Below are 72,089 nucleotides of genomic sequence, written 5' to 3' on the forward strand. Positions count from 1 at the left end.
AGTTTGCACTTAACTATCACTGTGATTGCATTACTAATGCCACAACAGTGTCACATCCATTTCATTGAGCAATACGTTCACAGACATCTGACTCAGGCACTGCATAAGCTGGGTACTGCAGATGCAATAATTATTACATTATAGCATTTTTGCACTGTTACATCAATATCTATGCATAAACAATCATTTGCACTATCATATTACAGTGGGGCAAATAAGTATTTAGTCCACCACCAATTGTGCAAGTTCCCCTACTTGAAAAGATTAGAGAGGCCTGTAATTGTCAACATGGGTAAACCTCAACCATGAGAGACAGAATGTGGAGGGAAAAAAACCCAGAAACTCACATTGTTTGATTTTTAAAAAATGTATTTGCAAATCATGGGTGAAAATAAGTATTTGGTCAATACCAAAAGTTCATCTCACTACTTTGTAATGTACCGTGTTGGCAATAACGGAGGCCAAACGTTTTCTGTAACTCTTCACTCTTCGCTTGGTGTAAAGAAATCAACTGTGGGAGCAATTATTAGAAAATGGAAGAATGAATGAATGAATGAATGAATGAATTTATTGTCATTGTCATCATCATCATAATCATTGACAGTTTCAGAGTGTGGGATATTTTGGCCAGAAAGGAGAAACATTGACACAGACTAAGGAATAATTTGCCCGAAAAAATAAAAAAGACGATGACAGACAAAGGAAAACTGTCATGGCCTGAGTCCCTCCTGCAGCATGGCCTAATTGCCTTCAATTATCCCCACCTGTCCTCAATTCACCTACCCACAGCCCAGCCAATAGCACTGCCTCATTCAACAATCAACCTGTGTATTTAAAGCCTTGCTTCTCAGTTCCACTCTGTCAGACCGTCTGCGAAGCCTGCCTGTTACCTGCCTGCCTAGCTCTCTGAATCTGACTCTCGTTGCCGAATCCGAACCTGCCCGACTGCTAGTGATGGCCAAATGAAGCCTTATGAAGCAATGAAGCTTTGCAGCCAATTGGTTTGCACATGTAGCAAAGCTTCATTGTGCTTCATTTACTCTATGGCGCCATCAAGTGGTCTACAAGCCCAAGAGGTCAACATTGTTAAGAATTCAATGGTTATTTGATTATGAGAAAGATATGAATGTGCTTATGTTAGTAATTTAGTATGTGAACAAAATAACAAAACAAAAATAACAAAACAAGTACTAAGGATAATTTGTTATTCATTTTTGTTGAGAAATAATAGCTTTCCCACAGTGGCTGGCTTTAAACGGTTTCTTTTTTTTGGACAATATTTCACCAGCTTTAGAAAATATTCTTCTTTCACAAGGCACAGATGAAGCTGGGGTGCTGATAAATGTGAGTGTCAGTTTTTATAAATTTGGGTAGGTATTCTTTTGTGCCTCCCAGTACACTAATGGATTGTTCATTCTGTTGATGTTTGGTTCAGATAGGTACACACACTCACATTTATATTAATGTAGTTCTTCTCCCTTACCTTATTGAAAGCAATCAAATGAAAATGTTCCCATACAGGGGAGGATCGCTTTTTTTTTTTTGCGCAATTTCCATCGCAAGCAAAGGACAAGGCTCGAAAAAAGATTGCACTGGTTGCACTGTTGCGCACAGATCATGTAACAAGTACAGGAGCCCGAAATGCACAAAATGTGAGATAACAGGCGATCGCCATTGCGTTTTGCAACCAATTTATACCGTAGTCTGTAGCCTACTGTGTTTGCAATGCGCGCCGAACGTCGGATCACTTCCGAAGCGTACATCAGCTTCAGCCGGCCGGCGAGGCTTCTCACGTCATCATTTCCGGGTTCTGCCGAAATGACGCGCGCCTCGCTACAAGCCTCGTGGAAACACCCCTCCCATTACTCGACACAAGCTTCGGAACCTCGGCCCATTTCGTCCCATCACTACCGACTGCCGCCTTCTCTCCTGCCCTGGTAACTTGACTTGCCTTTTGCTTTTGGAAACCTGACTTCTGCCTAGCCCTTGTCTGTACTGCTGCCATCTTTTCACCTGCCCTGCTGGTCCTGTCAATAAATTGTTGTAAACGTGACGCATTTGTGGTCCTCATCTGTCGGGTCCGTGACAAAAACGGGAAAAAGCAAATGCTTATCGATACCCGTCCCACAACAGCCCGGGACATACAGTCTAGCATGTTTGTGTTACAGTCCAGTTATTTTCAGTTTTTTTATTTTATTTTATTTTTACTCACATATCATTAAAAAAGTCATTGATTGCCATGGAATTTCGCATATTGTCAACTTGAGTGGGTTCAGCCTCGGTTGGTTTGGTGTAGGTCTCATTGTACAAAAATTTTGTTCAGAGAGCTGAGTGTCCAGTCAACAAGCTCCATCTCACAGCAGGTTAAACACAGCACTCGCGTTGCAATGGCAGATCAGTAATCTAATTTTACTTCAGGGCATATCTTCAGGATTGCCTGCTGAGCCACAGGTGGGCTAGCGGCCTCGGCATATGATCTGGGCGTCAGTTGTAATCCAAAGATGATATCATTTGCGTGTCTTCCTTGGTCGAGATCATCAGCCAGAATTTCCAGCCTTTTGATGCGAGCCTCCTTCTCCTCAACCGCTTGCTTGAGCTTCTCGTTTTCAGCGTGCATCAGCTGTAATTCTTTTATGACTTCCCGATTCTGGCTTTGAATCAGGTTAGTCAGAGAAGCCTCCAGGTTAGTCAGATAGGCCAGAGAGGCCTCAATTTTCTGTATGGAGGATTTGACTTCATCCAGATCCTCAGGTTTCAGAGTTTTCGGAGGCATACCGGAGCGCTTATCGTTTAAGATAAGAGCGTGCTTTCAGGAGCTCCGAAATGTGCGTCTGTACACTTCGAGCAGCTAGAGCAGAAGACATACAAGATCACTGATAACCTCCCTTGATCTGGGGCTCCATGACCCAGTGGCGTCAAAATGATAACAAGAATGGTGAGCAAAAATCCCAGAACCACACGGGGGGACGGAGTGAATGACCTACAGAGAGCTGGGACCACAATAACAAAGGCTACTATCAGTAACACAATGCACCGCCAGGGACTCAAATCCTGCACTGCCAGACGTGTCCCCCTGTTGAAGCCAGTACACCTCCAGGCCCGTCTGCAGTTCGCTAGAGAGCGTTTGTATGATCCAGAAGAGGACTGGGAGAATGTGTTATGGTCAGTTGAAACCAAAATAGAACTTTTTGGTAGAAACACAGGTTCTCGTGTTTGGAAGAGAAAGAATACTGAATTGCATCCGAAGATCACCATACCCACTGTGAAGCATGGGGGTGGAAACCTCATGCTTTGGGGCTGTTTTTCAGCAAAAGGACCAGGACGACTGATCTGTCTAAAGGAAAGAATGAATGGGGCCATATATCGAGAGATTTTGAGTGAAAATCTCATTCCATCAGCAAGGGCATTGAAGATGAGACGTGGCTGGGTCTTTCAGCATGACAATGATCCCAAACACACAGCCAGGGCCACAAAGGAGTGGCTTTGTAAGAAGCATTTCAAGGTCCTGGAGTGGCCTAGCCAGTCTCCAGATCTCAACCCCATAGAAAATCTGTGGAGGGAGTTGAAAGTCCGTGTTGCCCAACGACAGCACCAAAACATCACTGCACTAGAGGAGATCTGCATGGAGGACTGGGCCAAAATACCAGCAACAGTGAGTGAAAAGCTTGTGAAGAGTTACAGAAAACGTTTGGCCTCCGTTATTGCCAACAAAGGGTACATAACAAAGTATTGAGATGAACTTTTGATATTGACCAAATACTTATTTTCCACCATGATTTGCAAATAAATTCTTTAAAAATCAAACAATGTGATTTTCAGTTTTTTTTTTTTTCTCCACATTTTGTCTCTCATGGTTGAGGTTTACCCATGTTGAAAATTACAGGCCTCTCTAATATATTCAAGTGGGAGAACTTGCACAATTAATGGTTGACTAAATACTTATTTGCCCCACTGTAAGTCAGCCATCTGCCTCTGGTCTAAGTTCTGGAAATTGTCATTTATGCACTGTTATATTACCATTACATCACCATTTGCTGCTAGTCACTTATTCACTTTATTTCCAATCGGTGTACACTGTAACCTGTACCTGTAACTGTAACCTAAGTTTTGTTTTATGTGGTGCACGTTATGGCCAAGCTTTATACCTCTGTTGTACTCTGCAATGATAATAAATACTTTCTATTCTATTCTATTCTATTCTATTCTATTCTATTCTATTGACCCTCCAAAAATCCATACTGTTTCTATCTTGAATTGTGGTTTAGAGAAAGAAGAAGCAGCTGGATCAAGTCACTACGCTGGCCTGCAAAAGCCATCTGAAGATATCTATTCAACCGTTGCAAAAACAGGTAGACCCAATTGCATAATGTGTGTTTGAAGTACCTTGAAGTGAGGTTGACAATAAAGGCTTTCTATTCTATTCTATTCTATTCTATTCTATTCTATTCTATTCTATTCTATTCTATTCTATTCTATTCTATTCTATTCTATTCTATTCTATTCTATGTAACACTTTACAATAAGGGTACCTTAATTAACATTAGTTAATGTATTTTTAGACAATAACTAATGTTTAAGTAACATTACAATAATTAATATAATTGCTTATCTAACATTTATTAATATATTAACATGAATTAATGCATTAGTTAATGCATTAGTTAATGCATAACCAGACAGTAACTAATGGTTTGGTAAAATTAAAAAAAAATATTTAGGCCTATACAGGGTTAAGGTTTGTTAACTTCAGCATTTATAATTTCTTAGCTAAGGGACACATGTGCTACACTTTACAATAAGGGTCCCAAAAACATTCAGTAATGGTTAATTAAGGTTATGGGGGGGGACTTAAGCATTTATAATTTCTTAGCTAAGGTACACATGTGCTACACTTTACAATAACGGTCCAAAAAACATTCAGTAATGGTTAATTAAGGTTAAGTAATACTCATGAGGTACGTTCACGTGAAATAATACCATACTTAAGGTTAGGTTAGCAACACCCAAGGACTCACAGAGCAATGTTTCTCATTTTAAAATAGCAATCATTTACTAGTACCAGTATACATTAATAACTATTTATTAATGCACTAAAGTATATGTGAATTAATCTTAAGTATTTTTGGACCCTTATTGTAAAGTGTAGCACAAGTGTCCCTTAACTATGAACTTATAAATGCTTAGGTTAACAAACCCTAAGCCTAAACCCTAACCCTATATAGGCCTATATATGTATTTTTAAATTCACCAAACTATTAGTTACAATATATTACTAAATGTTAGATAAGGGATTATATGAATTATGGTAATGTTACTTAAACATTATTTATTCTCTTAAAATGCACTAACTAATGCATTAACTCATGTTAATCAATATATTAATAAAGGTTTGATAAGGGATTAAATGAATTACTGTCATATTACGTAAACATTAGTTATTGTCTAAAAATGCATTAATTAATGTTAATTAAGGGACCCTTATTGTAAAGTGTTATTCTATTCTATTCTATTCTATTCTATTCTATTCTATTCTATTCTATTCTATTCTATTCTATTCTATTCTATTCTATTCTATTCTACTTCTTTTGACTCCCAAAAAATCCGCATACTGTTTCCATCTTGAATTGTGGTTTAGAGAAAGACGCAGCAGCTGGATCAAGTCTCTACACTGGTCTGCAAAAGCCATCTGAAGATATCTATTCAAACATTGCAAATACAGGTAGACCCAATTGCATAATGTGTGTTTCAAGTATTTGATATTTGTTAATAAAAATATATGAATAAAAGAGAACATTTAGGAAATTTTAAGTCGTCCTGCCATCAAACTGCTAACGTGCCTCAGGATGAATAGGTTAATAAGAAAATGACATAAGTTTCTTTGAAAAAAAGAATTCTAATGAGACTATGAAGACCTCAAAAGCAGAAGTTTTGTGATTTTGTTTTGCGTAACAATTGCTGTCAGCAATTTGCCTACAACCAAGTTGCTTATTTTACAAAATTACAGTGTTTTTTCCACAACTACATTATGTAGATTAGCTGAGTCTGCTCAGACAACAACAGCCACAGCGTTTCAGAAGTTGACCTTACAGAGCAAATGACTATTTTTGGTCTTTAAAAAACTTCAAATATGAGCAAATATTCTATATTTTGAAATGTAGTTATCATGATTGTATTTTTTCTTCAGAAATTATAAATACATTTATAAATTCTTGAAATGTGACTGAAAACTAAGTTAATTAAATCACAATGAAGAAAAACAGAAATACACACTATTTTTTTCCCCATTCAACTTTATTTGAATCGGAAAGACTGGCGGGAAGCTTTGAATGCTTGAGTTTCAATGTCATTGACGGGGTTTAGATGTTCAATCCAAATAGATTGGACGCAAGCGCTGTCAATGGCAGCTAATGAATTACATATACAATTGTGGTCAAAAGTTTACATACACTTGTGAAGAACATAATGTCATGGCTCTCTTGAGTTTCCAGTTATTTCTACAACTCTGATTTTTCTCTGATAGAGTGATTGAAACAGATACTTCTTTGTCACAAAAACCATTCATGAAGTTTGGTTCTTTTATGACTTTATTATGGGTCAACAGAATAAAGTGATCAAATCTGCTGGGTCAAAAATATATATTCAAGAGCGCTAATATTTGGTAACATATCCCTTGGCCATTTTCACTTCAATTAGGCGCTTTTGGTAGCCATCCACAAGCTTCTGGCAAGCTTTTGGTTGAATCTTTGACCACTCCTCTTGACAGAATTGGTGCAGTTCAGTTAAATTTGATGGCTTTCTGACATGGACTGGTTTCTCCAGCATTGTCCACAAGTTCTCAATGGGGTTTAAGTCAGGACTTTGGGAAGGCCATTCGAAAATCTTAATTCTAGCCTGATTTAGCCATTCCATTACGACTTTTGATGTGTGTTTGGGGTCATTGTCCTGTTGGAACACCCAACTTCGCCCAAGACCCAATCTTCGGGCTGATGACGTTAGGTTACCTTGAAGAATTTGAAGGTAATCCTCCTTCTTCATTATCCCATTTACTCTCTGTAAAGCACCAGTTCCATTGACAGCAAAACAGCCCCACAGCATAATACTACCACCACCGTGCTTGACGGTAGGCATGGTGTACTTGGGGTTAAAGGCCTCACCTTTTCTCCTCCAAACATATTGCTGGGCATTGTGGCCAAACAGCTCGATTTTTGTTTCGTCTGACCACAGAACTTTCCTCCAGAAGGTCTTATTTCTGTCCATGTGATCAGCAGCAAACTTCAGTTGAGCTTTAAGGTGCCGCTTTTGGAGCAAGGGCTTCCTTCTTGCACGGCAGCCTCTCAGTCCATGGAGATGCAAAACACGCTTGACTGTGGACACTGACACCTGTGTTCCAGCAGATTCTAATTCTTGGCAGATCTGCTTTTTGGTGATTCTCGGTTGAATCTTCACCCTCCTGACCAATTTTCTCTCAGCAGCAGGTGATAGCTTGCGTTTTCTTCCTGATCGTGGCAGTGACAAAACAGTGCCATGCACTTTATACTTACAAACAATTGTTTGCACTGCTGCTCTTGGGACCTGCAGCTGCTTTGAAATGGCTCCAAGTGACTTTCCTGACTTATTCAAGTCAATGATTCACTTTTTCAGATCCATGTGTGTATATTTTTGACCCAGCAGATTTGATCACTTTTTCTGTTAACCCATAATAAAGTTATAAAAGAACCAAACTTCATGAATGTTTTTTGTGACAAAGAAGTATCTGTTCCAATCACTCTATCGGAGAAAAATCAGAGTTGTAGAAATAACTGGAAACTCAAGAGAGCCATGACATTATGTTCTTCACAAGTGTATGTAAACTTTTGACCACAACTGTATCTGCTTGTACTCATCTGATCATCGACTTACTGCTTTGTCCTATGATTTCGCCTCCGACTGTTGTCTATTGATACCTTCGGCCAGTCTTGTCACGCAAAGGATCCCACGGCTATGGATTAAACAAACTGTTTTACTTCCTTTGGGCGTCTCTGCCCAAGATCATAACAAGGTCGGAGGAGACAGCGCACAGTGGAGGTAGTAATTTAACAAATGCATTAAATTAGACACATGTGAAAAAAATTAATTATGAATAAATAAGAAATTAAAGCATTTTTATTGTTACCTTAAAGTGCGTACTGCAGGAGAAAAAAAGTCTCAAATGTCATTATAATGTGAGTTAGAATCATATTTTGAGACGATTCGACTATATACAACAATTTGGCAAAGCGCACATGACGAGAAATTAGTCTTTTAATCTGCCGGTTGGCCACGCCTACCGTTATAGGGCTCTAGCGTCCCCAACAGGTGGATTATGTCGGCAGGAGAATGGTTTCATCGGTTTTACTATTCAAATAAAAAAAAAAGACTATTAATCGCAGTTTTTTCCATATTTGTCAATAATTAGCCGATGATTCATTTAAACTGGGAGGACTGGCCTTGAATCTGTCAGTACCATTGACGGTGTGAGACTTGCAATTCACTTTGGAATGAATTGGACATCTATCGCCGTCAATGGCAGCCAATGAGTTAACAAAGAAGTGACCTGAAAATGTTCCAAAATTAATATGAAGTGATCTAAAATTTACAGGAAGAGACTCACGGGAGAGGAAAGCATCACACAATTTCTCCAGAAATGGGATTTTTCTAGTATCCCGATTTGGGATGGGGGCTGAAGATGGCAGTTTCACTTGCTATTACATTTTTACATTTTCCTTACATGGGAAATGAAAAATAGAAAACGAATAAAAGAAAAACAGGTCTTGGGACCTTGGACATTAGTCCCCTCAGCTTTCTCGTGTGTACTGAATAAACATAACATAGTTTTGCTTTGGTCAACGTAGCAATCAGACTTTTTGGCGGCTAATAAAGCTGATGAAAGCATAATAATGAGCACTTGTATTTTTGTATTTCGTGTTACAGGAAGTTTAAATATTCGATTGAATACTTCCCCTTATTGCAATTCTCTCATACATCTTAAAACTGACCACGTCTCTGCGTAGTTCCTTTTACCATGATTGGACACTTTTAAAGTAAAAACTTAGTCTCGGCATATCGTTGCACCATTTTCTTTGGGACAACGAATACACATATTTTAGCCAGTCAAGTAAAAACTTGTCATATTGTTGCACATTTTGACTGGACAACTTTTCAGCTTCTCAGCTCCGGTGAGTACTCTTCCCAAAACCCTGCCCCAAAGTTTCCAAAGTTAGCAAAAGAGAAGCAAAAAATCATGGAGATGCAGAACGTTAACACAAAGAGAAAACAGTTGGAGGAGGACACAGGAGCCAAGGAAGCCATGTTGGAAAACAATGGGGAAAAAAACATCGATGCACTTGCGGATGCCCCGCATGGTAAGTACATAACATTATTTTGTGTATTGTCATAACATGCATTGAATGGAAAAAAGTCTATGCCTGAGCTGTCACCATAATCAACTCAAGTTTGCACTGGACTGTCACTGTGATTGCACTACTAATGCCACAACAGTAGGGATGGGAATCGAGAACCGGATCAGTATGTTTCAACTCCATGTAATCGTTTGGCAGTTTATTTAACAATTCTCTTATCAATTCCAACCAGCACGAATTACGTCATGTAACTTCTGTGTTCTCCACTGCTGGAGACACCATAAGTCCAGAAAGATCACGTATACTTCCTGAAAAAGCAGACATTCTTATTTTTTTGCCAAAGAATTGACAATTTTGCACATTTGGACTATGCATTGTTCTGTTGTATTTGACAGAATTGATCTTTTTGATTATTTTTGAGTGCTATCAGCTGCTATGTCCTTTTAAAAAGGAGGATTTTTTATTCCTATTAGAAAAATATTTCAGTAAAATGTTACACATTTTTGTTTATTTACCACAGTTACATAATGCCACAGTTAACATTAAGGCTTTGGGCCTCTTTTGACCCCGTTGTGAGTTTGCAAGGTTGTGACTTCTGATTAAACAAACTCGATGCCAATCCAAATGTTTGTTCTTGTTTTTCCCTAAATAAGAATCGATAAGAGAATCGATAAAGAATTGTTAAGCAATATCTACAATGGAATCGGAATCGTAAATATCATATCAATTCCCATCCCTACACATCAGTGTCTGTCTCAATCTAGGCACTGCATAATCTTGGTTCTACATATGCAATATTTATTACATTTATTAGCATTTTCAAAAACTATCATTTGCACTATCGTATTAAGTCAGCCATCTGCCCCAAGTTTAGGTACTGCAAATTGTCATTTACGCACTGTAATATTACCACTACATCACCACTTGCTGCTAGTCACTTATTCATTTTATTTCCAATCTGTGTACACTGTAACCAGTACCTGTAACCTAAGTTTCGTTTTAAGTGGTGCACATTATGGCCAAGCTTTAAATCTTTTTGTACTCTTTACAATGACAATAAAGGCATTCTGTTCTGTTGACCCTCCAAAGATCCATACTGTTTCTATCTTAAATTGTGGTTTAGAGAAAGACGAAGCAGCTGGATCAAGTCACTACGCTTGTCTGCAAAAGCCATCTGAAGATATCTATTCAAAAGTCGTAAAAACAGGTAGATGCAATTGCATAATTTGTGTTTCAAGTACCTTTGTTGTTAAAAACATAATTAAAAGAGGAAATTGTGACGTTTACAAGAAAGGATTTCTATTCTATTCTATTCTATTTCTTTTGACACCCCCCCCCCCAAAAAAAAGAAAAAAAAAGAAAAACCCGCATACTGTTTCTATCTTGAATTGTGGTTTAGAGAAAGACGAAGCAACTGGATCAAGTCACTACGCTAGTCTGCAAAAGCCATATGAAGATATCTATTCAAACGTCGCAAAAACAGGTAGACGCAATTGCATAATGTGTGTTTCAAGTACCTTTGTTATTAAAAACATAAATAAGTATAATATATAAGTAATAATTAAGTTGTGCGATTTTGTTTTGTGTTCCAATTCCTCTTAGCATTTTGCTGACAAACAAGTTGCTTCTTTTTTGTTGATTTTTAATCAAATACAGTATTTTACAAGAATATTAAAACATTTTTGGTAAATAATTTAGTCATTATAATATTTCATTAAACTATAGAAATCACATAAAGTGGGGCAAATAAGTATTTAGTCAACCACCAATTGTGCAAGTTCTCCTACTTGAAAAGATTAGAGAGGCCTGTAATTGTCAACATGGGTAAACCTCAACCATGAGAGACAGAATGTGGAAAAAAAAACAGAAAATCACATTGTTTCGATTTTTAAAGAATTTATTTCCAAATTTGAGTGGAAAATAAGTATTTGGTCACCTACAAACAAGCAAGATTTCTGGCTGTCAAAGAGGTCTAACTTTTTCTAACGAGGTGTAACGAGGCTGCACTCGTTACCTGTATTAATGGCACCTGTTTTAACTTATTATCAGTATAAAAGACACCTGTCGAAAACCTCAGTCAGTTACACTTCAAACTCCACTATGGCCAAGACCAAAGAGCTGTCGAAGGACACCAGAGACAAAATTGTAGACCTGCACCAGGCTGGGAAGACTGAATCTGCAATAGGTAAAACCCTTGGCGTTAAGAAATCAACTGTGGGAGCAATTATTAGAAAATGGAAGACATGCAAGACCACTGATAATCTCCCTCTATCTGGTGCTCCATGCAAGATCTCACCACGTGGCGTCAAAGTGACAACAAGAACAGTGAGCAAAAATCCCAAAACCACACGGGGGGACCTAGTGAATGACCTACAGAGAACTGGGACCACAGTAACAAAGGCTACCATCAGTTACACAATGCGCCGCCGGGGACTCAAATCCTGCACTGCCAGACGTGTCCCCCTGCTAAAGAAAGTACACGTCCAGGCCCATCTGGTGTTCGCTAGAGAGCATTTGGATGATCCAGAAGAGGACTGGGGGAATGTGTTATGGTCTGATGAAACAAAACTAGAACTTTTGGGTAGAAACACAGGTTCTCGTGTTTGGAGGAGAAAGAATACTAAATTGCATCCGAAGAACACCATACCCACTGAGAAGCATAGAGGTGGAAACATCATGCTTTGGGGCTGTTTTTCTGCAAAGGGACCAGGACGACTGATCTGTGTAAAGGAAAGAATGAATGGGGCCATGTATCGAGAGATTTTGAGTGAATATCTCCTTACATCAGCAAGGGCATTGAAAATCAGACGTGGCTGGGTCTTTCATTATGACAATGATCCCAGACACACAGCCAGGGCAACAAAGGAGTGGCTTCGTAAGAAGCATTTCAAGGTCCTAGGGTGGCATAGCCAATCTCCAGATCTCAACCCCATAGAAAACCTGTGGAGGGAGTTGAAAGTCCGTGTTGCCCAAGGACAGCCCCAAAACATCACTGCTCTAGAGAAGATCTGCATGGAGGACTGGGCCAAAATACCAGCAACAGCTTGTGAAAAGCTTGTGAAGAGTAACAGAAAACGTTTGGCCTCCGTTATTGCCAACAAAGGGTACGTAACAAAGTATTGAGATGAACTTTTGGTATTGACCAAATACTTATTTTCCACCATGATTTGCAAATAAATTCTTTAAAAATCAAACAATGTGATTTTCTGTTTTTTTTTCCCCCTCCACATTCTGTCTCTCATGGTGGAGGTTTACCCATGTTGAAAATTACAGGCCTCTCTAATATATTCAAGTGGGAGAACTTGCACAATTAGTGGTTGACTAAATACTTATTTGCCCCACTGTAAGTCAGCCATCTGCCTCTAGTCTAAGTGTCATTTACGCACTGTTACATTACCATTACATCACCACTTGCTGCTAGTCACTTATTCACTTTCTTTCCAATCGGTGTACACTGTAACCTGTACCTGTAACTGTAACCTAAGTTTTGTTTTATGTGATGCACGTTATGGCCAAGCTTTAAATCTCTGTTGTACACTGCAATGACAATTAAGACTTTCTATTCTATTCTATTCTATTCTATTCTATTGACCCTCCAAAAATCCATACTGTTTCCATCTTAAATTGTGGTTTAGAGAAGAAAAAGCAGCTGGATCAAGTCACTGCGCTGGCCTGCAAAAGCCATCTGAAGATATCTATTCAAACATTGCAAAAAAAGGTAGACCCAATTGCATAATGTGTTTCAAGTACATTTGTTATTAAAAATATATGAATATAAGAGAAAATTTAGGGAATTTTAAGTTGTCCTGCCATCAAACTGCCAACGTGCCTCAGCATGAAAAGGTTTAAAAGAAAATGACATAAGTTTCTTTGAAAAAAAGAATTCTAATGAGACTATGAAGGCATCAAAAACAGAAGTTTTGGGATTTTGTTTTGCGTTACAATTGCAGTCAGCAATTTGCTGACAACCAATTTGCTTATTTTACAAAATTACACAGTGTATTTTCCACAACTACATTATGTAGATTAGCTGAGTCTGCTCAGACAACAACAGCCACAGCGTTTCAAAAGTTGACTTTACAGAGCAAATGACTATTTTTGGTGATTAAAAAACTGAAAATATGAGCAAATATTCTATATTTTTAAATGTAGTATCATGATTGTATTTTTTGTCTTCAGAAATTACAAATACTACATTTATAAATTCTTGAAATGTGACTGAAAACTAAGTTAATTAAATCACAATGAAGAAAAACAGAAATACACACTATTGTTTTCCCCATTCAACTTTTTCAATCGGAAACACTGGCGGGAGAACCTGTGAATGCTCAAGTTTCAATGTCATTGACGGGGTTTAGACGCATAGTGATAGCAATAGATTGGACGCAAGCGCTGTCAATTGCAGCTAATGAATTACATACATACAGTATATGCCAATAAAGGTTAAAAAAAAAAAAAAAAAAAAAAAAAAAGTCATGATTCCTGCATCAAATGTCTAATCCATCTATATGTCTCTTGTCAGCCAAAACAGCCCAAAGTACTGTGAGACCGTACAAAGTTGCATGCTTGATCCTGAGTGTACTCTGCTTGGTGCTGCTGCTGGTCGTCATTGTGCTCATTGTGAAAAGTGAGTTTTGCCTGGAAAGGGTTACTTTTTTTTTCATGGAAATTAGACATCACTACCATGTACAGCTGTGAATTCATTTATTCATGTTGCCAAAACTCAAATAAGATTGGGGTAAAGTGAATTCAGTTGGGTTAGCAGTTAGGATTAATCTATTTTAGCATTATATTAAAAATGTATTTTCATTTGTTTCATTTTGAATATATTACAGTGGGAGGGGGCAAACTCTAGAAACCATGATTTATCAGCGTGTATTTGAAATTTCGGGGGGATGTGGGGAAAAAAAATTAAAAACTAATTTTACCCAGTGATGTAGGTTTATTGAAAGAAAAGACACAAACTAAGGCAAGGTGGAAAAATGTTGTGGATCCAAATGTCTGTCAAAAACCATGGAACATAATTAATAAGATTCACTTGGAATGAAACATTGATTTTCACTAATATATATTTTTTGTTTTATTAACCGACTATAATTCATTACGCCAAATGAACATGTTCCTGTATACATCAATTCACGCTTCCTCCTGTACTCTAAAGTTACATGTTCAGGGTTTGTACAACTTTTTCATGTCCAAAATCAAGCACTTTTTAAGGACTTTCAACACCAATTTTCAAAAATTTCCAGTACCTTATAAACATTATGAGGAAGAAATAAAATAAAGTATCTTCTTAGGAGTACGCAAACGTCTTCCAAAATGTTCCATGACCACATATGCTCGAGAAATTCAGTTTGAAAGGTGCCAATTCTGAACCCCCCTGACGGCAGTGAGCACTTTGTGGCAAACTCTAAACGCGTCCAATAGCAGAGGTGCTGGCGTAGTTATAGCATGCTGTTTGGTGGAAAACACATTGAGTCACGGCCGAGGAAACCTTGATGAATGGGTTGAAGTTTGGGGCACTAGAAAAATGGCTCTCACTCCTCCAATTGCTAAGCTAAATGATAGCTCGATATACGTTTGTGTGGAACTGTAGTTCACAACAACGACAAAACCCATTCTCGCCGAAATTGGTAAAGCCCTAAAGATAAGTGGTTATTTTCCAGGCCAGGCAAGAAGGCCGAGTCCTAGCCGTGGTGAAGCAAAGCGAAATGGGTATCAGCCTGCTCAATCAGCGACTGGCAGAGGGGATGTGGGGGTTGCGAAAAAAAATGTGACGAAAAGAGGAACTTGGCGTGCGATAAAAGTATTGTACTAAACCACAGCAAATTCTTTTAAAACTACTCTGTTTACTGTTTGTTGATTAAACGCCATAGTACGCACTAGGGATTGGAATTGATACGATTTTTACGATTACGATTCCATTATCGATATTGCTTAACGATTCGATTCATTATCGATCCTAATTTGGGGGAAAAAAAGAACAAACATTTTGATTGGCATCTAGTTTGTTTAATCAGAAGTCACAACCTTACAAACTCTTAACGAGGTCAAGAGGCCCAAAGCCTCGATGTCAACTGTTGCAATATGTAACTGTGGCAAATAGACAAGAATGTGTAACATTTTACTGAAACATTTTTCTAATAGAAATAAAAAATCCTCCTTTTTAAAATGACATAAGAGCTGCTAGCACTCAACATAATAATAAAGAAAGATAAATACTGTCAAATGCAATAGAACAGTGCATAGTGCAAATGTTCAAACTTAACAATTCTTTTGCAGAAAAATAAGCATGTCTGCTTTTTCAGGTAGGATACGTGATCTTTCTGGACTTATGGTGTCTCCAGCAGTGGAGAACACCCTCTCAGATGGGGTGGAGAAAGCCTGCACACACAGAAATTGTTCAGTTAGTCCAGACATCAGGAGCAGAATATCTCTATTGTAGTCCCAAATATTAACAGGTTTTTAATTAGGTTGGTGTAATTACATAAGGACGGTTGGATCTCATACAATATAAGAGGAACTTTAACGCAGTCCTCCGTTAACTTGGATTTGTTAACTTCCTAGACATAGTAAGGGTACTCAATGGAAAGGCCTTTTGACACTGAGTAGAGTAAAAGTGGTTTGGGATCATCCTATCTCGAATTACGGACGAAAATACGCTGATTTGCTGTAGTTGTCAGGTGCATTTCGGGAAGTAATTTGGAACATCCACTTTCGTAAGTTGTAGCAACACAAAAATGCCACCATCGGATGCGGAGGTATATACCGTACTTTTGTGTGAAATCAGTAGTCAGATTTGCCCTACGACCCGCCAAATTAAAATTATTCCGAAAAAAAACACTGATTCGCGGACTACCGACCGACATGAGTATTAAAATTGCTAATAAAATCGTTTAGGATTATTTTAGATGCATGTATGTTATATTTTTCTTATAGAGTATTCGACGAGAAATATGATAGACCCATTAAGACTTTTTTGGAAAAAATCACCATTTCTTCAAGAAGTCTCATGAGTAATGACCTGGCCTGTGAAAATCGTTGTAAAATCACATAGCTGTGACATCCCAGATTATACTTGGTGATTTATCCTTGTATGTATATTCATATAGTCTTGCCAGTATATTTGAGCATGTGAAACGTGTAATTAATAATGCTTATTGGTGGGAATCGGTAAGAGAACCGTTATATGCACTGCCAATTGATTCCATGGACCGGTTCTTGAATCTCATCCCAAGTAATCACCCATGGACTGAAATGCACTGTACTCTTGGGAGAGAAGATGTGGCATGGGTTAGGGCATTAGGGGACATTTAGGGAAAGTGAATTCAGATTGAGCATGTAGCAGCAATGAAGCAAATTTATTGTATTTGCCTTTTGTATAAATGAATAGTTCATATTTTTAGACAGGATGCTGAGAAATATGGTGTCCCTAAAACTTCCAACGATTTTCAAGGACTTTCCACAAAATTCCGTTTCGATTTCCCGAATCTTTAAAGCGCAACATCAAAATCCAAACATTTTCAAGGATTTCAAGGACCAGTACCAACCCTGCATGTTTTACGAGATTGTTGTCTCCATGTTATGCTGCTTATAACTCGTCCTCAACCTTTATCTGAAATATAAGTGAAATCTGGTTTCACAGTTTATCCGAAAAACCAAGCCAGCTGGACTCAGGAGACATGCGACAAAGACCAGTGCAGTGCTTTGACACCTCAAGATGAACACCGATGTAAGTGCCACACAAGTAAAGCTTAATGTATCGATGCTGTACATTTACTTTGGCCTTCTTTTCACAAATGACATGCTGCTTTACGTAGTTCGCTGCTGCTACCCGTGCCCCCGCGGGTGGGTGAGACTAGACCAGTCCTGTTTCTTCTTTTCCACATTTAACCTGAGTCAGCACGAGAGCGAGAGGAACTGTTCGAGGAAACGTGGACTTCTGGCCATAATCAAAAGTGACAAAGTGCAGGTGATCTTCACGCTTTTGACAATACTGGTGAACAAATTTTTGCTGATGCTAATTAATGAAAAATAAAATAAAATAGATAAATCTAATAGGATGAATAACAGACATGTTTAGAGCTCTTTTGACACTTGTCGTGTTGTAAATTTGGTTAATTAGCTGTCTTAACACCAGTGGTGGATGCTGGTCTTTCAATGAGGGATAGCTCAAAGTGTGTCCGCCTGTGAGTGCTTTGTGACGGTGGAGGGGCTCAGTGGCACCCGCTGCTCGGTAGGGAAAGAAACTTGAGTGCCAGGAGTCAAGTCTTCAAACACAAGTAGCTGCAATAGAAAAAAACCCACCAGAAATAGAAGCTTCATTTTTCGCAGTCGTTTTAACAAAGCAAGTGCAGTACAGTACAGATTAATGTCTAAGTAGCAACTCAGAACAATGAAATGAAAATAAAAAAAAACGGATGTTAAAACAACATAATCACTTATTCGCTCATTTCATAGTTTTTTTCATGGTACTTAACTCATTGCATGCCATTGATGGTGATATACAGTGATCCCTAGTTTTTCGCGTCTAAATCATTTGCTCCCAAAAACGTATAAATACATTCTATTTTTAATTGTTTCAGTGTCCCAAAAACGTATTTATACGTCTTTTACGTTTTTTTTTCAACAAGAGACTTCTCTAGGTTCTGATGAAATTTTGCTCCAAAGCACAATACTCAAAATCCATTTTAAAGCAATAAAACTAGCCACTGGGGGACAGTAGCGCATTTGGGAAGAACTCATATTGGACCATGAAAGGAAGTGAGGAGAGGAGGCTTAACCCGCGGAACGAACGGCCGGGTTGCACAGCCGGGGCACTGGTCGAAGACGACCGAATGGATGATCAGGAGAACGTCCAGGATGCCAGGTGTGGGAAGTCCGAGTAGGACGATTGGCAGGACGTCCGGGACGCCAGGTGATGAACGACCAAGTGCGACGATCAGGAGGACATCCAGGATGCCAGGCAGTGGACGACCGAGCAGAACACTCGAGAAGACGTCTGGGATGCCAGGCGTTGGACGACCGGGCAGAACGATTGGGATCACCAGTGTAGCGGATGATGTTGTTGAGTCTGTGTTGCTGGTTGAGTAGAGTTCGCGTTGCCGTGTTCGGCCGTTCGTGTCTCTTGTGGCTCTCTAGTGTCTCGTGACTCAGGCGGAAACGCGCACGGCTAAATTAGTCCCCCCCCCAAGAACACAACATGCCCCACACAAGTTCCCTAGGTGAATTCTATTATGAGGTAGTGGTCTCTACAAAAGAAAGATAAAAAAAAAAAAAAATCTATCTTGACAGGCGGTGATGAGGGAAAAGTCCTGTCACCCCGTCTGACGAGACAGCCGCGGCCACAACAGCGTCATCTCTCAGTTCAATAGTTTAAGTTATGTGTAAATAAATTGTTACTTTGCTATCAAAGCTCTATTTGTCTTGTTGTTTATGTTATTTTGTAGAAGGAAAACATTATTCAGATATTTGGGATGTCACAAAAGCAAAAAAATAGCTGTGTTAAAATCAGTTATGTTTGAAATGTATGCTTTACAAAAAGCTCAATTTCTCTGTTTTTTCATCAGAAATTGGAAAATTGCTCAAACTAAGCTATTTTCTAATGCTGATTTCTAAAGAATGGAAAAAGATATGAACTAACTTTTTTTTCCTGCTGAAAGAAGAGAGTCTAATATTTCTTTTGGTGGGTTCCATGTTTATATAGCAATAGAACAGAATTTTCTGTGGGCCTTGCAAACTCAGTCAAAATCCAGTAAAACGACTGGGAGCGAAGGGGGTTGCTCCGGTGAAAATAACTGGGAGTGAATGAGTTAATGGGGACGACAACCCGACGTGATGAGTGAAAAAGCGCAAAGTAGCGCAGCCCCTCGAAAATTGAAAAAAAATAAATAAATAAATATATTTATATATATATATATATACAGTGCCTTGCAAAAGTATTCGGCCCCCTTGAACCTTGCAACCTTTCGCCGCATTTCAGGCTTCAAACAAAGATATAAAATTTTAATTTTTAGTCAAGAATCAACAACAAGTGGGACACAATCGTGAAGTGGAACAAAATTTATTGGATAATTTAAACTTTTTTAACAAATAAAAAACTGAAAAGTGGGGCGTGCAATATTATTCGGCCCCCTTGCGTTAATACTTTGTAGTACCACCTTTTGCTCCAATTACAGCTGCAAGTCGCGTGGGGTATGTTTCTATCAGTTTTGCACATCGAGAGACTGACATTCTTGCCCATTCTTCCTTGCAAAACAGCTCGAGCTCAGTGAGGTTGGATGGAGAGTGTTTGCGAACAGCGGTCTTCAGCTCTTTCCACAGATTCTCTATTGGATTCAGGTCTGGACTTTGACTTGGCCATTCTAACACCTGGATACGTTTATTTTTGAACCATTCCATTGTAGATTTGGCTTTATGTTTTGGATCATTTTCCTGTTGGAAGATGAATCACCGTCTCAGTCTCAGGTCTTGTGCAGATACCAACAGGTTTTCTTCCAGAATGTTCCTGTATTTGGCTGCATCCATCTTCCCGTCAATTTTAACCATCTTCCCTGTCCCTGCTGAAGAAAAGCAGGCCCAAACCATGATGCTGCCACCACCATGTTTGACAGTGGGGATGGTGTGTTCAGGGTGATGAGCTGTGTTGCTTTTACGCCAAACATATCGTTTTGCATTGTGGCCAAAAAGTTGAATTTTGGTTTCATCTGACCAGAGCACCTTCTTCCACATGTTTGGTGTGTCTCCCAGGTGGCTTGTGGCAAACTTTAAAGGAGACTTTTTATGGATATCTTTGAGAAATGGCTTTCTTCTTGCCACTCTTCCATAAAGGCCAGATTTGTGCAGTGTACGACTGATTGTTGTCCTATGGACAGACTCTCCCACCTCAGCTGTAGATCTCTGCAGTTCATCCAGAGTGATCATGGGCCTCTTGACTGCATCTATGATCAGTTTTCTCCTTGTTTGAGAAGAAAGTTTGGAAGGACGGCCGGGTCTTGGTAGATTTGCAGTGGTCTGATGCTCCTTACATTTCAATATGATGGCTTGCACAGTGCTCCTTGAGATGTTTAAAGCTTGGGAAATCTTTTTGTATCCAAATCCGGCTTTAAACTTCTCCACAACCGTATCTCGGACCTGCCTGGTGTGTTCCTTGGTTTTCATAATGCTCTCTGCACTTTAAACAGAACCCTGAGACTATCACAGAGCAGGTGCATTTATACGGAGACTTGATTACACACAGGTGGATTCGATTTATCATCATCGGTCATTTAGGACAACATTGGATCATTCAGAGACCCTCACTGAACTTCTGGAGTGAGTTTGCTGCACTGAAAGTAAAGGGGCCGAATAATATTGCACGCCCCACTTTTCAGTTTTTTATTTGTTAAAAAAGTTTAAATTATCCAATAAATGTTATTCCACTTCACGATTGTGTCCCACTTGTTGTTGATTCTTGACAAAAAAATTAAATTTCATGTCTTTATGTTTGAAGCCTGAAATGTGGCAAAAGGTTGCAAGATTCAAGGGGGCCGAATACTTTTGCAAGGCACTGTATATATATATATATAATTAGGGCTGTCAAAATTATCGTGTTAACGCGCGGTAATTAATTTTTTTAATTAATCACGTTAAAATATTTGACGCAATTAACGCACATGTCCCGCTCAGACAGTATTCTGCCTTTTGTTAAGTTTTACAGCAAGGCTTTTTGTGCTGTCTAACAGCGAACTCTTGTGGTCACTTTGCGACATGGTTTATTGTTTTCTTGCCAGTTCAATATGGCTGCACGACTTGGGCTGACGCCTACGTTGTAATGTTGTGCTTATATGATCCTTGGACAAGATTTGTCCGTAAGTATGGTTGTGGTAAAGAATGTACATATTATGTTAGTAAAAAAAAAAAAAAGATAGCATCAAAGATCGCTAATTGCGAAAAGAGGCCTCACTCCCAATGTTGTTTTTTTTTTTTAGTTTAAAAAAAAAAATTTTTTAGATGAAACCTTTCCTCAACAATATTTACATTTTAACTAACTTGTAAAACTAACTTATAAATTTTTAACTAACTCATTAACTTATGAATTTTTTATGCTCTTTTTCACTCAAAGGCATGACATCATGTCGACTAGAATTGCCACAGTGGCTGACAATGGCGAAACTTCACTTGAGCTTACCCCCTCAAAAAAAGTCATACAGTATATATATCTTTTTAATTTTATTTAGAAGTGTTTTTACTTTTTTTGATAACAAAATTTTTTTGTTTGTTTGTTTATTTATTTTCACAGTAATTTTGGGAAAAAAATCCTGTTCAATGGAAAAAAAAGTTTTTTATTTTTCAAATTTTTTTTTAAAACCCATACATCTCAAAATTTTGGAGCTATAATTGCAATACCGTGAAACCGCGGTATTTTTGCTCATGGTTATCGTACTGTCAAAATCTCATACCGGCACATGCCTAGCCAGAAGTCAAGTCTCCAAACACGAGTAGCTGCAATACAAAACAACAACAGAAATAGAAGTTTCATTTTTCGCAAGTCATTTTTAACAAAGCAAGTATGATGGTTATGAAAGTCTCTGTAGCAACTCAGAACAACAAAATGAAAAGTGAAAATGAAGTGATTTTCTCGTGTCTGCCGCAAATACAGTGGTCAGCCATCGGTAAGCAAAAGCATATGGAAGCCGTTGAGGGCCAGCGCATTTGTCTACGTCCAGTAGGCATGCGGACCACTTATGTGCACCCCTATTAATATATACATATATTATATGTATATATATATATATATATATATATACAGGGTGACCAAAAAAAAAAAGTTTACACTGCCATAATACAACTTAAATGCCATGTTTATTCGTCTTAGAATTAGAATTTAATCACAAATTATACATTATTGTAAAGAACAAGTACAGTACACTCTATTTTTCAATGTGTCCTCCCTTAAGTGTCACAACAGCCTCCAGGCGCCTGCGGAACGCTTCTTTATGTCGGATGCTGTCATCTTTTCCCAAGATCTAACAATGGACCTCTCCAAGGCTGCCACAGAAGTTTGTGGCTTCTTACAGGCACTGTCCTCCACAGTTGCCCATATGCTATAATCCAGGGGATTGAGATCTGGACTCTGGGGTGGCCACATATCACCTTGTCAATCAACTTTTTGGTCCGCACAGATCTTCACTTCCAGACCCAGGTTTTCGTGAGGCTGTTCCATTATCTTTCAGTTTCTTTTTAACTTTGTAGACTGAACATCTGGATATTCTCAGATTTGCTGCAATCTCAGTAGGTGTCAGACCGGCACGCAGCAATTCAGGTACAGCTAAAGTTTTCTTCATTTTCAGCAGAAGCACAGGAATTGTAGAGACGACAGATTACCAGCTGCATTGAGTGACCTTAATGTATCACTTAAGCATGACAACCTATTTAGATATGTTTCAATGGCTTTTAAACAAGCAGTCAACTGAGTGTAAACTTTTTTTTGGGTCACCCTGTATATATATACATGTATATGTATATGTATATATATATATATATATATATATATTAGGGCTGTCAAAATTATCGCGTTAACGCGCGGTAATTATTTTTTTTCAGTAATCACGTGCAAATATTTGACGCAATTAACGCACATGTCCCGCTCAGACAGTATTCTGCCTTTTGGTAAGTTTTACAACAAGGCTTTTTGCGCTGTCTAACAGCGAACTCTTGTGGTCGCTTTGCGACTTGGTTTATTTTTTTCTTGCCAGTTCAATATGGCTGCATGACGTCTCGGGCTGACGCCTACGTTGTAATGTTGTGCTTATATGATCCTTGGACAAGATTTGTCCGTAAGTATGGTTGTTGTAAATAATGTACATATTATGTTAGTAAGCGAAATGTTCTATTTTTTGTATGAGACGCTTTTTGTTTATGTTTAGTGAACCTGTATAGCGTGCTAAGCTAACATTGTTGCTAATGCAATGCTTGTGTACTTTTTTTTTTGTAGTTTTATGACGGTCTAAAGAGGACAATGGTTTGAGGCTATTTTATTAATAAATCAGATGAAAAAGGAAGAAGTCTGATTATTAAGGCGTCGTTCACTAGCTGTCTAGCTTTGGAAAAAGTAGACGCTTCGGAGTGAGGACAGCATAAACAGATTTAAATGACAGTAGAGTGAAATGCCCACTACAGTCCTTATGTACCGTATGTTGAATGTATATATCCATCTTGTGTCTTATCTTTCCATTCCAACAATTTATTTTACGGAATATATATATAATTTACAGAAAAAATTAAAATATGATAAATATATAATATATATATAATTTATTATAATATAATATATATATAATATAATAAAATATATTATAATAAATATAAAATATGGCTTATTTTATAGATGGTTTGAATTGCGATTAATTGCGATTAATTACGATTAATTAATTTTTAAGCTGTAATAACTCGATTAAAATTTTTAATCGTTTGACAGCCCTAATATATATATATACATATATACATATATATATATATATGTATATATATATATATATATATATATATGTATATATATATATATATATATATATATATATATATATATATTGGAAAAAGATAAGGCATAGACATGTTTTTTCACTTTTTTTCCTCAAAGTATAATTATTATTTTTTCAATGTATTTACAGTGGGGCAAATAAGTATTTAGTCAACCTCCAATGGTGCAAGTTCTCCTACTTGATAAGATCAGAGAGGCCTGTAATTGTCAACATGGGCAAACCTCAACCATGAGAGACAGAATGTGGAAAAAAAAAACAGAAAATCACATTGTTTGATTTTTAAACAATTTATTTCCAAATTAGAGTGGAAAATAAGTATTTGGTCATCTACAAACAAGCAAGATTTCTGGCTGTCAAAGAGGTCTAACTTCTAACAAGGTCTAACGAGGCTCCACTCGTTACTTGTATTAATGGCACCTGTTTTAACTCATTATCGGTATAAAAGACAACTGTTCAAAACCTTAGTCAGTCACACTACAAACTCCCCTATGGCCAAGACCAAAGAGCTGTCAAAGGACACCAGAGACAAAATTGTAGACCTGCACCAGGCTGGGAAGACTGAATCTGCAATAGGTAAAACGCTTGGTGTAAAACAATCAACTGTGGGAGCAATTATTAGAAAATGGAAGACATACAAGACCACTGATAATCCCCCTCGATCTGGAGCTCCATGCAAGATAAAAATGCTTGGCTTTATTAAATGCTTCATTGAGTGAGTCCACTCAAATCCGGATAAACTGCTCACTTACACACAATGAATTGCCAAAGCAATTGTGGCCGTGCAATACAACAAGGAGGTAGGACACCTACTTAATTGCGATTACATTGCATGTCTAAAAACATAAAACACATTCTTTTGTACAGTAGAGCTCTTCTACTTTGTATACATATTTACAAATGTCATGGTTTTAAAAAGGATTCATGTTCAGATAATAAATGATGGGAACATTTGGCCCTGGCTTGCTGGGGTCCTTTGCATTTGTGTAGAGGGCGCCTAGTAGAAAACGGCCGTTATGCCAATGCTGGCTTTCCATTCTAGGCCTTCCTGACTGAAAGAGGTACTGGCTTGAAATACTGGATCGATGTGCGAAGTATTGGGGATCCATGGGTGTGGAGCGACTACAGCTATCTGGAAAATGGGTATGACACATGAGTACTGTATTTTTCGGACTTCAAATCACACTTGAGTATAAATCATGTCAGCCAAAAAATGCACAGTGAAAAGGAAAATGCTATAATTCACACTTGAGTATACGTTGAATTTTTGAGTACATACTGTACGTCATAGAACAGACTAAATAGCCATCTGTTAATGTAACATATTAATAGTTATTCAGATTACTATAGTTTATACAACACAATAAAATTTGTTTATCGAACCCGTAATCTCATTGCAATTCACCTCCAAATCTATTTAAGTCTTCATCTTCAGTATAATTTCTGAACAACTTGCCTAGAAGGCTCTCCTCTCGTGTGTTCATGTAGGAAAAATATAAACAAACAAAAATAAAACATGTATTAGTCGCGGGCTCAGTCACCGGAAAATGCTGTTTTTTCCCCTAAAATAAGCAAAATAAACAATAAACATCTGAAAACTTTTGAAACAGGATTTTCTTTTTTTTTTTAATTAATTTTTTCTATTTTAATTGCAGTTATTGGAGCGACTGGAGTGAGAGAGAGTCATCAGGAGACTGTGTTGTTTTGGACAGCAGGCTTCCCAGCGACAAAAACTGGAAGCCGTATAATTGCAATGTGGAAAACTACTTCATCTGTCAGATCCAGATCTGAACTGCACTTCATCAGGATGAACTAGTACAGCAACAATTATTTGATCAAAAACTTCGAATTTTGGTGCTTCGGTGATTCATTTAATTAGAGTGCAATTGTAATGGTTTATTTTGAAAGTGCTTTATTTAGTTTAATTGACTTAGAGGATAAACTTAGTCGCAGGCCCAGCCAAACTATGAAAAAAATGTGTGATTTATAACCTGGAAAATACGGTAATTTTTTGCTTTCAACATGAGACAATCCCAACAAATAATAACAAAACAATTTTTTTTATTTGTCTTAAATCTGAATTGCAGTTATTGGAGCCAGTGAACTGAGGAAGACTCGACAAGATATATATATATATTTTTTTTTTTGAAGAGCAGGTTTCCCGCCATTGAAAACTGGGAGCAATAAGATAGCAGCGCGGTGTAGTACAGTATACAGTCCCTGACAAAAGTCTATTCGCTTATCCATTTTGTAGAAACAATTGCTAATAACCTGACTTTTAATTATTCAATTGGTTTCAGAAATGGCTCATTTGAAAGCTAGGACCCTCCCAAATGATGTGTAATGTACAAAAATATATTTGTTTCACTGAAAAAAGATTGATCATTTAATGAGGACATAAAGGTCAAATTTTGGCAAGACAGACGTTTTGTGGCCTCAAGAAAGTAGTGTGAAAATTGAACAAAAAATGTATTTCAAATACAAAAATATGTTACATGACATAAGCGAATTAAGTAGTGCTGCTGTGAGGTAACTTATTTTGCTGTTTTATGGTATGTAAAGCACTTTGGTCTCCTTGGCGGATTTTTTAAAATGTGCTCTACAAATTAAGTTGATTGATTGATTGATCCAAATGTAATATTTTGTATGACTTCCATGGGCTTGAAGGACTGCATCCATGCGGTTCGGCAACGATTCATACAATTTATTGATGAAGTCATCAGGAACATCAAAGAAAGCAGTCTTGCATGCCTCCCAGAGTTCATCAACATTCTTAGGTTTCATCTTCCATGCTTCCTCTTTCATCCTACCCCAGACATGCTCAATGATGTTCATTTCTGGTGACTGGGCTGGCCAGTCCTGGAGGATCTTGATCTTCTTTGCCTTGAGGAACTTTGAGGTAGAGATTGAAGAATACGATGGAGAACCATCCTGCTGCAGAATTTGTCCCTTTTTGTGGTTAGGAATGTCAGAGGCAGCTAAGATTTGTTGATATTTCAGACTATTTATGTTGTCTTGTCTTATCTTGGCTTGTCTTATTAGCTTCTGTAGCCGGGGGTCGGACTGCCAAGGGCCCGCTTTTAGCTGCCGCCAAAATCACTACGCATCCGACCCCTTTGGCCCTTCCCACAGGTGGTGAGTCCATGGGAAGAGTAACGTACTTAACGTAGTATTGAACATACCCAGAGATTAAACGTCCTATCACTACGACATGATTTCACCGTTTTAGACAGTATACAGGAATTTCAAATTAAATTTGCTTTTTAAAAGCCAGAAATGGCTTCGACTTTGACTCAGCCCAGCCCACAAGAATCGCTGTACGAAGGGAAACACAGACCCTTTAGGGCATGGGTGTCCAAACCTGTCCTCAAGGGCCGCTGTGGGTCCTGGTTTTTGTTTCTACCAATCGAGCACAGACAGTTTAACCAATGAAGTTTGTGCTAAAACAAGCAGCACCTGACTGCAATCAACTGATTACACTTGAGACACCAGATTGGTGAAAAGATGTCATCTTGTTTTGTAGGAATGAAATCCAGCACCCACTGTGGCCCTATGTGGAATAGTTTGGACACCACTGCTCTAGGGGGATCCGGGGGCATGCTCCCCCGGGAGAATTTTTTTTTTTTACATTTTATTGTAAAATGCATCAATTTCGTGCACTTTGAGAAAAAAATGAAGCGGCTATGAAGAACTACACATTGCATTATTATACATTTTAACTTGAATACTGACTGAGAATGTAGAACCAGGAAAGGCAGGAGACTGCATATCAATGTAACTACCTAAACTTTAAAGTAAAACCCTTCATTTTATTAATATTTTGTTATATTTCTTCTAAATTAATATTGCTGCTGCGTGTGCATACGTTGTTTTACAGCTAAAATATTTTTTCTTAGGAGAGGGATAGTAGGACTACCATACTATAAGTTGACACGATTGCAAACGGGGACATGGACTAGCTGGCGCTAACACTTTAATTGCCATTTATTTAATTTAAAATGTAGCTACCTGGTGGATAATAATTGCCAATATACCTAGCAAGTAACCCTATTCATTAGAGATGTCGGGCCGATCACGTCATTTTCAAAGTATCGGAATCTGCAAAAAAATATCGGACATGCCTTTTTTTAATATATATATATATATATATATATATTTTTTTTAATTAGATCGTTTTCTAATTCTATTTAACGTTACAGACATAATATGTTACGCTCATCCAGAGTTTTTAGTTTAGGCTTAAGGTAGGGTTATCAAATTTATCCCGTGAATGGCGGTAATTAATTTTTAAAAATTTATCACGTTAAAATATTTATCGCAATTAATGCATGCGCTGCATGACCCACTCACGCATTGTCGCGTTCAATCTGTAATAGCGCCGTTTTACCTATATTTAGAAATAAAAGGCAGCGTAAAATGAGTAAAGTGAATTTTGGCAGCCTTTGTAGCATTTTCATAATTGGCTCAAGCCTTACAATCCCTCTCCCTACGATTAGAAATTTCGTGGGAAGCAATGTGGGGAAGAAAGGTAGTAATAGATCTTTTTCTTAACACCCTGTTATTTCCCAACGCAGAGAAAATATATCAATTGGTACCACTACGCACAGTCATGGGTGCACTTCCCATCATGCATTTGGGCACAACAGTTAAATGGCTACATCATTTACTGAAAGCTCAACAAATACACTAGATGGCAATATTTAGTCACAATATACAAAGTCACATTTATCCTTTAAGAATTACAAGTCTTTCTATCCGTGGATCCCTCTCACAGAAAGAATGTTAATAATGTAAATGCCATCTTGAGGATTTATTGTCATAATAAACAAATACAGTACTTATGTACTGTATTTTGAATGTATATATTCGTCCGAGTTTTATTCATTTTTTTCTTAGTGCATTGCCAAAATGTATATGATCGGGAAAAATTATCGGGAATGATTGGAATTGAATCGGGAGCAAAAAATAAGCAATCGGATCGGGAAATATCGGGATCGATGGATACTCAAACTAAAACGATCGGGATCGGATCGGGAGCAAAAAAACATGATCGGAACAACCCTACTTTTCATCCCTACTTACTTGCCCTGCGCTTGTCTGGTGAACTTCCACCAGCTCATTATTACCCTCTCTGTCGTCTGTTGTCTCTCCCTGCACCGGCTACACGTGAGAGCAGCAGCCGCTCCCACTATGACAATCGCCGGGGGCTGGGCTGTTGCTAGCCGGTGTGGCCGATGCAGCCAGACTGCTGCTTGCGAACGTGTGTCAACTTGTAACATTTCGATGCTTCGCTCTCGAGTTTCTTCAGTTTTTTCTCTCTAACCTTCTCCGCACTACCCTTCTCTTTCCTTTTTTTTTGCCACCACTGCCCATATTGTTTATCCATGCTCGTCGCTATTTTGCTTCCACAAGGAGTAAGGCTTTACCAAAGTAGGCTATTCTGTGCTTTCTTCGTTCTTCTATCAGATTGGCGGTTAACAGCCAGGCGCATTGCTGCCACCAGTCGGATTGGATGCAAACTGTAGATAATCATAGAGTATAGGGGGGATAAAAACAGTGATGTATGTATGTATGGTGGCCGCCGGCCGTCCAGAGCAGGTTCGGTGGACCTCCAGAAGCTACAGATTACCGGTCCGCCCCTGGAGAGGTACTGTAAGGCCCCAGGCTGGGCGAGTGTGTGGATGTTTCTGTCATCCCACTACTGGACCAGCACCTGACTGGTGGAGCTGGATGTCTCTTTCAGTTCACTGTTAGTGATTTCTCGCATTGTGAATATACAGTTGTGGTCAAAAGTTTATTTACATACACTTGTGAAGAACATAATGTCATGGCTCTCTTGAGTTTCCAGTAATTTCTACAACTCTGATTTTTCTCTGATAGAGTGATTGGAACAGATACTTCTTTGTCACAAAAAACATGAAGTTTGGTTCTTTTATGACTTTACTTTGGGTGAACAGAAAAAAGTGATCAAATCTGCTGGGTCAAAAATATACATACAAGAGCGCTAATATTTGGTAACATGTCCCTTGGCAATTTTCACTTCAATTAGGCGCTTTTGGTAGCAATCCACAAGCTTCTGGTTGAATCTTTGACCACTCCTCTTGACAGAATTGGTGCAGTTCAGTTAAATTTGATGGCTTTCTGACATGGACTGGTTTCTTCAGCATTGTCCACATGTTCTCAATGGGGTTTAAGTCAGGATTTTGGGAAGGCCAATCGAAAACCTTAATTCTAGCCTGATTTAGCCATTCCATTACCACTTTTGATGTGTGTTTGGGGTCATTGTCCTGTTGGAACACCCAACTGCGCCCAAGACCCAATCTTCGGGCTGATGACGTTAGGTTATCTTGAAGAATTTGAAGGTAATCCCCCTTCTTCATTATCCCATTTACTCTCTGTAAAGCACCAGTTCCATTGGCAGCAAAACAGCCCCGCAGCATAATACTACCACCATCGTGCTTGACGGTAGGCATGGTGTACTTGGGGTTAAAGGCCTCACCTTTTCTCCTCCAAACATATTGCTGGGCATTGTGGCCAAACAGCTCGATTTTTGTTTCGTCTGACCACAGAACTTTCCTCCAGAAGGTCTTATCTTTGTCCATGTGATCAGCAGCAAACTTCAGTCGAGCCTTAAGGTGCCGCTTTTGGGCTTCCTTCTTGCACGGCAGCCTCTCAGTCCATGGAGATGCACGCTTGACTGTGGACACTGACACCTGTGTTCCAGCAGCTTCTAATTCTTGGCAGATCTGCTTTTTGGTGATTCTCGGTTGAATCTTCACCCTCCTGACCAATTTTCTCTCAGCAGCAGGTGATAGCTTACGTTTTCTTCCTGATTGTGGTAGTGACAAAACAGTGACAAACACTTTATACTCACAAACAATTGTTTGCACTGTTGCTCTTGGGACCTGCAGCTGCTTTGAAATGGCTCCAAGTGACTTTCCTGACTTGTTCAAGTCAATGATTCGCTTTTTCAGATCCATGTGTGTATATTTTTGACCCAGCAGATTTGATCACTTTTTCTGTTAACCCATAATAAAGTTATAAAAGAACCAAACTTCATGAATGTTTTTTGTGACAAAGAAGTATCTGTTCCAATCACTCTATCGGAGAAAAATCAGAGTTGTAGAAATAACTGGAAACTCAAGAGAGCCATGACATTATGTTCTTCACAAGTGTATGTAAACTTTGGACCACAACTGTATCTGCTTGTACTCATCTGATCATCGACTTACCGCTTTGTCCTATGATTTCGCCTCCGACTGTTGTCTATTGATACCTTCGGCCAGTCTTGTCACGCAAAGGATCCCACGGCTATGGATTAAACAAACTGTTTTTCTTCCTTTGGGCGTCTCTGCCCAAGATCATAACAAGGTCGGAGGAGACAGCGCACAGTGGAGGTAGTAATTTAACAAATGCATTAAATTAGACACGTGTGAAAAAAATAAATTATGAATAAATAAGAAATTAAAGCATTTTTATTGTTACCTTAAAGTGCGTACGGCAGGAGAAAAAAGGTCTCAAATGTCATTATAATGTGAATTAGAATCATATTTTGAGACGATTCGACTATATACAACAATTTGGCAAAGCGCACATGACGAGAAATTAGTCTTTTAATCTGCTGTTTGGCCACGCCTACCGTTATGGGGCTCTAGCGTCCCCAACAGGTGGATGACATCGGCAGGAGAATGGTTTCATCGGTTTTACTATGCAGGAAAAAAAAAAAAAAAAGACTATTAATCGCAGTTTTTTCCATATTTGTCAATAATTAGCCGATGATTCATTTAAACTGGGAGGACTGGCCTTGAATCTGTCAGTGCCGTTGACGGTGCGAGACTTGCAATTCACTTTGGAATGAATTGGACAACTATCGCTGTCAATGGCAGCCAATATGTTAACAAAGAAGTGACCTGAAAATGTTCCAAAATTAATATGAAGTGATCTAAAATTTACAGGAAGAGACTCATGGGAGAGGAAAGCATCACACATTTTCTTCAGAAATGGGATTTTTCTAGTATCCCGATTTGGGGTGGGGGCTGAAGGTGGCAGTTTCACTTGCTATTACATTTTTACATTTTCCTTACATGGGAAATGAAAAATAGAAAACGAATAAAAGAAAAACAGGTCTTGGGACCTTGGACATTAGTCCCCTCAGCTTTCTCGTGTGTACTGAATAAACATAACATAGTTTTGCTTTGGTCAACGTAGCAATCAGACTTTTTGGCGGCTAATAAAGCTGATGAAAGCATAATAATGAGCACTTGTATTTTTGTATTTCGTGTTACAGGAAGTTTAAATATTCGATTGAATACTTCCCCTTATTGCAATTCTCTCATACATCTTAAAACTGACCACGTCTCTGCGTAGTTCCTTTTACCATGATTGGACACTTTTAAAGTAAAAACTTAGTCTCGGCATATCGTTGCACCATTTTCTTTGGGACAACGAATACACATATTTTAGCCAGTCAAGTAAAAACTTGTCATATTGTTGCACATTTTGACTGGACAACTTTTCAGCTTCTCAGCTCCGGTGAGTACTCTTCCCAAAACCCTGCCCCAAAGTTTCCAAAGTTAGCAAAAGAGAAGCAAAAAATCATGGAGATGCAGAACGTTAACACAAAGAGAAAACAGTTGGAGGAGGACACAGGAGCCAAGGAAGCCATGTTGGAAAACAATGGGGAAAAAAACATCGATGCACTTGCGGATGCCCCGCATGGTAAGTACATAACATTATTTTGTGTATTGTCATAACATGCATTGAATGGAAAAAAGTCTATGCCTGAGCTGTCACCATAATCAACTCAAGTTTGCACTGGACTGTCACTGTGATTGCACTACTAATGCCACAACAGTAGGGATGGGAATCGAGAAACGGATCAGTATGTTTCAATTCCATGTAATCGTTTGGCAGTTTATCTGACAATTCTCTTATCAATTCCAACCAGCACGAATTACGTCACGTAACTTCTGTGTTCTCCACTGCTGGAGACACAATAAGTCCAGAAAGATCACGTATCCTTCCTGAAAAAGCAGACATTCTTATTTTTTTGCCCATTTGGACTATGCATTATTCTGTTGTATTTGACATTATTTATCTTTTTGATTATTTTTGAGTGCTATCAGCTGCTATGTCCTTTTAAAAAGGAGGATTTTTTGTTCCTATTAGAAAAATATTTCAGTAAAATGTTACACATTTTTGTTTATTTACCACAGTTACATAATGCCACAGTTAACATTGAGGTTTTGGGCCTCTTTTGACCCCGTTGTGAGTTTGTAAGGTTGTGACTTCTGATTAAACAAACTCGATGGCAATCAAAATGTTTGTTCTTGTTTTTCCCTAAATAAGAATCGATAAGAGAATCGATAAAGAATCAAATCGTTAAGCAATATCTACAATGGAATCGGAATCGTAAATATCGAATCAATTCCCATCCCTACACAACAGTGTCACATCCATCTCACTAAGCAATATCTTCTCAGACATCTGTCTCAATCTAGGCACTGCATAAACTTGGTTCTACATATGCAATATTTATTACATTTATTAGCATTTTCAAAAAGTATCATTAGCACTATCGTATTAAGTCAGCCATCTGCCCCAAGTCTAGATACTGCAAGTTGTCATTTACGCACTACCACTACATCAGCACTTGCTACTAGTCACTTATTCATTTTATTTCCAATCTGTGTACACTGTAACCAGTACCTGTAACCTAAGTTTTGTTTTAAGTGGTGCACGTTATGGCTAAGCTTTAAATCTTGTTGTACTCTGTACAATGACATTAAGGTGTTCTGTTCTGATGACCCTCCAAAGATCCATACTGTTTCTATCTGAAATTGTGGTTTAGAGAAAGACGAAGCAGCTGGATCAAGTCACTACGCTTGTCTGCAAAAGCCATCTGAAGATATCTATTCAAAAGTCGTAAAAACAGGTAGACGCAATTGCATAATGTGTGTTTCAAGTACCTTTGTTATTAAAAACATAATTAAAAGAGGAAATTGTGAAGTTTAAAAGAAAGGATTTCTATTCTATTCTATTCTATTCTACTTCTTTTGACCCCCCCCCCTCCCAAAAAAAACAACAACACATATTGTTTCTATCTTGAATTGTGGTTTAGAGAAAGAAGAAGCAACTGGATCAAGTCACTACGCTTGTCTGCAAAAGCCATCTGAAGATATCTATTCAAAAGTCGTAAAAACAGGTAGACGCAATTGCATAATGTGTGTTTCAAGTACCTTTGTTATTAAAAACATAATTAAAAGAGGAAATTGTGAAGTTTAAAAGAAAGGATTTCTATTCTATTCTATTCTATTCTACTTCTTTTGACCCCCCCCCCCCCTCCAAAAAAAAACAACAACACATATTGTTTCTATCTTGAATTGTGGTTTAGAGAAAGAAGAAGCAACTGGATCAAGTCACTACGCTTGTCTGCAAAAGCCATCTGAAGATATCTATTCAAAAGTCGTAAAAACAGGTAGACGCAATTGCATAATGTGTGTTTCAAGTACCTTTGTTATTAAAAACATAATTAAAGGGTATGACAACACCTGGGGAAATGCTAATATTCCATCATTTATCCATCAACGCATGCCTTTTGAATTCATATCATGCCACTTCGTGTAGTTACACACATCGCAACACCAAGAAAATGATAGAAATTACCGTAGGTCGATTGTCAAGCTAAAATGACCTGCCCCCGAGTTGCCGGAAATCTAGCATATTGTGTGCGTGACGTCACTATAGGGAAACAACCGGCTCAGTGCTTAGTACTGAATGGCGGCGATGATGCCGCACAATTTTGTTTCAAGTTGCAGCGACGAATCCGACGTAACGAACATTCTTCTAATGGTGACGAGGAGAGTTATGAACATTTCTTTGGTGTTTTGGGTTATCAATTTGAGCCCAAACGAAAGCCAATGCAGCCTAATGAAAGGATCATTGAGGGGAGCAATCACACTGGTGAAACACCGGCGGCAACAGAAACACCGAATGGTTTGTTTTGCATTTCTTTTTGTGAAGCTAATACACCGTGACCGCAAAATAATGTAATGTATAGAATAATTATCATTTATAGTGCTATCATAGGTTTTCGTTCTGCCAACAGACACAAATATGAATGGGATTCAAGGATTTATTCTATATATTTTACGAGCGATAATTTATACATGTGTCCAGTCCTATATCCGATGCGTGATATGTTTTTATTATAAAAGAGTACTCACTCTGGCCATTTCGAGCTTGGCTGCTCCGCTCCTTTGGTTAGCCTGGGGTGGTCTCATCAGAGCCAGTCGTCCTCTTTCTTGATATCGCGGGACATTTAGGTGGCTGCGTGTGTATGGTGGCTGCTTTCATCAGCAATTTCTTAGCAAAACCTGATTTCATTTGTCCATAGTTCGAATAGCTTTCAGGTGTAAAATGCGCACCACACAAATTCGTGCCAGAGGCTGGGTCAGCAAAATTAGCCCTCTTAGCACGGACGAACTTTACTCATTGTCTGCGTAGTCCAGCTCTTTTTCTCCCGTTCGGGAACATTGCGACAAATGGCCATTTGTAGACCACATAGCATGACAGGTTTGAACCATTTTAGCGATTTTTTGATAAAACACGAACGCAACTCTCTCGTCAATAAACAACGATGGCACCTGCCTCGATCTTTTGTTTCCTTGTTATGACGTCTCTGCCCCATTCGGCTGTTTCCGGAATACTTTCGGAAATGTTCGTAATTTTCGATCTATTTTCGATAATTGCTCATGAATGCGATTTATTTTTTTGTTAACTTTATTAATATTTGTTATCTTGCCACATAACGGTTCTATTGATATCTCACAGCCCCTTAGTGTTTTCATACCCTTTAAAAGAGGAAATTGTGAAGTTTACAAGAAAGGATTTCTATTCTATTCTATTCTACTTCTTTTGGCACCCCCCCCCCGCTTACTGTTTCTATCTTGAATTGTGGTTTAGAGAAAGAAGAAGCAACTGGATCAAGTCACTACGCTAGTCTGCAAAAGCCATCTGAAGATATCTATTCAAACATTGCAAAAACAGGTAGACCAACTTGCATCATTTGTGTTTCAAGTACATTTGTTTTTAAAAATATATAAATAAAAGAGGAAATTTCAAGTTGTCCCACCATCAAACTGCTAATGTGCCTCAGCATGAATAGGTTTATAAGAAAATGACATAAGTTTCTTTGAAGAAAAGAATTCTGCAGAAGTTTTGGGATTTTGTTTTGCGTTACAATTGCTGTCAGCAATTTGCCTACAACCAAGTTGCTTATTTTACAAAATTACTGTGTTTTTTCCACAACTACCGTATTTTTCAGACTACAAGTCGCACCTGAGTATAAGTCGCACCAGCCATAAAATGCCCAACAAAGAGAAAAAAACATATCTAAGTCGCTCCGGAGTATAAGTCGCATTTTTGGGGGAAATTTACTTGATAAAATACAACACATAGAACAGATATATCATCTTGAAAGGCAATTTAATATAAAAATACAATAGAGAACAACATGCTGAATAAATGTACAGTGTACAGTGCATGAACAACGAAATGAGAATATACAGTACTGTCCTTACCAGGACGCTACGGCTCGGTCCCGGCTATACAGCGAACTCCCAAATGACGATGCTGGACGTCCGTAAAATGTGCTGAATCAATTTGGTGCTTGATACCAAACAGGTTCGCATCAACGTAAAGAAATGATAATTAGGTGCTCTTAGAGGAATGACATTAAACGGTTAGCATGCGTTCGCTAGCATTAGCAAATCGTTCAAACAACCACACAACTGGCTCTAAGTGTCCGATCGCGAGTGGAAAACACACAACAACAACAACAGAAAAGATGATACACACAGGCTTTGCCTCTGTAGAGATATTTTGAAAGCATAAACAATGAACGTAGGTTCGCAGCCGTGTCTCTCTCTCGCTAACTCGCCCACTCACTCACACCTACGTAGCTGTCCGTCGTCTTCTGGCGTGTGAGTGCTCTTTTTCACGTAAACAAGTGCGAGTGCGCCCCCACGTGGGCGTGAAAGCGCCACAAACTAAAAGCATGCATTTCAATATAAAAAAAGTCAATAATACAATTGAACACACATTGCAAAAGGCTGAACGCGAACGTGGCCATTGCTATTGAGTTATTCAGATAACTATAGCATAAAGAACATGCTAAAAAGTTTACCAAACCATCAGTGTCACTCCAAAACACCACAATAACATGTGAAATGATAACATAATGTGTTAATAATTTCACACATAAGTCGCTCCTGAGTACAAGTCGCACCCCCAGCCAAAATATAAAAAAAAACGTGACTTATAGTCCGAAAAATACTGTACATTATATAGATTAGCTGAGTCTGCTCAGACAGCAACAGCCACAGCGTTTCAGAAGTTGACCTTACAGAGCAAATGAGTATTTTTGGTCTTTAAAAAACTTTAAATATGAGCAAATATTCTATATTTTGAAATGTAGTTATCATGATTGTATTTTTTGCCTTCAGAAATTATGAATACATTTATAAATTCTTGAAATGTGACTGAAAACTAAGTTAATTAAATCACAATGAGGAAAAACAGAATTACACACTATTTTTTCCCCATTCAACTTTATTTGAATCGGAAAGACTGGCGGGAAGCTGTGAATGCTCAAGTTTCAATGTCATTGATGGGGTTTAGACGTCCAATCCAAATAGATTGGATGCAAGCGCTGTCAATGGCAGCTAATGAATTACATATATGCCCAATAAAGGTTAAAAAAACCTATCTGTGCCTCAGCATGGATAAGAAATCGACACAAATTTCTCTGAAAAAAAAAAGTCTGATGAGATGATGAAGGCATCAAAAGCAGAAGTTGTGCGATTTTGTGTTCCAATTCCTATTAGCAATTTGCTTACAATCAAGATGCTTATTTTTTGTTGATTTTTAATCAAATACAGTATTTTACAAGAATATTAAAACATTTATGGAAAATAATTCAGTCATTATAATATTTCATTAAACTACAGAAATCACATAAAGTGGGGCAAATAAGTATTTAGTCAACCACCAATTGTGCAAGTTCTCCTACTTGAAAAGATTAGAGAGGCCTGTAATTGTCAACATGGGTAAACATCAACCATGAGAGACAGAATGTGGGAAAAAAAAAAACAGAAAACCACATTATTTGATTTTTAAAGACTTTATTTCCAAATTAGAGTGGAAAATAAGTTTTTGGTCACCTACAAACTAGCAAGATTTCTGGCTGTCAAAGAAGTCTAACTTTTTCTAACGAGGTCTAATGAGGCTCCACTCTTTACATGTATTAATAGCACCTGTTTTAACTTATTATCGGTATAAAAGACACCTGTCCACAACTTCAGTCAGTTACACTCCAAACTCCACTATGGCCAAGACCAAAGAGCTGTCGAAGGACACCAGAGACAAAATTGTAGACCTGCACCAGGCTGGGAAGACTGAATCTGCAATAGGTAAAACGCTTGGTGTAAAGAAATCAACTGTGGGAGCAATTATTAGAAAATGGAAGACATACAAGACCACTGATAATCTCCCTCGATCTGGGGCTCCATGTAAGATCTCACCCCGTGGGTTCAAAATGATAACAAGAACGGTGAGCAAAAATCCCAGAACCACACGGGGGGACCGAGTGAATGACCTACAGAGAGCTGGGACCACAGTAACAAAGGCTACTATCAGTAACACATTGCACCGCCAGGGACTCAAATCCTGCACTGCCAGATGTGTCCCCCTGTTGAAGAAAGTACACGTCCAGGCCCGTCTGCGGTTCGCTAGAGAGCATTTGGATGATCCAGAAGAGGACTGGAAAAATGTTTTATGGTCAGATGAAACCAAAATAGAACTTTTTGGTAGAAACACAGGTTCTAGTGTTTGGAGGAGAAAGAATACTGAATTGCAGCCGAAGAATACCATACCCACTGTGAAGCATGGGGGTGGAAACATTATGCTTTGGGGCTGTTTTTCTGCAAAGAGACCACGATGACTGATCTGTGTAAAGGAAAGAATGAATGGTGCCATGTATCGAGAGATTTTGAGTGCAAATCTCCTTCCATCAGCAAGGGCATTGAAGATGAGACGTGGCTGGGTCTTTCAGCATGACAATGATCCCAAACACACAGCCAGGGCAACAAAGGAGTGGCTTTGTAAGAAGCATTTCAAGGTCCTGGAGTGGCCTAGCCAGTCTCCAGATCCCAACCATATAGAAAATCTGTGGAGGGAGTTGAAAGTCCGTGTTGCGCAACGACAGCCCCAAAACATCACTGCTCTAGAGGAGATCTGCATGGAGGAATGGGCCAAAATACCAGCAACAGTGTGTGAAAAGCTTGTGAAGAGTTACAGAAAACGCTTGGCCTCCGTTATTGTCAACAAAGGGTACATAACAAAGTATTGAGATGAACTTTTGGTATTGACCAAATACTTATTTTCCACTATGATTTGCAAATAAATTCTTTAAAAATCAAACAATATCAAAAAAATCAAAACAAAAATAAAACAGAATATCTCTGTTTTATTTTTCCCACATTCTGTCTCTCATGGTTGAGCTTTACCCATGTTGACAATTACAGGCCTCTCTAATATTTTCAAGTGGGAGAACTAAGTGGTTGACTAAATACTTATTTGCCCTACTATACGCATATACCGGTTTTAACTTGACCTAGAGCCATTGGCTGGGTTTTTATTCGATAAAATAAATCATGGACGAAAGAACACTGGTTTCTTGCAATAATGTGACAGACCAACAATTTTTTCACTCCACTCCTCATGTTGGACTAGTGAACAATTCTTCAATATTGACGCTTCAAACTGTTAGTAGGAAATGAAACATGACACAAAACAAAAATACGCAGTGTATTTTTCAGATACATTATATAGATTAGTTTGTATGCTAGCTTAATACTGTTTCAGTTTCACTAGCTGTTTGAGAGAAAAATAGATCTTTTGGAAATTAGTTAAAAGTTGCCTAATTTTAGCAGTCGGGCACACAGTGGTTAGAGTCGAATATGTTTTTGTTTGTTTGTATATTTTCATGAGCATTGAGACCAGAGTTGGGTAGTAACGTTACATGTAATCCGTTACATTTAGGTGAGTAACTTTTTAAGAAAAATGTCCTTCTAAGAGTAGTTTTACTAAGCCATACTTTTTAATTTTACTTGAGTAGATTTGCAAAGAAAAAACGCTACTCTTACTCCGCTATTTTGGGCTACACAAGAGTCGTTACGTTTTTCTTCTTTATTGTACATATTAGATTTATTATATTTTTGCTAGCGATGCTAATACCAAGAGTAGCACTATTAAATTCACCAATGAGACGTTGCAACAATAATCACATGACTCCATTATACCAATCAGACGCAGGCTTGCCGTTCTATAGTCACGCAAGCCTGTTTAATCACGCGTCTTTAAAGCACTGTAAGAAATGAATAACCCAAGTGCCACGTTTAATCAATGACTACTGGGAAGATAATTCATGTGTAAGAAAAAAAAAAAGCACTTGTATCACAATGTGAAATGTCGACACTATCATGCGAAGATTTGCATCCTTTGGTTTACTGGTGACGGGATTTAATAAGCCCAGGATTCTCCCGTAGCCCTTGTCTTTTCTTCGGGTTAATTAATCTTATCACAATGCTATCTTGTAACTCTCAATGATACCGATGATGATGAAAATAAACAATAAATAAAAATAAAAGTATTTGACAAAGAGCGCTGCCCTCAACATGAATCGAAAGCGTGGATTTAAACTCTCTCCCAGCTTTTATTTGACACCGATTGATCACGAAAAAAAAGGAGATATTACATTGTTAATTTCATAATAGTAACTATGAAGGAACTACAGTATTCACTATTCAAACTACGAACTATTTTCTCCACTAGAGGGCAGGGCACTCATTCTCTTTGGACGAATAATGCTTCATTACTGTTTTTTTCTCTCTCTTTAATTGAATGATTATTTATATATATTTTTTTATTTCTTTGGCTTAATGTGGTTATGTAATGGGGTATTTTACAGTACCATTATAACAACAGTTCATATAGATGAGTTTGTGCTGGGGAAAAAAAAAAAAAAAAAAAAGCAGTTTCTCAAAATGTTACTCGTCACGTGAGTATTCTTTTCTCTGGTTACTTTTTCACTTGTACTTTAGTACATTTTTTGGACAACTACTTTTAATGTTAGATGAGTGATATTATTTTGAGTAACGCTACTCTTACTTGAGTAAAATGTTTGGCTACTCTACCCACCTCTGATTGAGACTTGCAGACAACAACTGCCACAGAGTTTCAAAGTTGACTTTATAGAGCAAGTGACTATTTTTGGTCATTAAAAAAACTTCAAATATAACTAAATATTCTATATTTTGAAAAATGTTCATAATGATTGTATTTTTTGTCTTCATTAAATTATAAATAATTTTTTAAATGATTGAAATGTGAATAAAAACTAAGTGAATGAAATCACAATCAATAAAAACAAAAATACAATAATTTTTTCCAAATTCCAATTCATTTGAATCGGCAAGACTGTGGCGGGAAACTGTGAATGCTTATGTTTCAATGCCATTGACAGGATCAGATGTCCAATCCAAATAGATTGGACGCAAGCGCTGTCAATGGCAACCAATGAATTACATAAGTGCCCTACAAAGGCAAAAAAATAATAATAATGATGAAAAAAAATCATGATATGTGTATGAAATGTCTAATCCATCTATATGTCTCTTGTCAGCCAAAACATCCCAAAGTACTATGAGACTGTACAAAGTTGCATACTTGATCCTGAGTGTACTATGCTTGGTGCTGCTGCTGCTCGTCATTGCGGTCATAGTGACAAGTGAGTTTTGCCTGGAATGGGTTACTTTTTTTTCATGAAAATACGGCGTCACTAGCATCACAACAATGTGATTTTCTGTTTTATTTTTCCCACATTCTGTCTCTCATTGTTGAACTTTACCCATGTTGACAATAACAGGCCTCTCTAATATTTTCAAGTGGGAAAACCTACACAATTAGTGGTTGACTAAATACTTATTTGCCCTGCTGTACGCATATACCGGTTTTAACTTGACCTTGAGCCATTGGCTGGGTTTTTATTCGATAAAATAAATCATGGACGAAAGAACACTGGTTTCTTGCAATAATGTGACAGACCAACAATTTTTTCACTCCACTCCTCAAACATGTAGCTGTAGGTCATGTTGGACTAGTGAACAATTCTTCAATATTGACGCTTCAAACTGTTAGTAGGAAATGAAACATGACACAAAACAAAAATACGCAGTGACTCTTTCACAGATACATTATATAGATTAGCTTAGTATGCTAGCTTAATACTGTTTCAGTTTCACTAGCTGTTTGAGATAAAAATAGATCTTTTGGAAATTAGTTAAAAGTTGCCTAATTAAAGCAGTTGGGCACACAGTGGAGTACAGTATGTTTTTGTTTGTATAATTTCATGAGCATTGAGACCAGAGTTGGGTAGTAACGTTACATGTACTCCGTTACATTTAGGTGAGTAACTTTTTGAGAAAAATGTCCTCCTAAGAGTAGTTTTACCAAGCCATACTTTTTAATTTTACTTGAGTAGATTTGCTAAGAAAAACGCTACTCTTACTCCGCTACTTTGGCAACACAAGAGTCGTTACATTTTTCCTCTTTATTCTACATATTAGATTTATTATTTTTTTGCTGGTGATGCTATTGCCAAGAGTAGCACTATTAAATTCACCTATGAGATGTTGCAACAATAATCACATGACTCCATTACACCAATCAGACGCAAGCTTGCCATTCTATAACCACGCAAGCCTGTTTAATCATGCGTCTTTAAAGCACTGTAACAAATGAATGACCCAAGTGCCACGTTTAATCAGTGACAACTGGGAAGATAATTCATGTGTAAAGAAAAAAAAAAATAGCACTTGTATCACAATATGAAATGTCGACACTATCATGCGAAGATTTGCGTCCTTTGGTTTACTGGGGACAGGATTTAATAAGCCCAGGATTCTCGCATAGCCCTTGTCTTTTCTTTGGATTAAGTAATCTTATCACAATGCTATCTTGTAACTGTCAATGATACCGATGATGATGAAAACAAACAATAAATAGAAATAAAAATATTTGACATAGAGCGCTGCCATCAACATGAATCGAAAGCGTGGATTTAAAACTCTCTCCCAGCTTTTATTTGACACCGATTGATCACGAAAAAAAAGGAGATATTACCCTGTTAATTTCATAATAGTAACTATGAAGGAACTAGAGTATTCACTTTTCAAACTACGAACTATTTTCTCCACTAGAGGGCAGGGCACTCATTCTCTTTGGACGAATAATGCTTCATTACTGTTTTTTCTCTCTCTTTAATTGAATGATTATATATACAGTGGTACCTCTACATACGATCACTTCGACACACGATCTTTTCGACATCCGACGTAAAATTTGAGCCGCCATTTATTTCTACATCCGACGAGTTGCTCGAAATACGACGACATGACAGCACTGCAAACGAACCCACGGTGGATTTTCTTATGTGAGAAATCAACACAGTTTTCAAAAAAGTTGATACAGTTGGAGAAACAAGGAAAAAAGTGATGCTTACCTTTGAAATGAAGATGCAAGTTATAGAAAAATATGTGCTTGGGGTGCGCGTCCCTGAACTGGCTCAACAATACAGCTCCATGATCCTCTTATGACCACCGTTCGCCACTATTTATAAGTTAAGGTGACAATTATTATTGTGGTAACATTGCCAAGGAAATCGCCAGCTTTGTCACGTTTTTATCATTTATTTAAGAACTTATCCAACACAAAACGCTCATTGTCTTAAGCAGTTGACTGCTCTCAGGAAAACGAAAGTATTATCTCTACCGCACCGACCTATCTCACTGGAGACGTCACCTTCGCGGTGCGTTCAGGGACAGTAAAAAGTGTCCGCCATATTAGAATCCGATTCGTTACATTATTTTCAGGAATAATTATTCATTCTTCTTCTTCTTCTTATATTATTCTGAATTATTTATTTATAACTTATTTGTTTTTCTATGTTTAATTGCCATTTGTAACAGTGCCAGCAGTATTTATTAAGAATTTAGTGTATGTTTTTAGGCTTTGGAACGAATTAATGGAATTATAATGTATTCCTATGGGAAAATCCTGCTCGACATACGACCATTTCGACTTACAAACAAGGTCCTGGAACGAATTAAATTCGTATGTAGAGGTACCACTGTATATATTTTTTTTATTTCTTTGGCTTAATGTGGTTATGTAATGGGTTATTGTACAGTACCATTATAACAACAGTTCATATAGATAAGTTTGTGCTGGGAGAAAAAAAAAAAAAAAAAGCAGTTTCTCAAAATGTTTCTCGTCAAGTGAGTATTCTTTTCACTGGTTTCCTTTTTACTTGTACTTTAGTACATTTTTTGGATGACTACTTTTACTCTTAGATGAGTAATAATATTTTGAGTAACGCTACTCTTACTTGAGTAATATGTTTGGCTACTCTACCCACCTCTGATTGAGACTTGCAGACAACAACTGCCACAGTGTTTCAAAGTTGACTTTATAGAGCAAGTGACTATTTTTGGTCATTAAAAAAAACTTCAAATATAATTAAATATTCTATATTTTGAAAAATATTCATCATGATTGTATTTTTTGTCTTCATTAAGTTATAAATACATTTTAAATGATTGAAATGTGAATAAAAACTAAGTGAATGAAATCACAATCAATAAAAACAAAAATACAATAATTTTTTTCCAAATACCAATTCATTTCAATCGGCAAGACTGTGGCGGGAAACTGTGAATACTTATGTTTCAATGCCATTGACAGGGTCAGATGTCCAATCCAAATAGATTGGACGCGAGCGCTGTCAATGGCAACCAATGAATTACATAAGTGCCCGATAAAGGTAAAAAAACAATAATAATGAAAAAAAAAAATCATGATATGTGTATGAAATGTCTAATCCATCTAAATGTCTCTTGTCAGCCAAAACATCCCAAAGTACTATGAGATTGGACAAAGTTGCATGCCTGATCCTGAGTGTACTCTGCTTGGTGGTGCTGCTGGTCGTCATTGTGCTCATAGTGAAAAGTGAGTTTTGCCTGGAAAGGATTACTTTTTTTTTTCATGAAAATACGGCGTCACTAGCATGTACAGCTGGGAATTAATTTATTGTAAAAGGTTGCCAGAACTCAAATAAGATTGGGGTACAGTGATCTAAGTTAGGTTAGCAGGTAGGATTAGGTTAGCAGGTAAGATTCACCTATTTTAGCATTATATTAAAAATGTATATTCATTTGTTTAATTTTGAATATATTGGAGTGGGAGGGGATAACTCTAGAAACCATGATTTATCAGCACGTATTTGAAATTTTTGGAGGTGTGTGGGAAAATGAAAACAAAAAACAAAAAAAAAATTTACCCATCGATGTACAATGGGGCAAATAAGTATTTAGTCAACCACTAATTGTGCATGTTTTCCCACTTGAAAATATTAGAGAGGCCTGTAATTGTCAACATGGGTAAACCTCAACCATGAGAGACAAAATGTGGAAAAAAACCCCAGAAAATCACATTATTTGATTTTTAATGAATTTATTTGCAAATCATGGTGGAAAATAAGTATTTGATCAATACCACAAGTTCATCTCGATACTTTGTTATGTATCCTTTGTTGGCAATAACAAAGGCCAAACATTTTCTGTAACTCTTCACAAGCTTTTCACACACTGTTGCTGGTATTTTGGCCCATTCCTCCATGCAGATCTCCTCTAGAGCATTGATGTTTTGGGGCTGTCGTTGGGCAACACGGACTTTCAACTCCCTCCACAGATTTTCTATGTGGTTGAGATCTGGAGACTGGCTAGGCCACTCCAGGACCTTGAAATGCTTCTTACGAAGCCACTCCTTTGTTGCACTGGCTGTGTTTTTGAGATCATTGTCATGCTGAAAGACCCAGCCACATCTCATCTTCAATGCCCTTGCTGATGGAAGGAGATTTTCACTCAAAATCTCTCGATACATGGCCCCATTCATTCTTTCCTGTACACAGATCAGTCGTCGTGGTCTCTTTGCAGAAAAACAGCCCCAAAGCATGATTTTTCCACCCACATGCTTCACAGTGGGTATTCTTTCTCCTCCAAACACGAGAACCTGTGTTTCTACCAAAAAGTTCTATTTTGGTTTCATCTGACCATAACACATTCTCCCAGTCCTCTTCTGGATCATCCAAATGCTCTCTAGCAAACCGCAGACGGGCCTGGACGTGTACTTTCTTCAGCAGGGGGACACGTCTGGCAGTGCAGGATTTGAGTCCCTGGCGGCGCATTGTGTTACTGATAGTAGCCTTTGTTACTGTGGTCCCAGCTCTCTGTAGGTCATTCACTAGGTCCCCACGTGTGGTTCTGGGATTTTTGCGCACCATTCTTGTTATCGTTTTGACGCCACGGGGTGAGGAGGGAGTTGAAAGTCCGTGTTGCCCAACGACAGCCCCAAAACATCACTGCTCTAGAGGAGATCTGCATGGAGGAATGGGCCAAAATACCAGCAACAGTGTGTGAAAAGCTTGTGAAGAGTTACAGAAAACGTTTGGCCTTTGTTATTGCCAACAAAGGATACATAACAAAGTACAGTGGTACCTCTACATACGATCACTTCGACACACAATCTTTTCGACATCCGACGTAAAATTTGAGCCGCCATTTGTTTCTACATCCGACGAGTTGCTCGAAATACGACGACATGACAGCACTGCAAACGAACGCACGGTGGATTTTCTTGTGTGAGAAATCAACACAGTTTTCAAAAAAAGTTGATACAGTTGGAGAAACAAGGAAAAAAGTGATGCTTAACTTTGAAATGAAGATGCAAGTTATAGAAAAATATGAGCTTGGGGTGCGTGTCCCTGAACTGGCTCAACAATACAGCTCCGTGGTCCTCTTCCGACCACCGTTCGCCACTATTTATAAGTTAAGGTGAAAATTATCATTGTGGTAACATTGCCAAGGAAATCGCCAGCTTCGTCACGTTTTTATCATTTATTTAAGAACTTATCCAACACAAAACGCCCATTAAGCAGTTGACTGCTCTCAAGAAAACGAAAGTATTATCTCTACCGCACCGACCTATCTCACTTCGCGGTGCGTTCAGGGACAGTAAAAAGCCTGAACTGGCTCAACAATACAGCTCCGTGGTCCTCTTCCGACCACCGTTCGCCACTATTTATAAGTTAAGGTGAAAATTATCATTGTGGTAACATTGCCAAGGAAATCGCCAGCTTCGTCACGTTTTTATCATTAATTTAAGAACTTATCCAACACAAAACGCCCATTGTCTTAAGCAGTTGACTGCTCTCAAGAAAACGAAAGTATTATCTCTACCGCACCGACCTATCTCACTGGAGACGTCACCTTCGCGGTGCGTTCAGGGACAGTAAAAAGTGTCCGCCATATTAGAATCCGATTCGTTACATTATTTACAGGAATAATTATTAATTATTCTTCTTATTATTATATTATTCTGAATTATTTATTTACAACTTATTTGTTTTTCTATGTTTAATTGCCATTTGTAACAGTGCCAGCAGTATTTATTAAGAATTTAGTATATGTTTTTAGGCTTTGGAACGAATTAATGGAATTATAATGTATTCCTATGGGAAAATCCTGCTCGACATACAACCATTTCGACTTACAAACAAGGTCCTGGAACGAATTAAATTCGTATGTAGAGGTACCACTGTATCGAGATGAACTTGTGGTATTGACCAAATACTTATTTTCCACCATGATTTGCAAATAAATTCAATAAAAATCAAATAATGTGTTTTTCCTTTTTTTTTTTTCCACATTCTGTCTCTCATGGTTGAGGTTTACCCATGTTGACAATTACAGGCCTCTCTAATATTTTCAAGTGGGAGAACTTGCACAATTAGTGGTTGACTAATTACTTATTTGCCCTACTATACGCATATACCGGTTTTAACTTGACCTTGAGCCATTGGCTGGGTTTTTATTTGATAAAATAAATCATGGACGAAAGAACACTGGTTTCTTGCAATAATGTGACAGACCAACAATTTTTTCACTCCACTCCTCAAACAAGTAGCTGTAGGTCATGTCGGACTAGTGAACAATTCTTCAATAATGACGCTTCAAACTGTTACTGGGAAATGAAACATGAAACAAAACAAAAATACGCAGTGTATTTTTCACAGATACATGATATAGATTAGTTTAGTATGCTAGCTTAATACTGTTTCAGTTTCACTAGCTTTTTTGAGATAAAAATGGAACCTTTTGGAAATGAGTTAAAAGTTGCCTAATTGTAGCAGTTGGGCACACAGTGGTTAGAGTAGAATATGCTTTTGTTTGTTTGTATATTTTCATGAGCATTGAGACCAGAGTTGGGTAGTAATGTTACATGTACTCCGTTACATTTAGGTGAGTAACTTTATGAGAAAAATGTCCTCCTAAGAGTAGTTTTACTAAGCCCTACTTTTTAATTTTACTTGAGTAGATTTGCGAAGAAAAAATGTTACTCTTATTCCTCTACTTTGGGCTACACAAGAGTCGTTACATTTTTCCTCTTTGTTTTACATATTAGAGACTTGCAGACAACAACTGCCACAGTGTTTCAAAGCTGACTTTATAGAGCAAGTGACTATTTTTGGTCATTACAAAAAACTTCAAATATAATTAAATATTCTATATTTTGAAAAATATTCATCATGATTGTATTTTTTGTCTTCCTTAAATTATAAATACATTTTTAAATGATTGAAATGTGAATAAAAACTAGGTGAATGAAATCACAATCAATAAAAACAAAAATACAATAATTTTTTTCCAAATTCCAATTCATTTGAATCGGCAAGACTGTGGCGGGAAACTGTGAATGCTTATGTTTTAATGCCACTTACGGGGTCAGATGTCCAATCCAAATAGATTAGACGCGAGCGCTGTCAATGGCAACCAATGAATTACATAAGTGCCCTATAAAGGTAAAAAAACAATAATAATGAAAAAAAAAATCATGATATGTGTATGAAATGTGTAATCCATCTATATGTCTCTTGTCAGCCAAAACATCCCAAAGTACTATGAGACTGGACAAAGTTGCATGCTTGATCCTCAGTGTACTCTGCTTGGTGGTGCTGCTGGTCGACATTGTGCTCATAGTGAAAAGTGAGTTTTGCCTGGAAAGGGTTACTTTTTTTTCCATGAAAATACGGCGTCACTAGCATGTACAGCTGGGAATTAATTTATTGTAAAAGGTTGCCAAAACTCAAATAAGATTGGGGTACAGTGATCTAAGTTAGGTTAGCAGGTAGGATTAGGTTAGCAGGTAAGATTCACCTTTCTTAGCATTATATTAAAAATGTATCTTCATTTGTTTAATTTTGAATATATTGGAGTGGGAGGGGATAACTCTAGAAACCATGATTTATCAGCATGTATTTGAAATTTTTGGAGGTGTTTGGGGAAAAAAAAAAAAAAAAAGAAAGGTACCCATCGATGTACAATGGGTAAAATAAGTATTTAGTCAACCACTAATTGTGCATGTTTTCCCACTTGAAAATATTAGAGAGGCCTATAATTGTCAACATGGGTAAACCTCAACCATGAGACAGAATGTGAAAAAAAAAAAAAACAGAAAATCACATTGTTCGATTTTTAAAGAATTTATTTACAAATCATGATGGAAAATAAGTATTTGGTCAATACCAAAAGTTCATCTCAATACTTTGTTACGTACCCTTTGTTGGTCATAATGGAGGCCAAACGTTTTGTGTAACTCTTCACAAGCTTTTCACACACTGTTCCTGGTATTTTGGCCCATTTCTCCATGCAGATCTCCTCTAGAGCAGTGATGTTTTGGGGTTGTCGTTGGGCAACACGATGTGTTGTTTTGGACAGCAGGCTCTCCGCCAACAAAAACTGGAAGGATTATAATTGCTACGTGGAAAACTACTTCATCTGTTAGATCCAGATCTGAACTGCACTTCATCAGTATATACTAGTACTGCAACAATTGTTTGATTAAAAACTTTAAATTCATTGCTGTTTCTTTAATGATTCGTTTAGTTCCAGTAAAGTTGCTGTTTTAATTTTATCAATGACTGAGGGAGACTCATCAGGATATTGTCTTATTTTAGACAGAAGGCTTCCCACCGTGAATAACTGGAAAGAATATGATTGCAAAGCGAAGACCGACTACATCAGTCAGATCCAGATCTGAACTGCACTTGTTAATAAACCAAATGATAGATGGTTTAAAAGTTGTTACTTAGCACTGTAAATTATCTGTAGCACATTGTAGAACTGTTCTTCAGTCATTCCAGTACAGCACTGGTGCTCTTTACGTCGTTCGCGATCGACCAGCCGATTGCAACACTAGTGTGGGTAGATCATGGCATTAAGAAAAAAATGGGCAAAAAATGTACATAGTTGATTGTTATATGTGCAACATATGTGGTTATGCAACATACAGTACATCAACATAAGTTGTAAGAATCCAGATGATTTTGACTCCAAACATACATTAGCTGCTTTCAGACTGTTGGAACCAAAGTACTTAGTTCCTATAACTACAAGTTTCTCCAGTAGTTATAGGAACTATCCTTCCCCAGGCACTCATGCATCCTCATAGGTACTGTGCCAGATACATGCATTTTAATGAATAATAAATGTAAACTAAGACTAAGGGTATCTTTGTTATCATGGCAACCGAAAGTAATGCTGGACTCTTGACCAGCTACAGGTACTGTGCCTGATACGGACTGATGTGACATTGTAGTCTGTGCTAATGACGCATTATTTACTCGCCACACCCACCTCTGGCAAAAGAAAAATACGAAAACTAAGCTGAACTGAAAAACAACGAAATGGAGGCCATCGAGGGCACAGCGGCAATTCTTTCATGTTTGAAGGAAATAGTTTCCATCAGCGAGCAAATCCAGCATCTAACGACCAGTGTTGGGAATAACACCGTTATAAACAGGGGTGCACATAAGTGGTCCGCATGCGCGCATGCGTACTGGACGTAGACAAACGCGCTGGCCCTCAACGGCTTCCATACGCTTTTGCGTACCGATGGCTGACCACTGTATTTGTGGCGGATACGAGAAAATAACTTTTTAAAATGTCGAAGAGGCAGGCCACACTGAGTAATTACTTCCGTGTTCCCCCACCCCCGTCAAAAGACAGACAGACGACAGAGACGTCACCGGAGCTACCGAAAAAAAAGGACTTTTGCTGAAAAGTGGCTACAGGAGGTACCATGGCTAGAAGCAAATGATGCTCGCACGGAAATGCGGTACAAAATGTGCCGTGAGAATCCCAATGTCGCCGATAAGAGCAGCGCATTCTATGTAGGGTCAAGGAATTTCAGCCATCCAAACTTTGAAAAGCACGAAAAAAACAAAGCATGTGGCAATTAAGCAAACTATCGATGTCAAACAGGACCCCACTCGCCCTATGGACAAGTTGGCGGAATAAAGGTAATGAACAGCGACATGCACTGACAAACGTGTTTTTGCTCGCATTTTACAAAGCTAAACATGCACATTCAATGAGGTCTTATGAGGAGGACATCCCACTTTTAAAAAGGCTTGGAGTTAATGTGGGAGCCGCATAATGCTTTATTTTGAATTGGTGCTTTTTATTTCTTTACATTTCACTTCAAAGTAATGGCAATTTTATTGTGCCAGTTGATGTTAATCAAGCATTAATTGTTAATATAATTAATTAAAGTTAATTGGCTCTAAGTAAAGCTTGTCATAAATTTATCGCATCAGGCGGGTCGGCTCTCAAGCTCAATGAGGACCAAGTCACATCTCCACGTCCTCCTCTGAGAACCTGGGCAAAAAAATTATGTGCACCCCTGGTTATAAATAATGCCTGGTGGCCGAATAGTGTCATTTAATGTAATTGACTTTTCTAAAATGATTTTAAAATTAAGAGTTTTCCAGTAAAAATTGTATATAAAACTGGTAAAGCAATAAAACAAACAACAAAAATGAATGAAATGAACAAAAAAGATAAATAAAAATTAGGGCTGTCAAAATTATCGCGTTAACGGGCGTTAATTTTTAAAATTAATCACGTTGAAATATTTGACGCAATTAACGCATGCAATGAATGACCCGCTCGCATATTGCCTCAAACAGATTACAATGAGACCGTTTATGGACATTAAGAGTGAAGAGAATGCCACCGGCCGCTTGGGGGTAGCGCTGTTCCATACTCATGTTATTTCTTCTAAACGTGGGAGAATTAGTAGTTGTGAGACGTTTATGCTGTATTCACAATGCAATGCTAATTGCTATTTGTGCTTCACACATATTTCGGTAAGTTTTCTTTCTTTTAGTGGCAATTATGTGTCTCTTGTTGTATTTTGGGTAAGATATGTACAGATACAGTGGGGAAAACAAGATACACTGCCAATGTTGGCAGTGTATCAAATACTTGTTCTCCCCTCTGTACATGTTATACAGTAAAGGCAAGTGGACACAGGCGTTCTTTGGACCGCGCCGTTTATTGGCATAAGCTTCAGCAACTCCTTCACAACAAACATAAGTATCGTTTAGTGAAAGCACAACAAAAATAATTTTCCTATCTCTCAAAAAAAAAAATAATGTTCACAAAAAGAAAAGCACTTCAGTCTATAGTAATGAGGCCCTATTCTGACACACAGTTAAACAACAATGCAAAATGAACTGGCATTCCATTTCAAAATAGCTATGCAAAATACACGTAAAACTTTTCACTCTGTTTTTAATATTGTTATTTTTATTCTTCTTATTATTATATTAACTCTACTTTTGATTGAAAATTTTACAAATTTTATTAAAACGAAAACATGAAGAGGGGTTTTTACTTTTAATATAAAATTACTATAACTTGTAACTTTAACATTTATCGTTTAAGAACTACAAGTCTTTCTATCCGTGGATCACTTTAACAGAAAGAATGTTAATAATGCCATGTGTGGATTTATTGTTACAATAAACAAATACAGTACTGACGTACAGTATGTTGTATGTATATATCCGTCGTGTGTCTTATCTTTCCATTCCAACAATAATTTACATAAAAATATGGCATATTTTAGAGATGGTTTGAATTGCGATTAATTGCGATTAATTACGATTAATTAATTTTTAAGCTGTAATTAACTCGATTAAAAATTTTAATCGTTTGACAGCCCTAGTAAAAATTTGTATAAGCCATTTACCCGATTTGTGTTATTATTGTAATTTTACTCCTTGCCACTAGAGGCTGCCAAACGTTTCTTTCCACTGACTTGGAGTCGTGTGATTGCCAAATGGCAAGGTCGGCGATTGAAAAAAAAAAAAAAAAAAAAGTGGAAGAACCACCGAGACGTGTGTGTTCGGAATCGAGTGGCCACATGAAGCGGTGACCCAGTCGGCCAAAAACTGCCAACTTTTTATCACTTTATGTCGTATTTTTGGTTGGTGCACGTCATCATTTATTGTATACATATGTTTGCTGTGAGTCTGTGACTTATTTACGTGTCACACTTCAAGTATATGAGAATAAAGCATCGATTTGGTGTCAAAAGAGTTGTTTTGATCTTTAATTTTCAATAAAAGACAGTTCACACACTCATCATCACTGATTCAGAGTGCCTCGGTGCTTTTTATGATAACATTAAAATCAAGGCTCCCAACGCAGTTTGGGAAGTTCCATAGACGCCAGAAATCTGCTATGGCTTCCCACTGGCTGGTTGTAGGACACGGCAAACAAATCGGGCTGGAGGGCTTTGCAGACCTTGAACGCAGTGCTCGACGCCGGTTTGAAGCTAGCCGCCACAGCTAGCTCTCTCCACCCGAGTCTAAAACTGTCATATTTGTGTGTGTCTCAGTTCTTTTTCTTTCCTTTATGCAGCACCTGATTGAGCCAGATTGGCGGGGTAATGTGACACACCTGTGCTTGATTAGGAAAGCTCAGTATTTAAGGAAGCTTGTCACCATCTGCAAGTGTCGGACTATTGCTTGCTATTTGCCTTGCTTACCGCCTGTGTGTTCATCGTCATCCTTCGAGTTTCCCGACGTTCTACGGTCGTATTCTGGTTTGGTCATCTTTACTTTAGTGCTCTTTTGGGCTTTGTAGTCAGATTCTTGTACAGTGTTATATTCATGCATTCTAGCGTGCTCTCTTAGTTGTACTTTGTTAAACTCGCATTTTTCGCGTGCTCCCTTTGTTGTATTTTATTATATCCGCGTTTATTCGCGTGCTCCCTTTGTTGTATTTTATTATATCCGCGTTTATTGGCGTGCTCCCTTTGTTGTATTTTATTATATCCGCGTTTATTGGCGTGCTCTCTCAGTTCTACTCGCATTTTGGCGTGCTCCCTTTTGTTGTACTTATTAAATACAAACATTAGCTCTACCTGATCTCCTTGTCTGTTTTTGGGATCCACATCAACGGCTTGCCGTTCATAACAGAATAGTCCGACCACATGGATCCCACGGACTCGGAGGGTCTTTGCCGTGCTCTCGTTGGTCACTACCATATGATCAGTCAACACGAGCAATCCATACGCAAATTAGTGGATGTGATCGGCTCGCTCACCACAAGAGTTGCGAATATGGCTTCGCCTGTAAAGCCCGGTGGTATAATTGACGCTGCTGCGGCGCCCGATCTACCCGCCCCGCCCCCGATGAGCCCGTCGGCTTCTTTTCGGGAGCCGATGTTGCCACACCCTCATCGTTATGAGGGAGAGCCAGGTGCTTGCCGACAGTTTTTGCATCAGTGCTCCCTAATTTTTGACCAGCAGCCTTGTACGTTTGCGAGTGACAGATCCCGTGTAGCTTATGTAATGAGTCTCCTCGCCGGTAAAGCGGCTACATGGGCCATGGCGGTAAGCAACACAAGGCCCGCGATCCGTAATTCTTTTGAAACTTTTGAGACTGAGTTTGTAAGAGTTTTTGATCATCCAGTTAGAGGCAAGGAGGCAGCCAGCCGCCTGTTGGATTTTTTTCAGGGCGATCTAACTGTTGCAGACTACTCTATTCAGTTTCGCATTTTGGCCGCTGAGTGCGGTTTTGGGGAAGCGGCGCTGTGTGGGATTTTTCGGCGTGGGCTGTCTTCTGCGGTGAAGGACGAGTTGGCGGTTCGGGATGATTCATCGAATCTGGAAGACCTGATTTCTTTGTCCGTGCTTTTGGACAATCGCCTGAAAGCGCGTGAGAGGGAACGTGCCATGGAGCCTCGGAGACGTCGTTGGTCATCGCCGCGGAGCGGTCCGACTGCGGTCCGTGGGGACAGCTTCGTCAAACCGCCGTTCGTTTCTACGCCGACGCGGAGTCCGGTCCCGATAGGAGGGGAGCCTACACAACTCGGTGGCGGGCGCCTTTCTGCTGCGGAGCGACGGAGGCGGTTGGAGGCAGGCTTGTGTCTTTATTGTGGCTCGCCGGGGCACCATATCGCCGCCTGTGACGCTTTCCCTTCGCGTCTATCTGGATCTTCGGTCCCAGGGGTTCCCCTTGCCCGAGGGGGGCCGAGGTTCGTACATGACAGTAATCAGTCAAGTGAATTGCCCCGCGACGTGATAAAGGAACCCAGCGAACCCCAAGGTGTTATGAGACTGCAACTGCCGGGTGAATTGTCACACGGTGGGGTTAATATTAAGTTTTCTGCTCTAATCGATTCGGGGGCTGATGATTGTTTTGTTGACCAGAGTGTTGTGGACGCTCTTAAATGTACATTAATAAGACTCGCTAGGCCCAAACGGGTTTTAGATCTCGATGGGCGACCCCTGGCGGACGTGAGGTTTATTACGCCTCCGCTCAAAACAAAACTGTCCGGAAATCATTTTGAGGTCCGTAGCTTTTTGGTAATGCCGTGTAAATCTGCTCCAGTAGTGCTGGGGCTCCCCTGGTTGAAAGTACATAACCCCAATATTGACTGGGCTAAAACGCAAATAGTAACTTGGAGTACTTTTTGTTATGCACACTGTTTACGGTCGGCGTGTCTGCTTCCCAGTCATGCACACACTGCTACAGAGCCAGTTAATTTGGACAATGTTCCTTCTGATTATCATGATCTCAAGCGCGTTTTTAGTGAAGAGCATGCTAAAACCTTACCGCCGCACCGCCCTTACGACTGTGCCATTAACTTGCAGCCCAATGCCACGCTGCCCAACTCAAGGTTATACCAGGTCTCTAAACCAGAGCAGGAGGCAATGAGGGAATACATCTCCTCTTCCTTGGCTGCTGGCCTTATTCGCCCTTCATCTTCTCCGTTGGGAGCGGGGTTTTTCTTTGTTGGCAAAAAAGATGGGGGTCTTAGGCCGTGCATTGACTACCAGGGTCTCAATGACATTACTATTAAAAACAAATACCCGCTACCGTTGTTAGATTCAGCTTTCGCTCCATTGAAATCAGCCACCATTTTCACAAAATTAGATTTGCGCAGTGCTTACCACTTGGTCCGGATTCGTGAGGGAGATGAGTGGAAAACCGCTTTTAAAACCCCGCTCGGGCATTTTGAGTACCTTGTTATGCCTTTCGGCCTCACAAATGCACCTGCCGTGTTCCAGAGTCTCATAAACGATGTACTGCGTGACATGTTGAACATATTCTGTTTCGTATATCTGGATGATATTTTAATATTCTCAAGAAGCCTGCAAGAACATCGGCAACATGTTCGCCTTGTTCTCCAAAGACTTCTGGAAAACCGATTGTTTGTCAAGGCAGAGAAGTGCGAATTTCACCGAGTTTCAATACAGTTTCTGGGGTTCATTGTGGAAAAGGGACAGCTCAGGCCCGATCCCGCTAAAATCCAGGCAGTGGCCGAGTGGCCAACTCCGACATCGCGTAAGCAATTACAAAGATTTCTCGGGTTCGCCAACTTTTATAGACGTTTCATCCGTAATTATAGCATGAGGGCCGAGCCTCTTACTAGGCTGACCTCTAACAAACAGCCATTTATGTGGTCATCGGTGGCAGAGGCCGCATTTGTAGGCCTAAAACGAGCGTTTACGAGTTCACCTGTCCTGGTCCATGCTGATGCTAATCTTCCTTTTGTGGTCGAGGTTGACGCATCGAGTTCCGGAGTGGGGGCCATCCTGTCCCAGAGGTCTTCGGTCGACCAGAAACTGCACCCCTGCGCTTTCTACTCCCGCCGCCTCAGCCCGGCGGAAGCGAACTATGATGTCGGCAACAGGGAGCTGCTCGCCATTGTGCAGGCTTTGCAAGAATGGAGGCACTGGTTGGAGGGGACAGAAGAGCCGTTCCAGATACTCACGGACCACAAAAACTTGGAGTACCTTCGGGCAGCCAGGCGCCTCAACTCTCGTCAGGCCCGTTGGTCATTGTTCCTGACCCGCTTTAACTACATTATTACTTACCGTCCAGGGTCAAGGAATGGGAAGCCCGATGCACTCTCGAGGATCCATGAGCCAGTGGAGGAAGGGCCTTCCGACGAGCCGGTCGTTCCTGACAACCTGATTGTAGGGACACTACGGTGGGAGATCGAACGTCTGGTGGAGGAGGCCCTGCGGGGTGTAACTGTGCCTGGAGGCTGCCCCACGGGCAAGTTATTCGTTCCAGATGCTCAACGTGCAGGAGTGCTGAAGTGGGGTCATGTTTCCAAGTTCGCCTGCCACCCGGGTGTGTCCCGCACGTTCTTCCTCATTTCACAGAGGTTTTGGTGGCCGGGTATGCGCAAGGACGTCATGGACTATGTTGCTGCTTGTACCATCTGCGCTCGAGGCAAGGCGGTTCACCGCCCTCCAGCTGGATTGCTGCATCCACTGCCTGTCCCATCTCGCCCTTGGTCCCATGTGGCACTGGACTTCGTCACTGGACTCCCGCGATCAAAGGGTCATTCTGTCATCTTGACCGTCGTGGACCGGTTCTCAAAGATGGCGCATTTCATCGCACTCCCCAAGTTGCCCTCTGCTTTGGAGACTGCTGACCTGTTGGTGGTGCACGTATTCCGGAGTCATGGCATTCCGAGTGACCTTGTCTCCGATAGGGGGCCACAATTCGTGTCGAAAGTTTGGGGAGCGTTCTGCAAGGCCTTGGGGGCCACGTCGAGCCGGTCTTCCGGTTATCACCCACAGTCGAATGGACAGACTGAACGGGTCAACCAGGAGCTGGAGGCCGCCCTTCGCTGTGTTTGTCAGCTGCATCCGGCCTCCTGGTCATCACATCTCCCGTGGGTGGAGTATGCCCACAACACCCTCATTTGCTCAGCCACTGGGAGGTCGCCATTCATGACCGCGTACGGGTTCCAACCCCCGTTGTTTCCGTCGCAAGAAGCGGAGGTAGTTGTGCCGTCTGTCCAGGTCCACCTGCGGAGGGCCCATAGAGTCTGGAGGAACGCAAGGGATGCACTCGTCCGCACGGCAGCCCGCAACCGCCAGATTGCTGACCGCCACAGAAGGCCTGCTCCGGTCTATCGTCCGGGCCAGATGGTCTGGCTGTCGTCACGAGATTTGCACCTCGCTGGGACTTCTAAGAAGCTGAGCCCGAGATACGTCGGTCCGTTCGCTGTGGATGCTGTGGTGAATCCGGTCTCTGTCAGGCTGAAGCTTCCGAGCTCCATGAAGGTCCACCCGGTTTTCCACGTCTCCCTGCTCAAGCCGGTCTCCACCAGTCCCTTGAACCCCCCGCCAGTGCCTCCTCCTGCTCCTCGTGTGGTCGACGGTGGGCCAGTGTATACGGTGCGTTCCATTCTCGATTCTAGGAGGCGGGGTAGGGGGGTGCAGTACCTGGTCGACTGGGAAGGTTATGGCCCGGAGGAACGCCAATGGGTCCCCCGCTCCTGGATCCTCGATCCGTCGCTGCTGCGGGATTTCCACTCCCTTCATCCCGCGAAACCAGGTGGTCCGCCAGGGGGCGTCCGTTGAGGGGGGGGTTCTGTCATATTTGTGTGTGTCTCAGTTCTTTTTCTTTCCTTTATGCAGCACCTGATTGAGCCAGATTGGCGGGGTAATGTGACACACCTGTGCTTGATTAGGAAAGCTCAGTATTTAAGGAAGCTTGTCACCATCTGCAAGTGTCGGACTATTGCTTGCTATTTGCCTTGCTTACCGCCTGTGTGTTCATCGTCATCCTTCGAGTTTCCCGACGTTCTACGGTCGTATTCTGGTTTGGTCATCTTTACTTTAGTGCTCTTTTGGGCTTTGTAGTCAGATTCTTGTACAGTGTTATATTCATGCATTCTAGCGTGCTCTCTTAGTTGTACTTTGTTAAACTCGCATTTTTCGCGTGCTCCCTTTGTTGTATTTTATTATATCCGCGTTTATTCGCGTGCTCCCTTTGTTGTATTTTATTATATCCGCGTTTATTGGCGTGCTCCCTTTGTTGTATTTTATTATATCCGCGTTTATTGGCGTGCTCTCTCAGTTCTACTCGCATTTTGGCGTGCTCCCTTTTGTTGTACTTATTAAATACAAACATTAGCTCTACCTGATCTCCTTGTCTGTTTTTGGGATCCACATCAACGGCTTGCCGTTCATAACAAAAACTCTCTGTGCGGCATCAAAAGTCGGCCAGACCGCCTCGAAACAGTCTTCTGCGTCGCCTGCCCCTCAACGTTTGTATGTTCAATATTTATTCAATGTTGATGAGCAGAATATTTACTTTCAAGAGTTCCATCTTGCATTGTTTATTTTTTCTCCCTTAAACTAGACTAGCGAAAGTCAACAAATATGGCCCAAAACCGTACAAACATAACGCCACACCCCTCTAGTGGCTTGGCGGTGAATTACAGAGCAACGCGTTCCCTCACCGCAGAACTATCGAATGTCGAATGACGCCGTAGTCGCTGCGCCGTCACCGCAACGCGGGAGTATAACTCAGTCTTTAGGAGGGCAAAACAGTTTATGACCATGGCTTAATGCATTGTGCTCGAAAGCAATGTACTCATTTTGTTTGTTCCGTTGTGAATACGTTTTCGAGTCTTTTGGTTCGTTTTTACTTGACAAAGAACATTTGAGTCGCTTCGTATGCATCGCTTCTTCAGCTGCACTGGGCGCACATCCTCACGAAATTATTATTCGAACTGATAATGTGACTAGCACCATAGACGGTCATTTGCTTTTCAAACCTAAGCTTTCAAAAGCGACAACAACTACTGAGTAAGAACCAAGGATTGAAAATGTGGACCACGAACCACCAGAGAGCACCGCCAAAATGGTGAGCGGAGTTTCAATTTGCCCCACTAAAGATTCTAAGGCTACGTTCATACTACAGGTCTTAATGCACGAATCCGATTTTTTGTCATATCCATTTTTTTGGCGTGCCCGTTCAGACTGCCTTTATCCATTGAGACCGTTCAAGTATTACGCATGCGCACTAATTCGCAGTCTGACACGCGCTAAGCAAGAAGACCCGCATGCGCAGAAGCATCAAAACAAATGACAGACGTCATCCGTCATTCCAGGGATATCATATTTTGCTTTTCAAAAGGTGGACACAAATAACAGACATAAATAATCCCCGTTTAGGCTTATATTCAAAGTTTATATGGAACGATAGCATGCACGCACTGTCCGTGCACGTCACACACACATACAGGCAGTTTGTCCCGACTCTCGGCCGTGGAGGCAATGTTGAAATATTGCTCACTTGGAACAGAGAGAAAACTGAGCATTCTCAGGCTTATCCTCAACCCATTTTTATTTTTTATGACTGTTGTCAAGCTCAGCCTTTCCCCAAAAGCCGTGTTCACTTCAAGCTAGGCGCTAATAACGCACAGGTGCATCGCTACGGTAACGACTCTCTCGCTATTTGATGACGTAATTGCTGCATTAAATCTGATTTGCGGGACTAACCAGTACAGACCGCCGCGACAGTCTGGAAAAATGTGGCCCAGATCGGATTTAGACCACATACGAAAGTGACCCAGATCGGATTTGAAATGGTCCCGTTCTATGCGACTTGTCACGTTCAGACCGTCAAGTTAATGCCTCACTCGAGTCGGAAAAACACGAAAAAATCGGATTTGTGCATTAAGACCTGTAGTATGAACGTAGCCTAATTGTATAACAGAGCCACCACCGGTTTCTTGGCACCCCCCCCCCCCCCCACACACACACACAAACATTAGTTATGAGTTATGTCCACTTATAATTTAAGCCAGAAAAGAACCACAGTTATATATCTTGGACATCGACGTTTATAAAACTGGGGAAACTCCATACAGGACTTGAATTACAGTAGTAACAGTTATATGTCATCCTACGAGTAAAACAGTAAAACCTTGCCTATTTTTACATTCATTGCGTATGTGATGTGATACAACAGAAGAAAAAAACTTTTTTTTTTTTTTTGGATGCATGGGCCATGTTTTAAAACCATCTAGATAACTACACAACCAAAACATAGAAATCAAGCAAATCCCAGCAGCGCAGTGGGGGTACAATTTTTGATGAGCGTAAATACAATGGCATGACACCGCCGGTGTTGTACTAAATTCAATGGACGACGATCTTGGCCAAAAGTATAGCTGTCCTAAGCAGCCTGATTTAGAATTCCCCTCAAGAATGAGGGGAAACAAAAAACGCAAATTTTCAACTTATTATTATAAATATTCTTGTAAATTAATTTTATTGCTGACACTGCATTTCGGGGTCATCAACATGTTGTGTCCCCCCTGCCCCAAAAGTCAAACTCCGCTTATGACAACACTGACAAAAAAAATGACACTTTGCCACAATGAAAAGTAGTCTGTGTGCAGCTTATACTGTATAATCGAGTAAATTTATTTTCCCTTACTAGTGGCAACAGGAAGTCACTGTTATACTTATACATTAAGAGTGTGACAATATCTCGATACAGCGATATATCGCGATATTTTGCAACCCGATTGGTTATCGATATGCTCCCGCCAAATATCGATACTTTTATTTGACATATTGGCCATTGGATGCTGTAAACTGCTGTGTTTGTTGAGCAATTCCTTGGCGGTCCACTAGGGGCGCTCAAGAGTTGCGGTGAAGGTAAAGTGCGTACAAGCCGCCTAGAGAAGAAGAGAGGAAGGTCCAAGTGGGTTGAAAAAAATAAAGCTTCGTGGGAACGGTGGAGAAAAAGTGACAAAAATATTGCTACAAATCACACATGTGGACACACTTTAGATTTTACACCAACAAGAAAGGAAGTAAGGTGAACAAGGACTTTGCTGTATGCAAGAATTGTCTAACAAAAATAAGGCTCACTGCCAGCTTGTGACGAAGTGGACACGGATTTCTTCACTGCTTCACTTTCATCACTTGAGGTAAGAAAGTTTTGCAATGTAATTGATTTTTTATTTTACATGTATTATTTTGATGACATTTGGTGTTGAGTGATATAAAATAAACCAGGACCCTAAACTAGATGAAAATAAATATCGAACAAGCCTACATGAACTTTCTGATTTATTTGATATCATTTTAGAACCACTTTCCATCTAGTTTACTACACAAACTGTTATTACTGCCATTTTGATGCAATAAGCTATAAAAATGGTTTGACTAGCTAAGATATATAAGGTGATGTGCATGATAATTAATGTAGCCTACGTATTAAAAATAGGTAATTATTGCATTTTTAATTTCTATACATTCAATTCAAAATGTTTTAATTCACTCAATACTTCCAACACAAAAAATCAGGATTTCAACACAAAAGCTATTAAGTAACTAATATTTTTTTTGTTTTATTTTGTTGTTTTTAAGGTGAGGAAAATTGTGACTGAGTCCGACATCTCAAATGCTGAAGCAGATGGTGGAAGTGCTCAAACCAATGCTTTTGGCAACAAAGGTCATATACGAATAAAAGACCCACCAATTTTATAATCGCCCCACTCCAAGCTCAACTGCTGACTGACGCCTACAGCACTGTTATTATTATTATTTTTTTTAAAGATTTAAAACTCTAAAGAAATGAAGGGTGCCATTCATCATGATTTCTCCAAGAGATATCAGTGGTTGTGGTTTGTTTCCTCTACATGCAGGTACACAATTTGCAGTAGATTCATATTTTACAGCAATGTTGCACAGAAAAGGTATCACTGTTTAATAAATGACTTAAACAGTGCTCCTTCTATTTTGAAATATCTTTTTTTTTTCGTTTCAACTGTTGTATCGTAGAATATCATGTATCACATTTCTGACCAATATATTGATAATTGCTATATTGTGATGTCGTGAGATAATCGTTATCGTGAGCCTTGTATCGCGAATCGTATCGTATCGTGAGGTGCCCAGAGGTTCCCACTCCTATTATACATGTCCAGTTATTTTCAGTTTTGGTCATTGTATTTACAAGACCTTTTGTAAGGCGACATTTTAAGGCCCATGTCCACATGTCTCTGTTGCCATGATGACTCTCTGTTCGAAAGAAATCAGATTTTTTTTCATGGACGCATTCCCCCGCATTTCCGCGAAAAACACGAAAAACGAGGGGATACAGTAACAAAAAAAAAAAAAAATTCAGCGGAAAAGCGGGGGAATACAGTGACATTTTTTTCGCTGTATTCTCTCGTTTTTCGCGGTTTTCACGTTTTTCGTATAGAAAAAAAAACGCGAACACCGCAAAAACCAGGGAAATAAAACAAGAGAATACAACGATAACATTTTTCAATGTATTCCCCTACTTTTCGCAGTGTACGTCCGAGTTGCTCCAACCTGCGAGGGCCCGTTCAGTCCTGCTTGAAGGTCTACGTAGTTATTATTATTATAACCATTTTGCCAATTTTGCCTGTGTTACTCATAGTTCTCTCTGCTTATATTTCTGCTATTTGTGCCTATTTTGTTATAAAAACATGACACTTCTCTACTGTGTAACACTGCAAGAAAAATTGCACCATTTTATATAAAAGACTAAAATGTTAAAATGTCTCGATTAGACAAAGTGAATGTCTCCCTCCTCCTCAGGCTCGGGCTCATCCATCTCCACCTCCACATCTGCGCCCAAAGCACTTTCACGAATCATCTTCCAGCCTCCCATGGATCTCCTATTTCTTGGTCGAACCTTTGTGTTCACATCAGGCTTTTCCGATCCCTCTTTTTCGTCTTCATTGGTGAGCATTTTAACATATCGGCGCATCTTCTGCATCATGGGGTCGTTCCTGTCTTCCACTCTGTAAAGAAAGTCCGCGATTAGGTATTTGTTGGAGATGCTTTATCTATTTAGTGATTTGGAGTGGGTTGTGGTCTTAGAGTGGGGAGTGGGTGGAGTTTGTTTTACTCAAGAATGAACATGCATCTTTAGTGTATGCACGTTTATTGCTACCACGCTATATAATAAAGTGGAATATCATGCTTAGACATGATCATTTTCATGTTTTTTCACGGTGAGTACTGTGTTATTTATTTATTTACTTTTTTTATTTATTGTTTATTATGTCATTATCATGTAAACACATGACAATATAATACATGATATCGATCATGTAAAACATGGTAATCATGTAAAACGTGACAGCGAGCATGTAGAAATGTGAAAACATAAAATGTGATGTGTGTGTGAAATTGAAGTCATTACCTTGCGTATCTTTACATACCCGGTAATAACGTATGAATGCAGTATAGCTAAATTAGCTACCGTAATTTTCGGCTGATAAGGCGCACCTGACTATAAGCCGCCACCCACCAAATTTGACATCTAAACGGCATTTGTTCATAGATAAGCCGCAGCTGTCCTCACTGTATTATGGGATATTCACACCCAAAGATATTAACTGGTATCATTTTTTTGACAGCGGTGTCATAAAACCATTCCTTTCAACCCGAGGCCGTTGGCAATCTTACAAATCGTGACGTATGCCCTTACAAATAGGTGACTAATCTTGCGTTTTATATAGCGTGCAATATGAAACAAAAATAAAATTCAATTTTTAAAATAATATGAATTTATTGGTAAATGGTAATATAACCTGGTGCAATCAAAGAACAATCAATATCTTCAGCGACATCATGATTACTAAAGTTTAACAGTGACTTTTGGCAATTTCTATCACGTCTTTTGATGGCTGCACTTCAGCTCGCAATTCAGTTCGACTTGAAGGTAGTTCGTTATTGTGTCCAATTACTGTTAAAGTTGTTAAAATTGCTCCCATTTTTACATTAGTTCCCTTCTGTCTACTTTCGTCAGTGAAAGTTTTAAAACTGTTAACATTTAAAGATAGCTTCAAGTCAATATTTTGCCAATTTAGGAGTATTTTAGATAAAAAGTACATAGGTTCGCTAGGAAGATTCACTACAACAGAGCCTTTCTGAGAAGTTTACTGCTTTAAAATGGCAGCTGTTTACTAATGCCGCCGAGTCTGTCGTTTCGCATGTAGTTCTATATGCGTGTGATATCTAGTGTGCTGTCGGCTACAGTCAGGAAATATTGGATCCACCTCGCCTAGCATCGCATTTTTAACAGCGTCACAACACTCTTCCCTCCTTCCCACTCCCGCTTTTCTCTCTCGGTGTCTCTGACTTTTCTCGAGCCATTCAACCAACGTAGTAATGCACATTGTCTCGTTGCCGAAATGGTGACAAAATCCAAACAGAGAAAAAAAAACGTAATGCACGAAAAATGTACAGATTTTGAAAGTACGGCGTACACATTTAAAAATCAGTGCTCAGTTGTACTAATTACGCCAAAACTGTACAACTTGACAGGTATGTAAGACTATCATAAGCATTAATGAATGCTTATGACAGATGTCATTTAGTGACATCTGGCAAATTATCTTACTTTAAATGGCTGTAAAAGATCTGAGCTGGACAAAAATGGAGTTAGTGACAAAATTTGCCGGAGGTTCACGTAATGCATGGCTAATTTAGCTATATTAGATGCAATGTATTATAACAACTATAATGTTTGATTTCGTTACAACTAGGGCTGTCAAACGATTAAAATTTTTAATCGAGTTAATTACAGCTTAAAAATTAATTAATCGTAATTAATCGCAATTCAAACCATCTATAAAATATGCCATATTTTTCTGTAAATTATGGTTGGAATAGAAAGATAAGACACAAGACGGATATATACATTCAACATACGGTACATACAGTGGGGAGAACAAGTATTTGATACACTGCCTTGGCAGTGTATCAAATACTTGTTCTCCCCACTGTAAGTACTGTATTTGTTTATTATAACAATAAATCAACAAGAAGGCATTAACATTATTAACATTCTCTTAAAGCGATCCATGGATAGAAAGCCTTGTAGTTCTTAAAAGATAAATGTTACTACAAGTTCTAGAAATTTTATATTAAAACCCCTCTAAATGTTTTCGTTTTATTAAAATTTGTAAAATTTTCAATCAAAAAATAAACTAGTAGCTCGCCATTGTTGATGTCAATAATTACACCATGCTCACTCATGGTACTAACCCATAAAATCAGTTGGACCCAAGCACCAGCAGAGGGCGCTAAACACCAAAAACCAAGTAACAAGCGGACATCACACTGTACGGTCATTTTAATCTGTTTGAGCGGGGCATGTGCGTTAATTGCGTCAAATATTTTAACGTGATTAATTAAAAAAAATAATTACTGCCTATTAACGCGATAATTTTGACAGCCCTAGTTACAACGTAAAATTTAGGGCTGTCAAAATTATCGCATTAACTGGCGTTAATTGATTTTTTAAATTAACCACGTATAAATATTTGATATTACATATTAAAATATTTGACGCATTTAATGCACAGGCCCCGCTCAAACAGATTAAAATGACACCAAAGTGTCATTTCCACTTGTTACTTGTGCTTTTTGGTGTTTTTCAGCCCTCTGCTGGCGCTTGAGTGCGACTGATTTTATGGGTTTAAGCACCATGAGCATTGTGTAATTATTGACATCAACAATGGCGACAACAATTTTTTGATTGAAAATTTTACAAATTTTATTAAAACGAAAACATTAAGAGTGGTTTTAATATAAAATTTCTATAACTTGTACTAACATTTATCTTTTAAGAACTACAAGTCTTTCTATCCATGGATCGCTTTAACAGAATGTTAATGCCATCTTGTTGATTTATTGTTATAATAAACAAATATAGTACTTATGTACAGTATGTTGAATATATATATCCGTCTTGTGTCTTATCTTTCCATTCCAACAATAATTTACAGAAAAATATGGCATAATTTCTAGATGATTTGAATTGCGATTAATTATGATTAATTAATTTTTAAGCTGTGATTAACTCGATTAAAAATTGTAATCGTTTGACAGCTCTAGTAAAATTATGAAAAATTTTGATTCTTTTTCATAATATTCCATACAATTACTTAGTGTTGCGATTTTAATCTCATCATTTTGCAACTTTTTTTTTAATCTCGCAGTATTACAGTGTACGATTATATTTTCCTAAAATTATGAATTTATTCTCATAGTAATACAACATTATAATTTTACAACTCTATTCTCGTAATATTACGACTTCATTTCGTAATGTTGAAACTTTATACTTACGTAGTCCTGTTCCCCCCCCCCAGCCTTTTTGGCCTTATTCTTCCATCGTAAATTCGAGTTTGATTAATGTTGAAAATCTACATTTAACAGATTTTTTTTTTTGTCTTCTAATTGTTCCCTCGTGTAAAGTAATGACACGTCTTACCGAAGATACCAGCGCTCGGTCAGGCCGTAGCTCAGCCCGCACACTCCGAGTCGAGGCCAAAGGCAGCGTGGCAGCCTCCTCTCTAGCATCAGCGTTGTTGCCACCACCTACAATACGGTCACGATCACCATGACAGCGCCAATATGATTTCTTTTGATTCTCACCTGAGTCCTCCAGAGCTCGTCTCGCTCCTGAGCCACCCGCCAGTGGGTGTCGCTCATCATGGCGATCAGCAAGTTGAGCAAAAGTATGTAAGACACCACAGAGAAGGCGCAGTGCAGCACATGGACAATAGGGGGCGTGGTGAAGGTGTGGTCCACCGGCAGGTCAATGAGGCCTACGCTGAGCTCGAACTGGGAGAAAAGCGTGATGGGAAAGGAGCGGTACGCTGGGAGGGACTCTGGATCCTGAGTCATGTACACCATCCATAGGGCTGGGAATTTAAAAGAGAGTCAAACATTTAAATCATTGACTGGCATTCACAGTCTCATATATTTGGACTGGAAGGGGCGAATGAATGTTCGTCTTTGTTGCCCACGAAAAGAAATAATTAAAAATAGAAGAAATTTGGAAAAATATAAGGGTTGAGACTTATAAGATACATGAAGTTTGGAGTGGATGTACTTACAAGTTGAAAAACCAAGAAGTACAATGACGCTCAGCCACATAAACTTTGTCAGGTCCCCAAATATAATCTAGGAAGAAATGAAGCCAAGAATGTGGTCAAGTGAACAAAATAATACTAAATGTGCGAAAAAAGAAAAAAAAAAAGGCTGCCAAAGTTATGTTCACCTTCTTTGAAAAAACAACACAGGATAAACAACAATATGGGATGACACCAAACTCCCATGTGGCACATTAAAGCTGTTCAGGCTATTAAGACTCTCAGATTTTGAACAGAAATGTTAAAATAAATAAATAAATAAATAAAAATAGAAAAGCGCTGCAGCTAAAATCTGTTAAAAGCATTATCCATCGCAGATTTTTTTTTTCTTCAATTAAAAAATGAATAAATAAATACAGATGAACCATCCCGAGCCGATCACCTAGTCTCACTCTCCTTCCTGCTGCTCTTTGTTGGTCAGTTGTGCACTAGAGTTGCTTTTTAAAGTTAACGATGATTGATAGATGTTAAATGTTTGAGCTTGGATGCTTGGAAGCCGAAGCTTTAAAGCGACGCATGTGTCAGTCATTGTTTAAATTGTTAAACAGTTGCTGTGGCAACTCATTGTGTAAGTGAGCAGCTTGAGCGGATTTGAGTGGACTCACTCAATGAAGCATTTAATAACGACAAGCACTCTACTTTATTCTTGTTTTAAAAATATTTTGGTGGGACAGTAACATATTTAAAACCTATCATACTTATTACATTTGAAGTACTTAAAAAACATTTATTAAAAAAATATATTCATACATATACACAAAAGTTTTTTTTTTTATTATACTTTGGGGGGAAAAAAAGTGAAAAAATATGTCTTAATGTACAGCATCTCTTTTCAATGCTAAATCTGAATAAATACATTGAAAAAAAAAAAAAAAACTTACTTGACGGTTTTTCAGTTATCGCGGCGGGTTCTGGTCGCCATTAATCGGGAAAAACGAGTGTTCACCGATTTTTAAAAATCACAAAAACAACCAGTAGTGCATGTATAAATCTTTGATGGATTGGTCTTTTTATTCATTCAATATAATGAACATTAATTCATGCAAATTAATTAAATAATCTTAGTTGAATGAACTAAAGCTTTAAAAAGAATATTATTTGGCGGGATAATTGTTAGTTGATTCTTCTTTTTTCCTACCTTTAGTTTTAAATCCTGGATCAGTGAAGTTTAAAAAAAAAAAAAAAACATTGAATTTAAACTCGTATGCAGGCACCAGTATCGTAAATCTTTGATATTTTTGGTGTCATTGAATTTAGCCGCATTCTCAAATCAGCTATTTTTGAAAAAGAACACATTTTTGACTTTTTGCACCCATTTAATATTATTAGTAGTAGTATTAGACACAATAATTTTCTTCGGATTCTGTATTTCACAAACTAACAGCAGCCTATTCTTGGTCAACCAAGATTTTTTAGGTAGAGAAACCTACTCCGAATTCATAGTGTCAGTTAGAATGTCACTTTATTTTAATACCTTCTGGATCATAATGACGTACGGGCCGAGCATTTCAAAGCCACGGGCAAAGAACGTGACGTTGGTCCATCCCAGCACTAAACACACAGCCATGACCTCGGCCTCGCCCTGCACGCCGCAGGCTCGGAATATGCAAAGCAGCACCACCAGGCATGCGTAGCTCACACTGCGAAGGCACCAAAAATGCGCATTTACTGTGTGTTAACATCTCAAAAGCTTTAGTGGTGATTATATTAACATACAGGATGAAATGGAAAGGGCCACCCATCGCCGTTTGACCAAAGTAGCGTTTTGCTCCCACCCTCAGGATGTCAGGGATCTGATTTTGGGCAAAGCAAAAATGTTAGTGATTTTTTTTTTTTTTTTTTTTGTAACACCAACTTGTAGTACAGGGGCGCTGGAAGTCACTCACAGCAAGGGGTTCTAAGGATTTTACCGTGAAAAAATGAAGTATTTGACATAGAGCGCTGCCCTCAACATGAATCGAAAGCGCAGATTTAAACCTTACTCACAGTTTTTATTTGGAACCGATTGACCACGGAAAACTGGAGATATGATCCTTTTAATTTCATAATAGTAACTACGAAGGAAGTATTCACTATTCAAACGAGGAACTATTTTCTCCGCTAGAGGACACTCATGTCGTTTGGACGACTAATGCTTCATTTCTGTCTTTTTTTTTCTCTCACCGGAGTGGGTTATTGTACAGTATAATTATACCAACAGTTCATATAGATACGTTTATGCTGAGAGAAAAAAAATATACCATTGTTAAAAAAAAAAGAAAAAATGCAGTTGCTCACAATGTTACTTAATACTTGAGAATTCTTTTCACTGAATATTTTTTCACTTGTACTTGAGTACATTTTTTGGATGACTACTTTTATTTGAGTAACATTATTTTGAAGTAACGATACTTTTACTTGAGTAAATTTTTTAGCTACTCTACTTACCTCTGGTTAACTTTTCCATTTCAGTACCACCTTATCCAACCTGACTTGGTAGCAAGCAAGGTCAGTGTTTTTCAACATATGCATTTAATCCCCAAAGATAAATATGCTATTGTTTTATTGTTTTTTAAAATAAATAAATAAATAAATAAAAGAATCTGCCAAAACACAATTTTTTATCAACAACACTAGAGGGTGCTACAGCACCCTCAGCACCCCACTTCCCGCGCCACTGTTGTAGTATGTGATACAAAAGCATTGTTCAGATGCCATATGCACATTAGGCCATACCTCCAGCAACAAGATGACCAAAGCTCCGAGGACGCTGAGGATCTCTCCTACCAGACGCAACTTGTCCTCATGTGTCACATAACTTTCCTGAATAAAGCAGAATTTGATGACACACGCTATAGAAAATGACACTGATGCTTATGTGATGTATATCTTGTGATAACGCACCCGCAGTGTTTTCTGGACTCTGATAGTTTTGTCCATATCTGATGATGTGTAGTTCTCCGGAATGTCCTTTAAGGGGCGATATGTGCAGCATAGTGTGAACATTCCAATGTAGAGCAGATAAAAAACCATGAGGAGTCTGGACGAAATGACATAGAGGGGAAAAACAAGTATGAAGAAACAAAAGAAGAAAGTACAGTTTTTTTTTTTTTTTTTTTTTTTTTCAAACTTGAGTTCAAGTATACCTGAAGTAATGTTTTCCATACAGGTTCCACTTGAGGCTCACCAGCTGCCTCACAGGGGTCACTTCAAGTATTCTTCTGGCCTGGACACCAAAATCAACCAAAACCAATACCAACAGTAAGTGAGCTGAAAAAGCCCCAAAATCTACAGGAACTGACCTAGAAATGCCCTGTAGTGAATTGGAAATTATTCAAAATTCAAGCAGTGTTGTTAATCTTACTTTAAAAAAAGTGATTAATTACAGTTACAAATTACTTCTCCCGAAAAGTAATTGCATTAGTAACTCAGTTACCTGAATGTAAGAGTAATTAGTTACTTGGCAAAGTAAATGATCATCCTTTTCTACCAAAAAAAAAAAAAAAAAAAGGTCAATGTGAAGTTTAAAGGGTTTTCGGGACAATTGGCTCTAGCCCAATTGTTTACCCTAAACTTAAATAGACAGAGGGGTATTGCAGATATTGCGATAACGAGATAGTAACCTTTGCTATGGGTGGAAGTCATTTAATGTTGTGAATCAACCGTTAAAGTTGTTTAAATTGCTCCATTTATTGCATTAGTTCCCTTCTGTCTACTTTCCACATGTGTAAGTTTTAAAACTGTTTCATCATTTAAAGATAGATTTAAGTTAAGTTTGGCTGATTTAGGAGTATTTTAGATAAAAATTTACTTAGGTTCCCCAGGAAGGTTCTCTACAACAGAGCCTTCTTGAGAAGTCTACTGCTTTAAGATTATGGCTGTTTACTAACGCATCTAGTTCTTTATTATACTTGTTGCTAATGCCGCCG

At 38.8% G+C, this 72,089-nt stretch overlaps 3 protein-coding genes across 6 annotated transcripts in view; 2 read left to right on the forward strand and 1 right to left on the reverse strand.

Annotated features, from left to right (window-relative positions):
• Window positions 1-8,859: 8,859 nt before the first annotated feature.
• On the forward strand, window positions 8,860-25,991 carry LOC130915331 (CD209 antigen-like protein E). Its single transcript, XM_057835290.1, has 10 exons — window positions 8,860-9,380; window positions 10,501-10,584; window positions 10,777-10,860; window positions 13,013-13,095; window positions 13,736-13,742; window positions 13,900-14,004; window positions 17,023-17,109; window positions 17,198-17,349; window positions 24,939-25,039; window positions 25,552-25,991. The coding sequence occupies exons 1-10, from the start codon at window positions 9,260-9,262 to the stop codon at window positions 25,685-25,687; spliced, it is 960 nt and encodes a 319-aa protein (XP_057691273.1). The 5' UTR covers window positions 8,860-9,259; the 3' UTR covers window positions 25,688-25,991.
• Window positions 25,992-32,093: 6,102 nt separating this feature from the next.
• Window positions 32,094-49,955, forward strand: LOC130914197 (uncharacterized). Of its 4 annotated transcripts, XM_057833172.1 has the most exons (9): window positions 32,094-32,614; window positions 33,747-33,830; window positions 34,017-34,100; window positions 34,290-34,373; window positions 35,861-35,944; window positions 41,640-41,744; window positions 44,918-45,022; window positions 49,012-49,116; window positions 49,784-49,955. In XM_057833172.1, the coding sequence occupies exons 1-9, from the start codon at window positions 32,494-32,496 to the stop codon at window positions 49,792-49,794; spliced, it is 783 nt and encodes a 260-aa protein (XP_057689155.1). In that variant the 5' UTR covers window positions 32,094-32,493; the 3' UTR covers window positions 49,795-49,955. The 4 variants fall into 4 exon arrangements, with proteins under 4 accessions (XP_057689155.1, XP_057689157.1, XP_057689156.1 ...); XM_057833174.1 differs by lacking the exon at window positions 44,918-45,022; XM_057833173.1 differs by lacking the exon at window positions 34,290-34,373.
• A 12,705-nt stretch (window positions 49,956-62,660) lies between these two features.
• trpv6 (transient receptor potential cation channel, subfamily V, member 6) overlaps window positions 62,661-72,089 on the reverse strand; it is a 16,356-nt gene continuing 6,927 nt past the window's right edge. Inside the window, exons 8-16 of the mRNA XM_057834305.1 lie at window positions 71,307-71,386; window positions 71,065-71,200; window positions 70,897-70,983; window positions 69,898-69,974; window positions 69,656-69,821; window positions 68,146-68,212; window positions 67,682-67,950; window positions 67,518-67,624; window positions 62,661-64,032 (exon numbers count right to left, since the gene is read on the reverse strand). Coding sequence (XP_057690288.1) covers window positions 63,795-64,032; window positions 67,518-67,624; window positions 67,682-67,950; window positions 68,146-68,212; window positions 69,656-69,821; window positions 69,898-69,974; window positions 70,897-70,983; window positions 71,065-71,200; window positions 71,307-71,386 — 1,227 coding nt within the window. The 3' untranslated portion in view covers window positions 62,661-63,794. The remainder of the gene's footprint in view (window positions 64,033-67,517; window positions 67,625-67,681; window positions 67,951-68,145; window positions 68,213-69,655; window positions 69,822-69,897; window positions 69,975-70,896; window positions 70,984-71,064; window positions 71,201-71,306; window positions 71,387-72,089) is intronic.

The sequence above is a fragment of the Corythoichthys intestinalis genome, chromosome 4, assembly GCF_030265065.1.
Source record: "Corythoichthys intestinalis isolate RoL2023-P3 chromosome 4, ASM3026506v1, whole genome shotgun sequence".
NCBI lineage: Eukaryota > Metazoa > Chordata > Actinopteri > Syngnathiformes > Syngnathidae > Corythoichthys > Corythoichthys intestinalis.

What these genes read in the sequence shown, in the direction of transcription:
- LOC130915331 (XM_057835290.1), top strand. Translation starts at nt 9,260, where the DNA reads ATGGAGATGCAGAACGTTAACACAAAGAGAAAACAGTTGGAGGAGGAC. An exon ending in TTCAAAAGTCGTAAAAACAG is followed by an intron (nt 10,585 to 10,776) that starts GTAGATGCAATT and finishes ATTGTGGTTTAG; the next exon opens with AGAAAGACGAAGCAACTGGA. An exon ending in CATTGTGCTCATTGTGAAAA is followed by an intron (nt 14,005 to 17,022) that starts GTGAGTTTTGCC and finishes CTGGTTTCACAG; the next exon opens with TTTATCCGAAAAACCAAGCC.
- LOC130914197 (XM_057833172.1), top strand. Translation starts at nt 32,494, where the DNA reads ATGGAGATGCAGAACGTTAACACAAAGAGAAAACAGTTGGAGGAGGAC. An exon ending in ACTTGCGGATGCCCCGCATG is followed by an intron (nt 32,615 to 33,746) that starts GTAAGTACATAA and finishes ATTGTGGTTTAG; the next exon opens with AGAAAGACGAAGCAGCTGGA. An exon ending in TTCAAACATTGCAAAAACAG is followed by an intron (nt 35,945 to 41,639) that starts GTAGACCAACTT and finishes GTCTCTTGTCAG; the next exon opens with CCAAAACATCCCAAAGTACT.